The sequence below is a fragment of the Cucumis melo genome, chromosome 6, assembly GCF_025177605.1.
Source record: "Cucumis melo cultivar AY chromosome 6, USDA_Cmelo_AY_1.0, whole genome shotgun sequence".
NCBI classification, from domain to species: domain Eukaryota; kingdom Viridiplantae; phylum Streptophyta; class Magnoliopsida; order Cucurbitales; family Cucurbitaceae; genus Cucumis; species Cucumis melo.
This window is the reverse complement of record NC_066862.1, coordinates 6,180,809-6,251,012: the sequence shown is the minus strand read 5'-3', so window position 1 is coordinate 6,251,012 and position 70,204 is coordinate 6,180,809. Positions and strand designations below refer to the sequence as shown.

The 70,204-nt window shown below is 33.7% G+C and overlaps 6 protein-coding genes and 1 long non-coding RNA gene across 14 annotated transcripts; 4 read left to right on the top strand and 3 right to left on the bottom strand.

Moving 5' to 3' along the window:
• Window positions 1–5,174: 5,174 nt before the first annotated feature.
• LOC103483960 (transcription factor bHLH62-like) lies at window positions 5,175–8,254 on the bottom strand. The gene is made up of 8 exons (XM_008440838.2): window positions 7,045–8,254; window positions 6,713–6,931; window positions 6,548–6,613; window positions 6,390–6,458; window positions 6,235–6,306; window positions 5,924–6,142; window positions 5,758–5,836; window positions 5,175–5,644 (listed from the first exon to the last, which is right to left on the bottom strand). The coding sequence occupies exons 1-8, from the start codon at window positions 7,930–7,932 to the stop codon at window positions 5,622–5,624; spliced, it is 1,635 nt and encodes a 544-aa protein (XP_008439060.2). The 5' UTR covers window positions 7,933–8,254; the 3' UTR covers window positions 5,175–5,621.
• Window positions 8,255–18,082: 9,828 nt separating this feature from the next.
• Window positions 18,083–32,116, top strand: LOC103483959 (DNA topoisomerase 3-beta). 2 transcript variants are annotated; one of them, XM_008440837.3, is made up of 15 exons: window positions 18,083–18,221; window positions 18,329–18,385; window positions 19,898–20,001; window positions 21,405–21,498; window positions 22,371–22,470; window positions 24,413–24,656; window positions 25,748–25,910; window positions 25,992–26,111; window positions 26,419–26,498; window positions 27,007–27,285; window positions 28,636–28,804; window positions 29,765–29,893; window positions 29,983–30,195; window positions 30,491–30,670; window positions 31,156–32,116. In XM_008440837.3, exons 1-15 carry the CDS (start codon window positions 18,198–18,200, stop codon window positions 31,807–31,809), a joined length of 2,610 nt encoding a protein of 869 aa, XP_008439059.1. In that variant the 5' UTR covers window positions 18,083–18,197; the 3' UTR covers window positions 31,810–32,116. The 2 variants fall into 2 exon arrangements, with proteins under 2 accessions (XP_008439059.1, XP_050942617.1); XM_051086660.1 differs by lacking the exons at window positions 19,898–20,001; window positions 21,405–21,498.
• A 710-nt stretch (window positions 32,117–32,826) lies between these two features.
• Window positions 32,827–41,971, bottom strand: LOC103483958 (uncharacterized). Its single transcript, XM_008440836.3, has 9 exons — window positions 41,742–41,971; window positions 41,561–41,609; window positions 41,337–41,425; window positions 41,187–41,243; window positions 40,993–41,055; window positions 40,838–40,903; window positions 33,917–34,003; window positions 33,639–33,732; window positions 32,827–33,500 (listed from the first exon to the last, which is right to left on the bottom strand). The coding sequence occupies exons 1-9, from the start codon at window positions 41,844–41,846 to the stop codon at window positions 32,971–32,973; spliced, it is 1,140 nt and encodes a 379-aa protein (XP_008439058.1). The 5' UTR covers window positions 41,847–41,971; the 3' UTR covers window positions 32,827–32,970.
• Window positions 41,972–43,233: 1,262 nt separating this feature from the next.
• LOC103483956 (uncharacterized) lies at window positions 43,234–47,931 on the top strand. Its single transcript, XM_008440834.2, has 8 exons — window positions 43,234–43,525; window positions 43,862–44,325; window positions 44,992–45,102; window positions 45,204–45,302; window positions 45,414–45,524; window positions 45,604–45,907; window positions 46,766–46,905; window positions 46,989–47,931. The coding sequence occupies exons 2-8, from the start codon at window positions 44,188–44,190 to the stop codon at window positions 47,523–47,525; spliced, it is 1,440 nt and encodes a 479-aa protein (XP_008439056.2). The 5' UTR covers window positions 43,234–43,525; window positions 43,862–44,187; the 3' UTR covers window positions 47,526–47,931.
• Window positions 47,932–49,190: 1,259 nt separating this feature from the next.
• On the top strand, window positions 49,191–54,060 carry LOC103483955 (U11/U12 small nuclear ribonucleoprotein 35 kDa protein). Of its 5 annotated transcripts, none has more exons than XR_536635.3 (9): window positions 49,237–49,486; window positions 49,587–49,684; window positions 50,898–50,949; window positions 51,166–51,236; window positions 51,761–51,851; window positions 51,932–52,007; window positions 52,640–52,718; window positions 52,801–52,952; window positions 53,083–53,229. XR_536635.3 is itself a non-coding variant. In XM_051086658.1 (9 exons), the coding sequence occupies exons 1-8, from the start codon at window positions 49,348–49,350 to the stop codon at window positions 52,810–52,812; spliced, it is 618 nt and encodes a 205-aa protein (XP_050942615.1). In that variant the 5' UTR covers window positions 49,237–49,347; the 3' UTR covers window positions 52,813–52,850; window positions 53,083–53,230. The 5 variants fall into 5 exon arrangements, 4 of the variants coding, with proteins under 4 accessions (XP_008439055.2, XP_050942615.1, XP_050942614.1 ...); XM_051086658.1 differs by having other exon boundaries at window positions 52,801–52,850; window positions 53,083–53,230; XM_008440833.3 differs by lacking the exon at window positions 52,801–52,952 and having other exon boundaries at window positions 49,191–49,486; window positions 53,083–54,060.
• Window positions 54,061–55,550: 1,490 nt separating this feature from the next.
• LOC103483954 (probable transcription factor PosF21) lies at window positions 55,551–61,209 on the bottom strand. Of its 3 annotated transcripts, XM_051086656.1 has the most exons (6): window positions 60,999–61,183; window positions 60,233–60,301; window positions 57,549–58,339; window positions 56,759–56,891; window positions 56,516–56,600; window positions 55,551–56,200 (listed from the first exon to the last, which is right to left on the bottom strand). In XM_051086656.1, exons 3-6 carry the CDS (start codon window positions 58,250–58,252, stop codon window positions 55,872–55,874), a joined length of 1,251 nt encoding a protein of 416 aa, XP_050942613.1. In that variant the 5' UTR covers window positions 58,253–58,339; window positions 60,233–60,301; window positions 60,999–61,183; the 3' UTR covers window positions 55,551–55,871. The 3 variants fall into 3 exon arrangements, with proteins under 3 accessions (XP_050942613.1, XP_008439053.1, XP_008439054.1); XM_008440831.3 differs by lacking the exon at window positions 60,233–60,301 and having other exon boundaries at window positions 60,999–61,209; XM_008440832.3 differs by lacking the exon at window positions 60,233–60,301 and having other exon boundaries at window positions 57,549–58,347; window positions 60,999–61,192.
• Window positions 61,210–65,136: 3,927 nt separating this feature from the next.
• On the top strand, window positions 65,137–65,468 carry LOC127150016 (uncharacterized). The gene is made up of 2 exons (XR_007821926.1): window positions 65,137–65,247; window positions 65,333–65,468. It is a non-coding gene; the product is annotated as an uncharacterized LOC127150016 (long non-coding RNA).
• The last annotated feature ends 4,736 nt before the right edge of the window (window positions 65,469–70,204 follow it).

The following is a 70,204-nucleotide window of genomic DNA, read 5'->3' as shown; positions in this document are numbered from 1 at the left end:
CCATGGAGACCATAAAACAAGATGCTTGTGCCTTTGTCCCTTTTCTTCTCTCTCCATGAAGGACCATTTCCATTTCTTTTTCTCTTTATCTCTGACCAATTCTACTTCACCATTAAAACTCAAGAAATAGACTTTCAAGAATTGTTTGGGCCTCCGAGCTGGTAATTATAGTTGGTGATTATTATAATTTGTGGTTATAATAATATATGTTTTGGGTGCATACTATTTTATTCAGAAAAACCATTTCCATTTCTTTTTCTCTCTATCTCTGACCAATTCAATTTCACCATTAAAACTCAAGAAATAGACTTTCAAGAGTCGTTTGGGACTCCGAACTGGTAATTATAGTTAGTGATTATTATAATTTGTGGTTATAATAGTAAAAGTTCTGGATGCATACTATTTTATTCAGGGTTACTAGTTCGTGTTTGAAGTACAAATTATTTTAATTTAGATAGAAAATAGTGAACGTTGTAACAAAGTAGAAAAGAAACAAGGAGTAGAAAATACTACAAGAAATACTGCAAGAAAAATTTTGTAATTGGAGTGGGTTACACCAACTTGAAGTTGGGGGCCAAACAACCCTTCAGAGACATAAAAGAAACAAGTAGGCCTCTCATCCCTAGCCATCCATCCATCCTTTCATCTCCAAATTGGAACTTAAAATTTTCATATAATTTAATGCCTTTTTTCTCTCTCTCTCTATGAGAGTAGGAACAACTGACCCATCATAATTTAAAGATGGAAATGGATTTGAAAGCGACAATTGGGAGACAATACCAGCCATGTGATAGTGAGAGAGAGATGAAACTTTCAAGAGAGGGGGAGGGGGGGAGGTGGGCTTTGCTATTTGTTTGGTCCTAGTTAGTGACGGTAGTTTCGCCATTGAGTGAAGTGAAAAAATTATTTTAACGTGGCTGCCACACGACACAATCCGTTTCCATGTGATGCACGGTTGAACCATAATTTTCTTTCATCTTTCTCATGCATCCAACCATGTAAAATCGTTGTTCCAATCCATCAAACCACTTTTCCATAGCGAAACAATGGAAAAGATACACAAAACTTTAAGAAAAATATCATCCACATTGTTGCACCCACTACAGTATGTGTTTTTCTAGTCTTAACCAACAACTACTAAATGAAGGACCAAACCAAAACTTCTCGGGTATTTGGGGTAAAGAATTGAATAACAGATAAATATTGAGTTGTGAACTTGGAAAGCCTACGTTATAAGAAGTTGATAATGTATAAAATTGATTTCTTTTAGTAGTGAGATCCGCAAACTTTTTTGAACCAAACGAAGAGTAGAGTTCATAACTTTCTATTTTCGAACTTCTTAGACCAAACAAAGAGTAGAGTTCATAATTCTCTGTTCTCGAATTTCTTAGACCCAACAAAGAGTGGAGTTCACAATTCTCTATTTTCAAACTTCTTGGACTAAACAAAGAGTAGAGTTCATAATTCTCTATTTCTGAACTTCTTAACCTCTTGGACCCAATAAAGAGTGGGTTCACAACTCTTTATTTCCAAACCTTTTGGACCAAACAAAGAGTAAAGTTTTATAGTGTTAATTTATCTCATAAATCTAACTGTATAAAAACATCTAGCTATTACTTAACCTACTCGGTATCTAACCACAGTTTGTTTATCCAGCCATTCAAACCATTGAACATAGGATCTAACCAAAAAGCAAAACTTTTGGTTAGTTTGGCTCATACATCTAATGGTATAAAAAAGGGTAAAGTTTTCTGTCTCATGATGGGCTGCTTGGCAATCACAATTCTTGATTGTCCCACGAAGAAAGAAATAGGGGAAATGTTTACGCGTTTTGCCTTCCTATGTCCCATTGTCTGTTGTTTTGAATTGTGGATTACATCTCAAGGACAGTGCTTGGAGTTGAAGCAATAATAACCCCAAGAAACAAAAGATTGGGTAAAAATTTTGATTCCAAATCAAATTAAAATGAGTTCTTTCAATGAAAGGAATTGACATATAAATATATAAAGGTGAAAGAAAAAAGGTCTTTGTTCCAATCATGGTTAGGTGAGGCATTCATTCTACACAAATAATAACAATAATAATCCCATCAACCTTACTTGCTTTCTCTAGGCCCCTCTTTGCAATTATCAAACCCTTTTATCCCATCTTCTTTTAGTTCTCTAGAAAATTACCTCCACAAAATATAATATGCAGTTTCTTTTCAAAAATATTTATTCTTGCACGATATTTTATTTGTCGAAATACTCGAACATTCTACTTTAGACTATGAATTTTTGTACGAAACTATTTTCAGTCGTTGTCATTAATTTTTGGACAAATTGCTAAAACCACCCCTGAAATATAATGATGATCGCAATTATACTCTTAAAATCTGGACCCTCAAACTAAACCTTTGAAACAATAAAAATTGAACCATCAAACGTATACAATTTGTTACAATTTCTTTGATTATATTAGCTTGAGGTTCACTTTTTACGCTAAATATATTTTTAAGCACTCAATTTTTTTCCATTGAAAGAATGAAGTTATAATTAAAAGTATTAAGCAAAATGCTTTTTGCAATTTACCCTTTAAATTTTTAAATATGAATTATTTAACTAAACTTTGATATAATCATATATTTTGTTAGACAAAATATCTTAATGGACAAATATTTGAAGCCATAGACAAGTCATATATTTTTTTGTCAAATAATTGAAGTATTAGGGACTAAAATGAAATTATTACCAACCTTAAGGGGTTCTTTTTTTCAAACAGGTTTATTGAGCTTAATTAAAACATATAATAAAATTAAAATAATATGAAAATTATTATTAATATTATTATTATTATTATTATTTTGAAGTTCAATCTTATGGAGAATAAGAAAAGACAGATTACATCCAATCACTCGCCTTCATTATGTTTTGCCTACAAATAATGTGTAAGTTAGTAGAATAATCCATTACCCTTCTTTTCTTTTTAAATTTAATTTCATATGTCATTGTCTATATGATACTCAAAATCTATCATTAACCTAACAATATCTTGGCTGAAGTAATTAGAAGGGATCAAAATGATTTTTTTATTGACTTTACTCACTTTTTTTTATAAAAAAATTTAATTCAATTTAATTTAATTTAATTTGGTTTATATTGCTAAATCTTTTCTTGTTGACTTCTAATCCCAATTATGATTCTAATTGTAATCATCTTTGAGATTGTTTATGTTTTGTTTGTTGCCTTTAGCTGGAATAATTTTCCATTTTTTAACCCTTATAATAATTGCCTATTTTGGTTTTTAATCGAATGAAAAGAAAAGTAAAATTGAAAGGTTAGTGCTTGCTTGATCAATTTATTTATTTATTACTCGAGTTACCATACGAGTTCGTGTCTATTTGACTTTTAAACCTTAGAAAATGATAGTTAAATCTACTTCAAAGTTTCAAATTTGTGTGTACTTTGTTTTTTAAGACAAATTATTATAATTTGGTTGTACTCGAACATAAATTATTATAATTTTTAATTGATAATTGAATTTTCAATTTTGTGTATTATAGGTTATTAACTCATATTTTTTGAAATTTATTGGTATAAAGTTGAAAGTTAGGATTGTATTATACTTAGAAACTTAATTTTGTACCTAATGAATGAATAACTTTTTTTTTTAAATTAGTTCGTCGTAGATTTACTATGAAAAATTGAATCACACTTAACCTTTTCTTTTGGACAAAATTTGAAAGTTTAGAGATTAAACTTATAACTTAACTCATAATTTATATGTCATTTACATTTTTTTAGAACAAGTTTACATTATATTGTAATAAAATAACAATTAATTTCTTTATACATCTTTAAAATAATAATTAAAAACAAAAATTAAAAAAAAAATCTATACTCAAAAATCCACTAGACACAATTTTGTCGGGCCTAAATATTTTGTCAACTTTTGACAATATCCCTCTTTTTACAATATCGAGTTCAACAAGATTTGAAGTGGACAAATTCAAACTTCTATCATTTTAGTCAAAGATATAAATTTAAACGGTCAAACGAGCTATATTCAAGTTGACAATTTATTCAAATACTAATGAGATAGAATCGTGTGGATTTCCAAAAATAAAAAAGGGTACCTTTAAACTATTAGAAATAAGGAGACAAATCCTTTGGTGAAAAAAAAGGGTAAAATATCTACCAAAGAAAAAGAAATAGTATATGAAATGAACCCATCAACATCATAACCCTCCACTATACATACATACATATATATATATATATTATATCGATTTCTTCTTCAACTTATCCATTTAATTAATAAATATATAAATATTTTTGGTTTTAGTATGTGAAGTAGTTAAGAGGCTTTTAACTGCTGCCAACCTGGGCAATGAAAGCTCCATTGAAAGAAAGAAAAGGTGTATTTAGCTGTAATTTGGTAGATAACAATATTTTTCAAAGTGGCTTTGGATTCCAGTTAAGAGAACAACCTTTTCTTTTCTTTCTCAATATAAAATATAAGTATCGCTATTTCTTTATTTATTTATACATTTTTTAAAAAAACAAAAAAGATAAACAGTGTTGTGATTTTGATTATTTTGGAGTTAAGAGTTTGAAAAACGTCCCCACAAAACAGCTGGTTTCAAGTAAGAATCTATTTTTTCCCCACAAGTTACGCGATTTAACTTAACATAATATCAATCCCCTTAATGGGTCCCCTCCAACTTCAATCAAACCCCTCCCCTTTTCCAGCTAATACTTGATAGCAACTCTTTCTAAGAACTCACATATCATGCATTCATCTTTCATCTTATCTTGCATCTCCATTCCTCGAGTTCAAGTTTAATGTTGTTCGATCATATAACTCCGTTCGATGTTGATTTAGTAGTTTCTACGTTTTTCTCATAACTGGCCTTATTCGATGAAAAAGAGGTTTGTCTAGCTTTCTCGTAATAACCGTTGGATGTTGATTTGGAAATAGGTATATTTTTTCTTGATAGCCATTCTTTTCTTTTTCAGAAAAATATAAGTTACGTTATAATGATTAAAACAAGACTAGAAGAGATTTTTTTGGTTGTCTCGTAATAACCATTTGGATGAACCAATTTGTACGTCTCAGCATCAACAAAGAGAAGTTACCATATATACATTGTGACTGGTTGAAACGAGACTCTAATAGGAGAAATCAGAGAGAGATTTGTCTGAAAGGAACAATGATAACATTTATGATTTATGAGTAGTGGTAGTAATACACAAGGGTTGGATTGAATGTCAGAACTTTTCAATCTTTTCCAACATTACTATTACAATGGCTATTCGAAGCATAAATGTGGTCTAATAAAAATTGAGGCCACCACCAGTTTTTTTTTTTTTTTTTTTTTTTTGTGCTTTTTTCTTTTTGCTGCCAATTAGTTCTAGCATTATACATAATGGAATTCTTGAAAGAATTCTCCAAAAGAATGAGTGGCTGATACATAATTCTCATAAAGAAACAAAAAGAAGAAAAAAAAAAGAGAATATTTCTTCTATTTTCTCCAAAAAAAAAAAAGATTAAAAGGAACCGAATCCCTCTCTATGTACAAAAGCCTCACTCGCCTTGGGGGGGCCGCCATGGAATTCATCAGTTTTTTGTTCTTCATTCTTTTACAATTCACTTTTCATTTCATCTGCACCATAAAAGTTTTGGATTCAGTATAAACATTCAACCAAAACAGTTTCAAAATTCAGTTCAATGATCTAATCTGTTCCAAATAGCTATGAATTCTGTTGTTTATATTACCATTAGCATTCTGCAGTTGGTTTTGTCCATAACCCATTTGAACTACTGTGTGAAGTTCATCTTCCCAGAACTTTGAAACCTGTATATCAATTTAGAGATGATCTTTAGACTATGATGTAAAGCGATATTAGTTTCATCACTTTCAGGAAACAGATTAGCAATTTACTTGGATTCCATTGACAACTTCGTTGTACCCGTTTGGCATTTGCCCGCTTAGATTTCTTTGCATCACATCATTTGCAGAGGCGAATTGCTTCTCTGTCCCATTAGGAATGCCACTATGAAGAGGAGGCACGTGCATAGATTGATAATCATATGCAAATTGGGGTACAGATGAATCCATAGGGTAAACCGTATGCGATGAGGAACCGGGACCTTTGAAGATCTGAAATATGTAGCAAATTACACCGGATTAGTTATAGTCTCAAGAGTTTCACTAGATTATGAAGTAAAAAAGATGTTTTACTTTTCACTTACATCCTTTGGCACAAGAGTTTCCATGTTAAAATCCATCCTTGGATTAACAGTTGCCAATTTCATTGAAAGAAACTGCATCAAATCCAACACAACTCAGAAAACTATATACATATACATACAGAATGTGACAGATCATTTGAATATTCGGTGATTACCTCGACTTGGCGCTGCAAAGACTGAACATAGTTTATAATTTCATCAAGCATGACTGCCTTTCCAGTTACCTGTTGTAAAAAATCCAACTCTAACTTTAGAACTACATTTATGCTTAAAATTTTCAAGTTCAGACTGCAGAATTGTAAATTCCAAGCACCTTATTGCAACCGGGAACGAGATCCTGAAGGAACTTCATTCGTTTGCTGATTTTCTCACGTCGGACCTGCACAAACAACAACAAAAAGACAGAAATTGTAAGCATTTAAATCAGATTGGAGAGCGAAAGGTGGAATATATAGAGTATTTGTGCTTTAATTCGTACTCTTTCAGCCAAACTGTGGCTATCTGTAGCTTGACCTCTTCTAGCTCTAACATGGATATAATCCTTTGGAGGTTCAGGAGGCTTTGAACTATCATTGTTTTGTTTCTGATTTGCATCTCCTGAAGCTTTTGCCTCTGCCTTCCCTTTTGCGCCATCAATCTCTTTTTTAGTAACTTCATCTGGTTTGATTTTCTTTCCATTTTGGTTCTCTACTGCAGCCTAAAACAAGAATATGCATTGTCATTTTTAGTTTCCACTCAATTACATCAACAGATACAGAATTTTGAAAAGGAGATATCACCAATAGACTTAAAATTTGTAAATATATTTACCTTCGCATCTTTTGCTTGACCAGTTTGAACTGATTTCCTTTTCCTAGTGTTGGTTTCAGCTTTACATTTTAAACCCAATTCCCCAACTGGAATCTGCTCGGAAACCGAAGATCCCTCCCGCGAATCACCAGCATTTTCGGGAGTCGAAGACCTCGAAAACCTGTTCAGTACTTTCTTATTAGAGATTGGCATTGAATTCCCTTTTTGAACTGGGCTTTGATCGCCTTCTTGAACCCCCATTTGAGGGGATCCAATTCCACCAATGTTGAAGGATTTGTTACTTGAAACTCTGGATAACTTTCCAGATTCCACTCCAGCTCCGGCCACTGATCTGTTACTCAATTCTTGAGTTTCATTAGACCCCAATTGACCATTCAATCCCCCAAGATTCCTGTTCCCAAAACAAGAAAATCTCGTAGCCCTCTCAACAAAACCAGGGTCAGTCGAAAATGGGGCAAGATTTTGAGGATGGGGAATCAAATTCCCTCTGATCTGAGACTCCATGATCGAGGATAAATTAAGCTTGGGAGGAGAATTCAAAGGCGTATTGTAACAAGAAGTGTTCGTACTATTGTTATTCGTTCCACCAATGTAAGAATGAGGCGAAATCTCACCAGAATTGCAAATACTCCCCAGCCTTCCGATCAATTCTCGCATCATCAAGTTATCTCCACCGCCACCGCCACCGCCACCGCCACCGCCGATAATGTGAGAATTCGCCGGAGAAGACACAATCGAACTTAAAGTAGACTCAAAGAGATCGCTATGGTCCATCGAATTTTCCCAATTGGGATTCAACAACCCCCCACTTGAATTCAGCTCATTAGGTTGGATTTCCATCCCATAAAAACTGCATCCACCATCATTCATGAAGAATTCCTTCTCCATATCAACGAATTAAACAAAATTCAGACAAAATATCGAAACCCCAGATGAAGAATTGTGATGAAATCAAAGAATCAACCAAAACCACACCCTACCCCAGTACCCAAAAACTTTCACCGCAAGAAAAAGAGAAAAGGAGAAAGAAGAATGGGAGAGGAGAGACTTTTGGTAAGTGAAATTGAAGAAGCAACAATAATGGAAATGATTTCTTTGTTAGTTAGTGGGCTCAAGGTGAAGAAGAAGAAGAAGATTAAAAAGCAAAAAAGAGAAAAAAGCAAAGCAAGAACAGAGGAGAGAGAGAGAGAGAGAGAGAGTTGGAGTGTGAAATGTGGGGGAGTGGAGGGGAAGCAACATAGATAAAGGGGAAGGAAATGTCTGTTTGACTTTTTTTTGTTTTAAAATAAAAAGAAAATAAATCCTTTTTTTTTTCCTTCTCTCTTTGAAAGTACTTCAAACAAAAATAAAGAGAGATATTAAAATAATGTTAATCAATATAATAAATTCATAATTTAATGTTACTTAGTTGTGTTCCTATATGAAATTTTATTTGAAATTGACATTAGAATATGCATGCAAATAACCAAACATAACAACCCATATAATAAATAATATGATTATAAATCATTTCTAGTCCAATTTGACAATTTGATCTATATTTAGTGTATATAACTTTAATAGTATATTTGGATTACATTTTCAAACGTTTAATTTTAAAAACAATTTATTTTGAAAAAGATTAAAGTGTTTGGAAGGTACTTATAAAAAAATTAAGTGTATTTTAAATCCTTTCACAAAAATGAGTTTTTAAAAAAATATTTTTAATTCAATCTAAGGGATCATAGTCTCCTAACGTTGATATTAGAAATAAGATTCAATTAATTTTTTTTCTGGATAATTAAACTCGATAAATCAATTAGATACTTAATATTTTTATAAAATATAGAGCTTACTATCGTCCAATAATAAAAATTGACATCCAAATTTATTGAGTTTGTTTAGAGGCTAAATTATTCTAAAACCTACTAAAGTTCTAAATTGTTACGAAATTGAAAATACAAAGACCAATGTGTTGTTTTACAAAAGTTTTTCAAATAGAAAATGTTTCCTTAACTTACTCTATATCAATACAAGTACTAAGGCATCGATCTATTTTTTTTTTTCAAAAATTGAGATTCAAATAATATCCCTCGTACTTTTTATTTGTTCATAGTTGAGTAGATAATAATCAATTATTATTGAACAAATTAATAATTTGATCAATTACTTTCGCAATTATTGAATTACAAAAATATCTACTCTAACCTTTGTTTTAACTAGAAAAAGGTGACATATATTAAATTGGATCATTGTTGTATTATTTTTTTTTTTTTTTTTGAAAAGGTACATTGTTGTATTATTGGTATTGGGTTCATGACATGTTTATAATTTGAAGTAATTTCCATTAATTCCTCAAGATTTTAGCCGATAATATTGTTGAGATATTGTGTAGTAAATACCAACCTACACTTTGTATTATACACCAAACCGTATATACCTAAAAAAAATTAGAACATATCTTGATTTATGGAAAATACTTTGGTGCATCATTTGTTGTACCAATTAAAATTTAATACACATACAAATTATTTGTTTGTATTTATATTGAAAGAAAAAAGTATGCACTTGTGTGTGTGTGTTGTGTGTATATATATATACCTTCCAAAATACACAATATAGTGTATGTATATATTTCTTCCAACATTGGGCTTTGTCCAAACAATCTTTGAGCCCAAATAATGCCCAATTGGTCAGTTGTATAACTTTTGGAATTTTGTATTTTATGAGTAAATATTTAATTTCGAATATATACGTATACGTGCACATACGCACATACATATACGTAGGCCGAATGTTTGACATCTAATGATTCCAACATTTTTCTACCTCTCGTCACCTTGCAAAATCATCCTTGTAATTTCACGCTAGTCAAAATACACTCAATTTTCAAATTCTCTTATAACTAAGTTATTTAAAATAAGGTACACGTTTTTATCAATTATTATAAGTCTTTTCTTTAACTATATTTTCATATCATCATGATTTCTTTTATTCGAATGTGTGGTAGCCCTCGTTTATTCATATATCTTCCTTCTACTTGAATGCTACCCTTGTTACTTAATTTTTAAAATTTATGTTTTAATATTAATAACAGTACACCTGTTTGAAATAATTTTAGTCATTATTAATCTCCAATAAATTATTAGAGAGAAAAAACAATTTTTGGGTCATGTTTTTATTTTAAGAAACGTTGAAGATGTTGTTGATGAATAAAAATAAATAAAACTTGTAAAATTTAGGTCAAAATATATACTCCAACTTGGTTTTTATATTTAATTTGTCTAAAAATGATTTGGGTTTTATATTATCCACTCATTCATAATTGTTAGTAAATTAAATATTTTGATGTGATCTATTGTATTTGCATGGTTTAATTCAAATGTTCATAATAGGACTTTAGGGTAACTTACCTTTGTTTCTAATCAAATTTTTACTAATTCTAATGTTTAATTAGTCCCTAATTCTTCAAATACTTTATTTAAAATGCTTAAACATATCCTACTATTTTTCTATAATTTTTTGAACTTTTTTTTTTATTACGTACATACTTTTTAAATTTCAATGGTTATTTTTATATTATAAGTTATATATAATAGGGTCAATTGTTTGGTTTTCAAAAGGGTTCGATTTTGTTCCGTTAAATGATTAATGAAAGATTATACCTAACTAATGGGATCTTTTAATGCAAAGTATAGGGACTAGCTATTATTTAAGGTTTTGATTTTTTTAAAAATATTGGATTTGATTTCAAAATATTTTTTTTTAGAACAATACCAAACAATATTCAAATTTATTTATTTTGATTTCAAATCTACTAGAATCCCTGTGGAAGCAATTTGGAAGAGATGAAAATGGGGCCACTGCTAGGTGGGTAGATGGTGGTTTGGTGTTTTATAATTTAGTTTTTTTTCCTTTTTTTTTTTTTAAGTTTTAAAACCAATATTTTCTAATTGTTGAAGATTTTTTTATTGCATATTTTAAACTTTTAGTTCTCTTGAAAAAAAGTGGGAAATTTTGCTTTTAATTTTAAAATTATTTGGGTTAGCATAGGATGAATTAAGTGAGAAATAAAATAAAACATGTGAAAACAATAGAGTATTATTATTTGTATTTCAAATATTATTAAAAATAATTGTGTTAAAGAAAATAGGTTTTATTAGTTTTCCATAGCCAACTAATAACTAACAACATTGTACCATATTAAATAAATAAATAAATAAATAAATAAATAAATAAATAAATAAATATATATATATATATATATATACACACACACGCTTTTAATATAACTATACAAGTAGTGGAGATCGTTAAAAATAACAAAATCGATAAGAAAAAATATCACACTCTGTAGAACAATAAGTGTTATGATTTTTATTTTTATTTTTAGTGGTTTTTTCCTATAGAACATAAATATATTTGTTCATTTTTCTTTTTTTGAAAAATCGTCTAAAATTAACTTATTTTATAGTACGTTGAACTTTAAAAAGTATTTAATAGATCTTTAGAGTATTCTCGAAATCTGTTTATAAATTCTATATGTTCTATTTTAATAGGTGGTCTAGTATATATAACTATTGTAATTCACATTAGACACTTCATTAGTTAGTATAAAATTAAAAGTTTGAATAGTGTTTATAGATGTTTTTCAATCTTAATAAGTTTATATTTGATAAACATATATAATAGACACAAATTTAAAAAGTACATAGATTGAACTCGTAAATTTAGTCTTTCCTATGTTCTCACATCATTTAACATTTAACTCAACTGCTTGGTGTGGTGTTGAAAATTGTGTCAATATATGAAAAATGAAACTTAGAGATCAAAAATACCATTTTGATCCTCATTATTTGAAACTTGTTCAATTCTAGCACCTATTATGTCGGTTATCCAATTTTAGTTATCATACTTTTAATAAAATTTAAATTTTGACCATCGAATATTTTTTTACTAAAATTTATTAAATAAAAAAATTAATGTAATAAAAATTAAAAAAATGTCAAAAATATAATATGAACATTTACGCTTCATGTAATAGATTTTGTCTTTTAGTGATTTTGTTTTATATAATATTTTTTTTATTTATGAAAAAACCCGAACATAAAATATATGTATATTTTCAATTTTTACAATAAAAATGTTATGGATAACCTTTTTCTTTTTTGAAAAAAAATCAAAACTTTGAGAGAATTTAAGATGTATAAAAAGTGCATGGACTAACCCTAAATAAACTTTAAAATATAGGACCAACATGTTATTTCATCAAGATTTAAACAAAATATATGTTATTCAACTTAAATAATAGGGTAATTATAATAGGTTGCAATTTTTAGAATAATTATTAATTATGTAGCAATAATTTAAAAAAATTGCAAATATAACAAAGTTTATTAGTGATAGACTTCTATCGTTGATAGACTCTTATGACTTATCAGTTATAGACTAACATTTGCTACATGGTCTATCATTGATAGACTCTTATGACTTATCAGTGATAGACCAACATTTGCTACATGGTCTATTATTGATAGACTCCTATTATTGATAAATTTTGACAAATTTTGCTATATTTGCAATTTTTTTAAAATGTTGTTATATACTTAATTATTTTGAATATAATTGCTACATTTACAACTATTTCTAGATCACATTAGAGGTTGAAGGAATATTTAATGTAAAGATAAAATTTAAAAATAAAATCTCAAAATAAAACCAAATAACATGACTATTTCTTATCAAAATAAAATTTCACATTCAAATTATTTCTTAAAAAGGTATTGTTTATAATGTCAAACCGAAACTTTATAGTAAAATCAAAATCAAATGTAATAATTTTTGTTCCAATTTTTTTTTTGTCATAAAATATAAATATTTTTTTATTTTTATTACTCTTAGAAAAAACCTCGATCTTCAACTCAATTTTAATCATTCAAAATTAATATAATATTAGATAAACAAAAATTAAAAACCTAACTTTGCACGATGAAAATTGATTTTTAAAAGTTAACAAGTATATGACACGAGTAATGGTAATCACCTCAAAATTACTACAAATTTAAAAAAACGTCATGAATTTCGTCATCAAATGATTAAGAATATTAAATTTTCTTAACATACAAATATATATATATATATAGGAGTAAAGAATGAAGCGAAAAATTTGAATGTATTGGAAATGAATTTCCATGTGCATGGCACGCGCCTTGAAGGATATTGCATTTGGTGTCAAAATCCGACCAACTCCACCTCCACCCTCTTCGTTTTATTTTAATTTTTTGTTGTCTAAAGTTTTATTTATTTTTCATTATTTAACTAATCTCGAGATCCAAAACAGTGGTATGTCGGCAACCCATAATTATATTAATCATTTTATTTCATCAATTAAAATAACAATAAAGATAAGGTCTTTCCTATTTTTAAACAACTGTTTTCTTTTTTTCTTTTTGTATTTTATAAACATTTTAAAATCACTCTACTAATAGTCTATGCTCTCTCTCTCTCTCCCTCTTTTCTTTTTAAGTCGGTATAAATTTTTAAAATAACACATTTTGTGTGTTTTAAATAAAAAAAAACTATTAATTTTAAAGGATTTTTTAAAAATAAAAAGAATACAAATTATTTACATTTTAGTTTATTTTAAAAAAATTTATTTAGACAACAAAAACTTATTACATCTGGTTTTGTTATAAAGTATAAATAGGTTGTCCTATTTTTCAAAAATCTCATAATTTTTATCACAATAAAAAAGGTTACCTCTTTTAGAGATTTGGTAATGCTGATTTTTTTATATTTGAGTGTATAAAATAAAAATAAAAATATAGTCCAAAGACAATTGTACCTTTTTTTTTCTCAGAAGTAAATAACAAGTTTTTGATTTAAAATGGATAAAAGCTCCATTTTTTGAATGGTGGAGTTTTAAAGATTGTATTCACAATAATTGCAATAAAAAAAAAATTGTTTTCTTTTCAAAACTTTATCAGGGCCTTTAATTAAGTTAATAGGTTTATATGATCTCCTATCATAACTATTATTATTATTATTATTTTTTCAAAATTAGTATTAATAAAAAAATTTATTTTCTTTACGGAGAATTTTGAAACCCGATATGATGAACTAAAATATTTATAAAAGATAGTAAAAATATATTCTATGCTGACAACCATTGAATATTTACCTTGACTATCTATTTATATCGATAGAATATAGATTTTTTCTATAATTTATAATTGTGTTCAATAATTTTTCTTTTTATAATAATTCCTCATTTTTCGATGTATAATTATATTCGTTTAAATATGTCTTCTAAACTTCTAAATAAGTATAATTTGTTTATTTATTTATGGATTAAAAATCACACTCTTGGTTCTTAGACTCTTATAAAAATAATAATTTACTTTATAGACTTTGGCTTCTAACAATTTAGCTTCTGGATTTTTGTTATGTAAGCAATCGCTTATTCCCTAACACGTCGAATAAATTTTGGGAAAAAAATCACTATCAAACGTTGCTTGAACCATTCAAATTTATTAGTTTAACCACTATGTTTTCAAATGCAACGAGAATTAACTTAAGGTGTATTGTCAACTAGATTATGTTTACCTATAGGCATATATTTTTGCATTAATTAATATATATTTCATAAAATTGTATTTAGTAGGTCTTTAGACTTATAATCATATTTTTATTTTAAATAGAATATAAATATTCGATATTCAGGGATAGAAGTGATGTCAATATCATTTAATCAAACTCGTTTTAACTAAATATTAGTTTAATGAACTTGAAAGTATTTTGATTACAAATTTAGTTTTTATGATTAGAAAAAAATTTATAATTTTATATGTATGATCCTAGTGTTTTAATAGATTCTTCGTAAATAGTTCCAGTATTGAAACTAAATTATATAACTTTTTAAAAGATAATACATGACTTAAATTTATAATTTAACCATATTAAAGTTAGTCTTTCTAAGTTTACTAGAAAATTAAAAAGATTCTAAAATATACTTTTAGTCACTAATTACACGAAAGTAACAACTTAAACTATGTCCTTTGATTTTTTATTTTGAGTGTAAATACTTTAAATTTGTTATAACATAATTTAGTTTATAAACTTTATTATGCAATAATTTAGTTTTTGTCATTTCAATTTTGTAATAACTTAGTGTGCAAAAATTTATCAAAATTAGATTTCTAATTTTACAGTGTATTCTGTATATTCAATTTTTTTTGTTTTTTTGTTTCTAAGTTGTTTGCCAATTTATTTATGTAAAAAAATTGTAATTAAATATTAATGTTAATTTATATGATAAAAAGCTAAACAAAAGTTTATGAAGTAAATTGTTAATTGTATTCTTTTTTTACAGGCAAAAGAAACCACAAAAACTCACTTACCCTCTTAATTTTCCATCACAGACTAGAAAAATCAAACACGAAAAACATTTTTTCGAAATAAATAACAAATCTACGAAGACGGAAGTTATAAATCTCTCGAACAAAGAGAAAATTAGAGCTCTTACAAAAATCAAAATTCTCATATTTAAAATATTACTCTTATCGTTAACTCAATCAATATATCTCGTTTTTTATATCACATGACCAAAGAATAAAACAAAACTACCAATCACTATTATTAATTTAATTAAATTTGAGAGAATAAACGTAATTTTAACCTAGAGAAAACAATGATAATTATAGAGAGAAAGAAAAATAAACTTTCCCCCATCTTAACGTGAGGTTCAATCATTGATAAAACGCCCACTGATTACCGTTTTGACCTGGGCAAAGCCGACGAGCTTCTCTTATTACGTGGCGACTTTCTATTGGCCAGTTAGGCACGATTAACGAGGCGGATTAAAAATAAGTTAATAATTATTTGGGTTATTTGTCAGAGATCATTTTTATTAATTATTATACTCTGACAAAATATTTGTTTATTTGTTGGAAATTATTTGGAGAGTTATATTTATAATTAAAACTAATAATAAATAATTAGGTTGAAAAGTTGGAAAAAAGGGGAATCGTTGAGTAGCAGAGTGGCAGGCGGATTATAATCATTAGTTCATTCATTTGTTTTTATTTTATTTTATTTTGTTTTGTTTTGTTTTTATAGAGATGAAAATTAAAATTAAAATTAAAATAAATGAATGGTAAGATATTTGTTTGACAGTGTACCTATAAGTTAGAACATGTTTGCCAAAATCACCGTCTTCTTACTTTATTTTTCTTTTGTTTCAACAACTCTCCATGTTACAGGGTGGATTCTTTTAAACAATTTATTATTCTTTGTGTTGGATTGAAATTTGTTTATTTCAAATTTTAAAAAAACTAATGTATATGTTACGTACGAGTGGAAACATTTGAATAGGATAGTTATAATGTAGTTGTTCTCTTTCTGATTTGTAATTGTATAGATGAGTTATTGATCATGCGATCAAGAATTGTTGATTGGGTTAAATGATAGATTGATTATGAATTTTTGAGTTTGTGTAAAATGTATTTGATGGAAATTTATATTTTTCGTTTTTTTTTATATGTATAATGCATTATTAGATTTTTAATGTCGTGTCTAATTGATATACTTGGATTGGTTGAGATTTTTTTAAGATTTGTAAAATTGTTAGACAGAAAATTGAAATTTTTAAGCCTTGTCCAAATTTCAAATTTATATCAAATTGTTAAGCATTTGTCCATAAATATATTTGACATATGTGTTTATCTTTTGTTGGAAGAAGATACTTTGTTGGCTATTCTTCGAGCTTTCTTCTAGACTTTGTGAGTCGAGTGCAATAAGCGTATCTTCTCAAACTCTTTTATCTTCTTTTTCATTTGATTTGGTTTTGTCTACGGTTTTTTTTTTTTTTTTTTTATTGGGGTACAATTGGGTGCCATTTTAAGAATGTAATCTCTCTTTATTTAGTTTTCGGTTGGAAATCTTTTGTGTGGTCACTTTGGGTGGTTGAGGTCTTCCCATATTTCCCTTATTCAATTATTTCTATTTCCAACAAACTTATTTAAAATATGTTTTTAGTTTCATAGATCATATAGATGAAATTATCAATATAGGTTGATACGACACAATAATTTTAATATAGAAAACATCAATTATATTTTGTAGTGAAAATTACATATTTTTTCTAATAAAAAGATTCAATATTAGTTTGGCATTTTAAAAAAGAAAACGCTAGACATTTTTAGATTAAGACCAACTCATTTATTTGATTTCACGCGACATGACTCGTCCTAATGTAACACAAAGGATAAAATTTTATATGCAATCAAACATATTTTTGTGTCATATTTATATAGTCTAGCTTTATAAAATATCTGACAGAAAATATTAATTACGAGAATCTAGGGTATAAGCTACGGAAACATATGGTTAGATAATTTTTACTCTACAACAAATTTAGGTGGAAGGTATGGACATCTGACTTTTAGAGACGAAGGCTATGCCAATATCACTAAACCAATCTCGTTTTGATGTACACTAGGTAATCTTAAATCAAACTTTGACCATGTGCATTATAACATTCGAACATACTTCAAAGGTGTTAGTTGACCTCTTATAAGATAGAAGACATGAGTTCACTTTTTAACCTTATAAATTACTAGATAGACAAATGGATTCAAATAGAACACTAATTACAAATCTCAATTATCAATGGTTTGATTTCGATCCAATTGAGTCAAGTTAAATTCAAAATTTAAAAAAGAACTTTTAACGTATAGAAAAAATTGACAAACTATTTAAACTTCATATCACAAAATCACAAAACATAAAATTCACTCCACTTGACTTGATTTTTTTTCATAGGAAGGGTAAATATTTTTTCAAACTTTCTATTTTTTCGACCATTCTCCTTTTAAAAACATATATTAACCTAAAAATAAAATAATACATCAATTATTATCTAAAATGTCAAATGGGAAAAACTTCAACTACACACAAAATCCAAACTCCGTAAGGGCCCAAACTGCTCTTCCGAAGCCCATTTAGCTCAGTTACCTATAAAATGGCCCAAACCATACTTTTCTGTAGCCTCTCTTCTTCTCCATTGTTGCTCTGTTCATTTCCAGTTGAAGTAGAAGCTTTTGCTCAACGATTGTGAAGTTTCACTTAGAAAGTCGCTGAATTCAGCCGTTCAGGCTCCGGCGACATCCCTAATCATGGTTGCTTCAACGGTTCTTATGGTGTGTATAAGCCTGTTACTTTTTTTTTCTTTTGAGCTTCATCTAATTAATTTGTCCACTTTTTCTCCGTCTCGGTTTTTCTTAATCGATTCTCATTACTTTTTCAGGTTGCAGAGAAGCCTAGCATTGCGCTTTCAATTGCTTCTGCACTCTCCCATGGCCAAGTAAGTTGTAGAAACACTTCATGAAACTCGTAGTATCGTAAGATTATAGGTAGATGATCACTATGGGATTTTAAAGCCCATTTCCAAGTTTTTTTTTTTTTTTTTTGCCCTTTCACTTGCCCGAATGACTTAGATAGTAGGTTGGTTATACAGGGTTTAGATGATTAACAGTGGTTCTCAGTTTCATGGGAGAGCTTGAAAAACCTACCCTTCAAATGCATATTAGCATGCTCGTATCGTTTTGCTTATTCTAAGATATGTAATTTGAACATTTAGCTTGTAAGTAGAAAGTCTTGCATGATGGTCTCCTGTCTGCAAGTGTATACATTTTTCCCCAAGTTTATTTAACACATCCTTTTGGGCTATATCGTGTTTGTTATTTCCTTTTTTAATTTATCCTTAGAATTTTTTACTGGTTTAAAAGAGTTTTATTTTTTCCATCGAGGAATAGTTTTGTCTGGTGCTTGTAAAGAAGGCATAAACACGAGAAAGGTTTTATAAAAAGGCCTCAAGTTGAGAGACATCAAGCATTTCACAAATTAAGTTACAAGGGGAAATTCAAATGAGATTGCTTTCTAGAGATTTTTGAACGTATCTTGTGAACCCCCACCACTAGCCTTTTAAATCCGAGCCATTCTTAAATAACCTTACACTAGAGAGAACCAACTTCCAGGAAAAGACCACAATTATTTGTCTAACAAGTCCTTTTTAGACATCTCAAAGTATCAACACTTAAGCCTCCAGGTCCATTGGTCTATAAATGACTTCAAACTAGCAAAGTTAGAACCTCCAAAACTTCATCAACCACAGGAACTTGTGGTTTGATATAATTTTAAAAATTTTGGGTCTTTATGTCGAGGTCAGCTTCTTCTTCTTTGTCTACTTCTTTTTGGTTATTTTGGTCTGTAGAGAAAACATGTACTTTTTGGTTCTTTGGGCTGTTTTTCATGTAACCAAGTAGGAATGTTATTCTTCTTCGTTATATTGATGATAAGTATTGTGGGAATGTTTGTTTGCAAGACTTTTTTGGATCCTTTTCCTGCAAGAGTTTGAGGTTTCGTTGGCTTGGCAGAGGGAGGTTCATCTGGTGATCGGGGAATTCCTTCTTCGTCTGCCTTTAAGAGAGAAAGGGTGTTTCCTTTGGTGTGTTGGGGTGTGTGCAGTGATTTGGAATCTGTGGGGTGAGAGAAACAATAGAGTGTTTAGGGGTGTGGAAAGGGAACCTTGTGAGGTTTGGTCCTTGGTGAGGTTTCATGTTTTCTTTGGGCTTTGCTTTAGAAGGTTTTTGGTAATTACTCTATAGGCTGTATTTTACCTAGTTGAAAACCGTTTCTTTAGTGGGGTTTTTTTCTGGGACTTGGTTTTTTCAGGTGCCCTTGTATTCTTTCATTTTTCTCAATCAAAGTTATTGTTTTTGTGAAAAACAAATGTATAATGTGCTTTTCAAGGGACAAAAGAAGAACACTTGAGGAAGTAATACTGATTTATAAGTTCAATATACTAATGTTACAGATGTCTACAAGAAAGGGTAGCACAGAGGTACATGAATTTGATGGGAGATTTCTTGGGCATCATGCTTATTATAAAGTGACATCGGTTATTGGACATATTTTCAGGTGCCTTTTCATTTATTTTGATCTAGAGTGTATGTGTGTGATTGTGATTTTGTTGCTTTAAAAGTTATATGTATGCAAAGAACATGAAGGCTGAAAAAGCTTTTACTAATTTTGCAACAGTAAAAATGTCCATCTTTTAAAGGATTCGCATGCAATTGATGGAGGTTAACGACTAAGATCTAATAGTTGCAGTTGCAAGTTCTGTCCTTAGTTTAACCTGTGGTGAACACATATTTCTTTGCATTCTATCTTTACTGACCTTTTCAACTCAGATATGTTTTTTTCTTTTTTTGATAAGAACTAAGATATGTATATTTGTGTATAACATAATTGTTTCATTTGAATTTAACTTTTTTACTTTTTAGACTGTCTTTTACGATTGTGGTTTCTTTTCCTCGTATCACTTCGACGCATGCTTTAATATGATCCTTGCTCTTGGAATCTTCGATTTATTTATTCATTTATTTTCTTTTGAAAAGAGAAGCGAAACAAATTTCATTGATAAATGTAACAAAGGTGGTGTACCGAGAATCCAATTCTAAGGTAGCTAAGAGTGAGTTAAGTGTGAGTTAGTTAAAATTGGTAGTTAGTTTGTTATCCTACAAGCTTGTAACCATTTCACCTATAAATAATAGCATCTCCCCTCACTTAGAGGACGAGATTCATTTTCATTCAAATTAAATTTTTGGTATTACACAAAAGGAGTAAAACTCCAAAAGCCTAGAAGGTGCATTGCAAAAGTGCCTTCCAATTTAGATGTTACGTAATTTTTTATTAAGATATGGTTGGAATCTATACGCAGTAAATGGTTGTCTGTTCTTGAGCCCAAGCTGGACATGGTGTTTTTTTGTTAATAACAGTGAGATTTTACGAAAACAGTTGATAGCACAAGAATTCTTTGTTTACATAATTAACAATAACAAGCAAGAAATAAAGGCCAAAAGAAAGCAGTTGTAATATACATAGTGCCCTTCAGCCCAAGGCTGGGCATGATTTATCAGGCATTTGTTACCTTGAATTTTTTTCTCCCTTTTCATGTCTCTCTCTATGTATCTGTGACTCTGTCTATATAATTTTATATAACACATCCCCTATTTCTCTTTAATTAATGATAAAGGCTTTAGTATTATTTTTCATCAAATTATCCAATTGCAGAAGGAAAATTATCCAACTGTAGTTCCAAGGTTGTTGTATTTATATGGCTGTAGTATAAATTGGAAAACAGTGGTTTTGTGCCCATTAATTCTCAAGAATGCTCTTTGCTGAAATGATCAGTTTTTCTGATACTGTCTGACAAAGCTTGCTTGCGTGGTTATTTTTGGTTGCTTTATGATGATGGACTAGTCCTTTACCCTCTGGGAATTTTTATAGTGCATTTCTCCGTTGTCTTTTCGTGGGTTTAGTATAGATTTCCAAGCTGGATTTCAAGATTGGAAGACCACCAATCCTTTGGATCTTTTTCAAGCTTCAGTAATTAAGACAGAATCAAACCCAAAGGTATGAGTGGTTCTCACATTATTTTTTAACGTATTTTGTGCATTTGGCCCCTTTGGTTTGGTTCAATCAAATCAACTACGAAAAATGTAAGTAGTTGCGCTTTGGAAAATGAAAGATCTGATTTTAAGGATGATACCCGTATCAGTATTAGCAGTTTAGGCGAGGAATTTGGTTTCATGAATCAAGTTTTGGTAGCAGAAGGTTCTTTTTTCCCCTGTAGAATTGTATGAAGGAGATATTAAGCTCTTTCTGCAGTTGGTAACAATTCTCTTTACTAGAAGAATTTTCTAATGGATTTTCCCACCAGAGTATCTAAAAAATGATGATCTAATGAGTTGTTTTGAAGAGGAATAGTTTCAAATTAATCCTTAGCCTTAAGTTGGTATTCCTAGTTTGCATTCGTTGTCAAAAGATTGGAGTGTTTGTGTTTGAGCCATCATTTTGGTATGTTTTTTGGAACAAGTTTCCAACTTTTGTTATTAATTGGTGTTTTGCGGATGTGGAAGTTTTAGTCTGGTTTTGGCTCTTTAAACTAATCTCTGTAAGTTCCTTCATCAAACAGCCAATTAACTTTACCAGACTTTCTGATTGATATATTTTGTAAAAGGTCAATTTTCATTTCACTTCATTTTATTTTATTTTTGTGTAGTTCATTGGACAAGGGAGCATTAACACTCTCTCGGTACTAATGGAATTTGTATTCTCCATATATTATTGGTGGTCTGTCTTGTATAAACAGCCACTCAAGGATCAAAACTATGCTTGGAGACACTGTGTTTCTTGGTTTTAGAGGATTGATTTCCAGGGTATACTTTGCTTGTGTTCCAACTTTTATTGTTATGAAAATATCAACTATTTTTTCTTGGTTTTAGGCGCACATACGTCAACATTTAAGTCGAGAAGCGCGTGGTTGTGATTGTTTGGTTTTATGGTTGGATTGTGATCGTGAAGGAGAAAATATTTGTTTTGAAGGTACTTCCCCCACTGAAATCACGAGTCCATTTTTTTGGTCTTGTTGGTAAAGATGATCTTATGTATAAATTCCTGAAGTTTTTTTCCCTGTCGAAGATGATCTTATCTATAAATTTCATTTATCTTTGTCTTGGTTTTGCCTTCATCTCTTCTGGTTATAAATTTTGGCCTTTGTGAAATTGTTTATGAACAAAAGGCCGAGGCATACGGATTGGGCAAACTAGAGTAAAGAAGATTTTTGGCTTCTCGTTGGTTTGGTCATGTGGGTTTGGGTTGGGAAAAAATATACTCCACGTTTGGAGAGTATTGATGACAATGGCCAGGTAAAATGGGTTGGACCGAGAAAAAGACCCATGGTTGTCTTCTTCTTCCCCATCTGTAATGCTGCTTAGGATTCTGAGGAATTTCAAATTTACTACGCCTACATTTTGTTCTAGTGCATTTTCTTCTTAGCACGAATTGACCTTCACAGTGTTGCTTCTTGGATGGTTTTTAGCTATTATTCTGTCTTCTGCATTTTGTTAGGTACCTCCTAACAAGATCAAGAAATACAAAGAACACTAAAGATAGATTTATATATTGTAATATCAATGAGAAAGCTACAATATACCATAGCCTTTTGAGAGGGTTAGTCTCTTCCAAATTCCCCAAAGGAAACTCCACAAAGTTATTAATATTTTCCTCCTATTTTTAACTAAAGCCCTAACAAACTTACTAGCTATTTACTAATATGCTGCTTCTAATAACCATACTAATATTCTACCAATAATCCTACTATACCTCTAACTAGGGCTCTCACACATTCTTGGATGGAACTTACTCAATTTTTACCTTTGATTTTTCTTCTTACCCATTGCCTTCCACCCAATTGATTGCAGTGAAGTTTTTCCACGTTGAATTCCTCAAAAGATTCACATCCCCAAGTATCTCAATGATTTCTTGATCTTCTTTTAATTCAATAACCTCTTTGTTTTGTGTGAATTTTTGTATTTCTTGAATTCTATTCATATGGTACTCCTTTTGACAAACTAATTTTTTTAATGCACAATTGAGGTCTTTTAACTCCTCATTATTTCCCTCCGTTGAACTGTCGATCAACTACAAACATTGGTCCGTTGTTCTAAGCACAACTCAATTGACATAAACTTGTACTATCAATTTTGAAGTCAGAGATTTGATCTCCTCATCCCCATCCCATATATTGTAAAAACAACAATTATTTGTATTTAGATTTTTGTTTTCCTTCCTAGGTTTTTCTTAGTTTGTTTCCAATTTTCTATAAATAAGCAATAAAGAAGCTTGTTTCCTTTTCAAAAAAAAAAAAAAAAAAAAAAAAAAAAAAAAATATATATATATATATATATATATATATAAGGAATTCCCCTCATGTGTTCAATAATTTTTTTAATTGATAACAAAAATTTTGAATTGATTCTTGGAGAATTTTCTCATTTAATCCCTTAAGCTACATCAGTCTCTTTCTTGAAAAAGATTGAAGATCATCATGTAAATTAAAGTAAAACTTATTTAGTAAATATATGGTATAAACCACATCATACTCATCTTGTAAAATCACTTTGGAGTCTTGAGACTTTGTTTTGGAAGATTTTCCATCCCTTCCAACGAACCATGTCTCCATACCCGTCCACCTAGCTTGTTGACTATGGTTGGGTTTTCTTGTCTTTGGTTTTGTCTAGGCGTTTCTTGGATTTTCTTTGGTTTTCTCAGGCTCTCTTTAGTTTCTTTTGTGACCACTGTTTTTTTTTGCTTATTAGATTTCTATTTTTGGTTTCCTTTTGTTTGTTTGTTTGTTTCTTTGTCCCATGGAGTTTGTATCCTTGAACATCAGGTTTTTTTCCCTACGAAAAGTATTGTTTCTTGATAAAAGAAATACATTATAAGTTTCTTATCAGGAAAATATTGACATTGGTTCTGCTTGCAGTTATTGAGTGCACTGGATTTGGTGGCAATGGAACGAGGAAAAAAGTGTATCGTGCAAGGTTTTCTTCTGTTACTGAGAAAGATATTCTGAAGGCTTTGGATAACCTTGTTGAACCTAATAGAAATGAGGCACTTGCTGTTGATGCTCGACAAGAGATAGATTTGAAAGTTGGAGTAGCCTTTACGCGATTTCAGACTACCTTTTTTCAGGGAAAATATGGAAACCTCGATTCCAGACTCATTTCGTCAGTTCTCTTCTAGTTCTTGCTCACCTTCTTGAGGCATTTCTGGACACATATATACATCAATACATGCAATGTGTATGCATTTTCTTGATGCACTGAGGGAAACATATTTCTGCTATTAAATTCTCACCTCTTCCGTATATTGCTATAACGTTTTTTGGAATTTAGCAAAGGAAAAATTAGAGAATTGCCACTTCTAGCTTCTAATGTTTGAATCTATTAATTGTAAATTTTCTTATTTGTCTTATCAACGAAGATGCTGAAATTTTGAATAAAACAATTTTTTCATAACCATTTTGGGGGGTAGATTATCATGTTGTCTTTATGGCTATCTCATAATCAAAATTGCTCTTTATAACTCTTATGGTCTTTGTTCCTTTGTGTCAGTTGAGAAGAGTTCTTTTTGTGACTTTTTTGGCTTGGGGTTTGGCTTTCCCACCCTCCTTTTGTTATTTCATATCTTCTAGAAAGGTTTTCTTTCCCATCCAAACAAGAAGAAGAATGCACGGTTTTCAGATTTAATTAATAAGTTTTTTAGGTAAATGATACACACTCATATGCAAAAGAAAATAAAGGTGGTGAATATTGATGACTGTGTTATTGAGGTATGTACGTTTTCTCATTTTAAATGTTTCCCTATTAGAACATGGTTTGTATATCCTATAAAAGAACATTTTAATTTATTTAAAGAACCTTTCTCTTGTGACGTGCTGTGCATTTTTTTTCTTTTTGAATTCATTTTCTCATTATTCTGATTAATATTACAGTTTTGGGTGTCTGGTTGTAATAGTTGGCTTCCCTTTCTTGTTTAAACTATTTACTGTCTCAGTCGTTTCCTCTCATTCTTCCTTCATTTTCTTCACTTTAGTTTGCCAAGTATCTCTAGTCATTACTTTGATTCACAAATGTTGTCATCTTCACCAATGATCTGGATCTCTACCTTTTATCACTGCAATTATGCTGCGAAGGATAAAAGTAATGTGATTGTACTTGTGATACTTGACGTTTGAGGCTTGGTAGGAGTAAAATATATTGTTAAGTTGTTGTACAATCTGTACTGGCTAATCAATACGTTTATTCACTTGTTTCAGCTATGGACCATGCCAAACTCCCACGCTTGGGTTTTGTGTACAGCGTCATTTGCAAATAACCACCTTTAAACCAGAAAAATTTTGGTCTGTATGCCCTTATATTATGCAAAACGGCTATGAGCTTAATTTGGACTGGGAACGTGGCAAGTTATTCGACTGTGATGTGAGATTTTGTTTTGGCTTTGATAAACACTCTTAATCTATTCTTTGCTATGCTTACTGTTGATACCTTCCCATGTTTCAGGTTACTGCAATGTTTCAAAAGCGAGTAATAGAAGATGGAATTGCAGAAGTAACAGAAATATCAGAGAAGCAAGAAAACAAAGTTCGGCCTTCTGGACTAAATACAGTTAACCTTCTGAAGGTAGATAAATGACTACGAGAATTGTCCCCCCTTGTAAGAGTTTGTGGTCTTTGTTTTTAAGGAGTTTTTTAAAACTGATTTCCATCGTTTATTTTTAACATTGGTGCCCTTTTTAAGAACCCTAGTTATGGTTTTTTTCTTTTGTTTATCTTAATAAAACCTTCACTTTTCATTAATAAATAAATAAATTTTGAAAACAGAAATCGTATTCTTGTGAAATTATGGTTGTAAGTAAACTCAACAAACTTTAATAGAAAATGTTTTGTTATGATCTAATATTGCTTTAAGTCATCGTCATGAAATTCAGGTTGCTTCAAGTGCACTAGGATTTGGACCTCAAATGGCAATGCAACTAGCCGAAAGATTGTATACACAAGGATTCATCAGGTTTTCTTCTCCTGAAAATCTGTCCAGTTGAAAATCTTTATTATTTAGGGAATTATTGTAAACGGCAAAACGGTTGAAAATATTTACAAAATATAGCAAAACTCCAGACTCTATCAATGATATCAATATCACTGATAGACACTCATATATCTCTTCTCACTAACTTTGTATTTTGGATCATTACTCTCTTTTCATTATATTATTAAAAAATTTGACTCCGTGTAAGAAAAACACCCTTATACATATCTAGGTTTTGGAAGTGAATCCCAATGAAATTAGAAGAAAAGTTAACAAAATTTTAGACATAGACATTATGCCTGCTTGTTGAATTTTTGCCTATTCTCCTCTTTGTCTTGTTTGAATTATCTGAAGCATTTCTTATCTTTTCCTTCAACTCATTGAACGATACTTCCTTTATATTCGATGTTTTCTATATATAATATGAATCTCTCTCTATGTGTATTTTTATTATTATTTTTTCTTTTGTCATTTTGTCTTCTTATTGTAGCTATCCACGTACAGAAAGTACGGCTTATCCTTCTTCGTTTGACTTCAAAGGCACTCTACATACCCTAGTGAAAAATCCAGAATGGGGTGATTATGTACGGATGCTTCTGTCTGATGGATACAGTAAACCACGATCAGGAACTGACGTGGGTGATCATCCTCCCATTACTCCAATGTGTTCAGCAACAGAAGATATGTTAGGGAGAGATGCTTGGAGATTGTACCAATATGTGTGTCAACATTTCATTGGATCTCTGTCTTCTGACTGCAAGTATATTAGGTAGGGAATTTTGTTTTGTTTTGTTTGTTTTTTGTTTAGATTCATTGGACCTTAAATGTGCATCGTGGAAGACTTCGCTGGTACTAATTTATAGTTTGCGTTATATAGCCAGGAAAAGTAATTGTATTGATTATTCCTCTTTTCTTACATTACAAAAATACATAGGTCTCTTAAATAGAAGAAGACCTAGAACATGAAAGGAAAAAGTCCTGCCATAGTAATCAATCTCTAGTTCTGGCGTTAAGAAACAGTGTGACAATAAAAGGAAATAAAAGGAAAGATTCTAGAATTTTATGACAATGGTTTTGGAGCTGTTAGAACAGTTTTTACTAGGTTTTAAAGTTAAGGAAATTTGTGTGGCTGTTTGATAATATGTCTTGGTCGAATTGATAACATTTGCATTTTCTGCTTCTAATTTTTAAAACCGTACATTTTTACCCATGGAAATTCTTTTGATATCCTAATCAAATGGGAAACCTTCTAATAATTTCTAGATTACCTTTAAGAGGAAATCCAGAAAATGATGGATTTTTTAATATAATCCTTGAAAAGATACTGAAAAGGCACATTTTCAGTAACGCTCTCCGTCTTTTCCTTGAAAGACTATTTAAGCATGTCTACTGAGGATTGTTATCCACCATTCTTACTGAAAATACTCTCTGTACTGAAATTATTTCGTACCTTCATTCCTATTTTTGAACCAGATTCCTAATTTTAAACAAGAAACAGACTTTACTTTGATTAATGGAAAGAACATTCTGTCTCTTTCTCAAATGTCCCTGATATTTTAGACTTGAATTTACATGCGTTAATTTCAAAATTATCTGTAGTAATCTGAATCAGATTTTTGTTATACTTGTGGGGAAGTCATGAGAGTATCAGAAATTGAAGTCAAAGCTCAGAAGAGTGTTAAGGTTGGCATGTAATAGAGCTAGAGGGTGTTTGGTTTAACTTTTCAAAAGTTTGTTTTTGAAATTAAGTCATTTTGGAAAAAATTGAAGTTCTTGGCAACCACTCAAAACAATTTTTGATACAAAACGTATCTTGAACCGTTTTTATCAAAAAAGTTTAAGATGTTCAAACCCTTAAAATTCTTGTCACTATTAGTAAAAATAGAAATCCTAATTAAGGACTTCTAACATAACTCTGATTCCCTATAATCTAAACTAAATCTCCTTGAAATTTGAAAAAGAAGCTAAATTAGATTGCTGAAAATTCTGCAACTTTTCTTTCTTTCTTTCTTTTTCTTTTTTGTGTTTTTGTGTGTGTGTGTGTGTGTGTGTGTGTGTGTGTGTTTGTGTGTGTCTATGTCTTTTAATCAATTATTCACATTCGAAACTGCCTTTGAAGGACGAAGATACAGTTTTCAATCGCTGGAGAAATATTCAATTGTACTGGGTCACGTGTTACAGTAAAAGGATTCACCTCCATTATGCCATGGTTGGCAGTAAATGAAAAAAAACTACCTCAGTTTCTGAAGGGAGAGAAAATTGAAGTTGCAAGAGTGGATCTTTATCAGGTAGCTCTAGTAGCCTCTGAACACATTACCGAATTGCTAACTATTTGCGTGCATTTCATGTTGTTTCTATAGAAGATCTTGAAATTTTACTTTGGTGTTATTTGAATCTAATTTAAGAAATAAACAATTGCTACAAGAGTAGGACATGAGATATGCTCTTGATCTATAACAAGCGGAATACTGCATTTGGAGATGGATGGAAAACCACCAGCTAGCCACCATTCTTACGGAAATATTGAATGTTTAAGCTGAAAAATGATTCGTACTTTTCATTCCTATTTGTAAACAAGAAGCATAATTTCCATTGATTATTGTAAGGAACATTGTTGGGAGTGAAATTAACAAAACATAGGGAATAAAGAAATCTCTCAACTCATACTAATATCACTGGGAAGTAATTTGCAAGAAAAGAGGAAGAAAGTGCCGATGAAAAGGTTTAACCTTGACTATATCAAACTGTTTTTGCCAAGTTAGATGCTTATCTTAAAAAATCCTCTGATTTTGCTCAAGCCAAATTTAAAAATGATAGCCTTGACAGCATTAACCCAAACCAGTTGAGCTTTAGATTCAATAGAGGACCATATAGCAGTTGAGTGATGTTATATCTAGAGTTAACGTTAGAAACCAACTGAAAATTAAAGATTCTGAATAGGAGATGCAAACAATCCAATGAATAAGAGCAATGGAAGAACATATGATTTTGGTCCTCATCAGCCATCAATAAGTACTTTTTATTCTCGTTAACTATTAGTATTAGGCATCAGTTTTCAGTAATATGAATGATTTGTACTTCTCTGTTAAACATTAATTTCAGTTACCATTCTTTACTCTGGAAGTATGTAGAACTTAAGTATGCCTGAGGATATTGAGATGCGTGATATTTAGATGCTCCACATGCATTTTTGTCAATGGCATAGACCAATGCTACGTATTGCATTGTTTACTCTTAAAAATTCTCAGGGAAATACCACGCCTCCGGATTATTTAAGTGAAAGTGAGTTGATTTCTCTCATGGAGAAGCATGGAATAGGCACGGATGCATCAATACCCGTACACATTAACAACATAGGCGAGCGCAACTATGTTCAGGTTAGTTATGTCCTGCTGGCTGATATGATAGTCTTTGGCATGGAAAATTGCACGCTGTTTGGTTATTTAGTTACATTGTTATGTTGCAGGTTCAAGCTGGGAGGAGGTTGGTTCCAACTAACTTGGGCATCACCTTAATTAGAGGATATCAATGTATTGATCCAGATCTCTGTTTACCAGATATTCGAAGTTTCATCGAGCATCAGATCACTCTTGTTGCGAAAGGTCAAGCAGATCATTCTAGTGTTGTGGAGAGTGTATTGCAACAGTTCAAGCAAAAGTATAGCTACTTCGTTAAGAAGGTTATTTTCCCCTGTGGCTTACTTACTAGTGGACATATCGTTATCAATGAAGCATTAGAGACTTTTCGTTTTTTTCTTTTTCTTTTTTGTTAAATAAATTTATTATTAGTTAAATTCAAACTTTTTCTTATTTACTTGTAACTAGTCATGTTCTTTATTCACTTATTGGTTATTTTGGTGCAAAATCATTCCAGACATCCAATAAGGCTTTCCTCTTTTAGAATTTTAATGCATAGCATCTGGAACCAGGCTTTTTAATTTCTCGATTGGTAAAATTGCTTCTTATCTTGTTCAGATTGATCGTATGGATGCTCTATTTGAAGCACAATTTTCTCCCCTTGCCGATTCAGGACGTGCTTTGAGCAAATGTGGAAAGTGCCTACGGTATATGAAGTTTATTTCTTCCCAACCACAGCGTCTGTACTGTGGTATATGTGAGGAGGTTTATTATCTTCCTCAAAAGGGAACAATAAAGGTAAATATCCCACAAAATAGTTCCAATTCCTTCCATTGATTGCATTGACTCTTCAGCTTTCTTTGTTTCACGTTCTGTATATTGTCGGTGGGATATTTTCTTAATGTACGCTCACTTTTTGAAAGAATGTGGTAACTGCTTCCAGTCTGAGTTACCTTGTCGACTATTTAGTAATTCTTATGTATTGCTGCTTTTACGTGCAATATTTGGAATATAAGCATTTGCAGAAATTGTTGCATGCCCTCAGCTTCATTTTGTTCCATTTCTTCTTTCTGATTGCACGATTTATGAAGGATTCGCTTTCTTTTTAAGTAGTAGCCATGATTACTAATTTGTTTAAATGCTGCTTTTATGGTTGATGGCTGAAGTGCCCCTAAACAACTTGTTACACTGTGGTTGATGACTTATGAATGTTTCTAAGATTGCTTGGTTAAATATAAGAGCTCTCTGATTCTACAACGAAGTAACTCATCGTTCTTTTTCAGCTGTACAAGGAGCTTACATGCCCTCTGGACAACTTCGAGCTCTTGATTCTTTCCTTACCTGGCCCAGAAGGCAAGTCATTTCCTCTTTGCCCATATTGCTACAATAGTCCTCCATTTGAGGGTATCGACACATTATATGGTGCTTCTAAAACCAACCCAAGTTCCGGAACATCAAGCAAGGGAATGGGCATGCCATGCTTCCTGTGTCCTCACCCAACATGCCGACATTCTTTAATAACCCAAGGAGTCTGCGCTTGCCCAGAATGTAGCGGGACGCTTGTCCTAGATCCTGTAAGTGCACCCAACTGGAAACTCAACTGCAACAAATGCAATTGTCTTGTCTTCCTTCCTCAAGGTGCTCATAGGATTTCCACCACAAGTGACAAGTGTGCTGATTGTGACTCTACAATTATAGAAGTTGACTTCAACAAGAAAACGACACCATTGGAGGATGGAGCTACATTGTTTGTTGGATGCATTCTTTGCGATGAGTTTCTCCATTCACTTCTGGAGATGAAGCATGGAAATTCATTTATCAGAAACAGATTTTCGAGAGGAAGAGGAAGAGGAAGGGGAAGAGGACGGGGAAGGGGAGGAAGAGGACGTAATTCAGGGAAACCAATGGACCCAAAAATGAGTTTCCGAGACTTCTGAAGAAATGCAGACTAGCATTTAGAAATTTTAGAGGAAGTGCATGAAATTTTTTGGAAGGAAACGCGAAGAGATGAGCCACCTACACCTTTCCTTATACTTAATTTGGCCTTTAGCTTGGATGGTGTTAGCTCTTGTGTTCCTTAGGTTGGGAAGCTGCTGACCAACATCTTTGTTTTCTTCTTGTTTTTCCTTATGTAGTCAAAATTTTGAACACTAGCGTGTTTTTATTACCCTCTAATATAATGAAGAAATGTGGAATGATACCTGCCATTCAATCTTTTATGAAATATCCTGAATTTGTAGATTATATGAAGGAATTTGAGCGGATCCACATTCAGTTTTTTTTTATAACAATTCTTGAAAAATCACATCAGTAAAGATAGGATGAGTTGTCTACAGCATTGCTTAAAAGTAAAGATATGATTCCTACCATTATTAGTAATAAATTACTACTAGTACGTATACAATTCTTTTATTGGAGAGTTCGAATTTATGATATTTTAGTTGAGAGCATATTTCAACCACCAAGAGTATTGTTTGCCGATGTTCATCTTTCTCGTTTCTCATTTCTTTTTTACTTTTGATTTCAAAATTAATAAAACTGTTTCTCATTTTAGTTTATTAAAAAAGCTCCCATATTGATCTATTGGTTGAAGATTTTATAGCTCGACATTTGATGCTTGATCAATTAGATAGTTCTTTAAGTATTCCTAACGTGAAAATGGAACCACAACAATGTGCAAATGAACCAAATAAATTTTATTTAGCATGACAAATGGGTTCACGGGGTACACTGAGAAAAATCTTATAAAAACTTGTAATTATGGACTGAAATATATACTGAAATTTTAAAAAGACAACAAATCATGACAATTTGTTGAAGTTATCTTCTTTGTTTAATTCATTAAATTAAACTACTATTGTTATATAATGTCCTTTCTCTTAATCAAGTAATATTGTCAGCATTCTAATTTTAGAAACCTTCTCAGACAATTAAGATTGAGAACATTTTAGACGTAGCAAAAATGCCGAATTTCCTCCTGCTAATTTCTCGGATTGAAGTGTTAACAATTTGTATGACAATATGACAACCTACTGAATATTATCACAAAAAGGAAATAAACATGATCTCATTTTCATGGCTAGTAATATATTGATGTATCAGCCAGAAGAAGGTAGAGGTGGTGGAATATGATTTGGAGGTGGCGGCGGGGGCATTGATGACATTTGCATAGGTGGCCTTCCAGGCTGCTGCTGCTGCATTGGCGGTGGCGGTGGTCGCCAAAGCGGTGGCTGTGCTCCTCCCATTCCCATTGGTGGAGGGATAGACATGGAATGTGCTTGAGCCTGCGGTGGTGGCATTGGCATGTTTGGGGGAGGTGGCCGGAACTGCTGAACTGGTGGTGGAATCATGGAACCCGGCATCATATGACCTGGTTGCTGCGGCTGACCTTGCCAGGCTGGTGGTTGTCCGGCCATTGGCATAGGGGGGAAAGCCACCCCTTGTGGTGGCGAAGGACGTATTGCAGGAATAGGGTTGGGAGTGATTGCACCGTTAGCAAAGGGGCGCGGTGGCACCGGAGCTCCAATCGCACCATTAGGCTGTGCAACCTTTGGAAGTGTCGGAGGGCCACTTGCGAACAAAGTGTGAGGCCTACTCTTTTGGGGATTGCTAGCAGCCAATACTCTCTCTACACATAGAAAAAGATAACACCAGAGGTAAATTAATCAATGATGATAAACTTCTCATCTTAGTCGCCAAAAGTTTGAATCCTGTTCCTAACCTAAAAAAAATTCACAAATTTTCAAAGATCAGCAACAACTCTTACCTGCAGGTGTGCCGTGCCGCTCTCCCTTGGTATCTTTCTTATAGGCATACGAAACTGTTATTTGACGATTACAGAGATACTGACCATTCATTGCCTATTGCAAAAGTAGCAAAAAATTGTGTCAAGATAAGGTTACTTCATTCTTTTTCGAGGTTTGAGTTACCAAGTGGACAAATTATTTTAAATCTTGTTGGCATTTGAAACTTCATATATAATATATAAAGACAGCAAATGTTGCGGGATTGAAATGATTGCCGATAAACAAAGCAATAACACACCTCAATTGCTGCATCAGATGCCTCAAAGGAGTCATAGCTAATAAAACCAAACCCACGCGAATTTCCTGTATCTGGATCCCTCATAATCTGGTTAATAAAAAAAGAAAGACATTTCAAGTCGGAAAATAAATGTATTAAGACTCAGATCTATGCAAAACAGTTCTAATACATCCCAAAAAAGAGCTCAGTAGCAAGTACACACCAGATGAGAAAGAACCAAAGAGGATAAATAGGGCATACAACAAGATGGGGCCTTTTATTTTATTTTTTTGAAACAAAGACGAAACTCTTTATTAATAATTGTTAGAATTAGTATTTTTGGAAAGAATAAAATATAAGATTTTATTTCCTAAATATTTCCTAAATCTTTTCCTTTCTTATTCGTACTCTATTTATTCTCCCTTTGTACCTATTGTTTTTGTTCATAAGAAAAATAATAAAAACTAAAGTATCGTGGTTTTTCTCCCGGTTCTCGGGTTTCCACGTAAATCTCGGGTTGTTGTTAATTGCTTTCAATATGGTATCAGAGCAAAGCAATAACGAAACCCTAGAAAATAACCTAGGAGAAACCCAAATCGAAACTGAACCCGTCGCCACCGCCGCCGTGGACGCCCATGGAGAAATTGCTCCAGAACCTACAGAAACCGCCGATCTACCCAACGGGAGTGGTTCCGCAGCCGTACGCGCCGCCGTCTGACCAGAAGACGACTCACGCGCCGCTCGTGTCCGGCGCGTGGGCCCACGCGCCGCCGCCGTTTCACGTCACCGCCCATCCCGTTCCCTTCTACGCGCCGTCGGATGTCCAACCGTCAAACCCTTCCGGCCATCCGCATCCTCACGCGCCGTCTACGAGCTCCGGACAGCAACCCTCAACCGTAAATCTGTCAAATCAGTACAGTAAGCAGCAGCTGTACGTTCACTCTTTACAACAACCGCTGTTTTCTGGTAACGGAATTGATCAACCCCAAAACAGATCGGACATTGAAGCGAGCGAATCTTCAACGCATTCCAAACCAACCGAGTTGCCGATGTATTCCAAGAACCCGGTAACTTCGTTCCCTAATTCACAGTCAAATTATATAACTGGCTCTTTGGGTTCGTCTACAGGGAATTTTTCAGGCGAAAAATTAAATGGTCAAAATTATTTTTCTTGGTCCCAATCAATAAAGATGTTCCTCGAAGGTCGATACCAGTTCGGATTCTTAACTGGAGAGACTGTACGTCCTCCACCAGGAGACGCCTTGGAACGACTCTGGAAAGGAGAGGACTCGCTTATTCGGTCCATGCTGATTAATAGTATGGAACCACAGATCGGCAAGCCTCTACTATATGCAGCCACAGCAAAAGATTTGTGGGATACAACTCAGACCCTTTACTCGAAACGACAGAATGCCTCTCGGTTATATACACTGCGAAAACAGGTCCATAATTGCAAACAAGGGACCCTGGACGTAACTACCTATTTTAACAAGCTCTCTCTCCTCTGGCAAGAGATGGATTTGTGCAGAGAGACAGTTTGGGACACACCAAATGACAGTACACAATATGCTAAACTTGAAGAGGCTGACCGTGTTTATGACTTCCTTGCAGGACTTAATCCCAAATTTGATAATGTTTGTGGTCGTATACTCGGACAAAGACCTCTTCCCTCCCTAATGGAAGTTTGTTTTGAAGTCCGCCTGGAAGAGGATCGCACTAATGCCATGGGTGTATTGACTACCCCTACCATTGACTCCGCTGCCTTTAGCGCTCGGTCCTCAAATCATGACAGTGACAAGAATAATGGGAAGTCAATTCCTGTGTGTGAGCACTGCAAGAAACAATGGCACACCAAGGATCAGTGTTGGAAACTCCACGGTCGTCCCACAGGAGGTAAGAAACGGTCCTCCAACGAGAAACAGAACTCAGGACGTGCCTACATTAGTGAGACTACACCTGCTAGCACTTCTCAATCAACGGATCCTACTGCGAGCCAGACCAAGACTCCGACTCTGGGTGTCATTGCTCAGTCAGGTATGCCTCAGTCCCTTGGGCTTATTAGCGTTAATGGGAAGAATCCCTGGATCTTAGACTCGGGGGCTACAGATCACTTGACAGGTTCTTCGGAACACTTTATCTCATATGCCCCGTGTGCCGGTAATGAAAAAATCCGAATAGCCGATGGCTCTCTAGCTCCGATCGCTGGCAAAGGACAAATAGTTCCCTTTGACGGTTTTGCTCTCCAGAATGTTTTGCATGTCCCTAAACTGTCTTACAATTTGTTATCTATAAGCAAGATCACTCGTGAGTTGCATTGTAAAGCTATCTTCTTACCTGAATCGGTTTATTTTCAGGACATGAGCTCGGGGAGGACGATTGGCACTGCCCGGCATAGCAGGGGACTTTACATCCTTGATGATGATACCTCATGTAGTAGTTTGTCTAGGGTTAGTTTACTGTCATCCTACTTTAGCACTTCTGAACAAGACTGTATGTTATGGCATTTTCGACTGGGCCACCCAAACTTTACATATATGCAATATTTATTTCCCCACCTTTTTTCTAAACTTGATGTCTCTTCTCTATCTTGTGATGTGTGTATCCGGGCTAAACAACATCGAGTCTCTTTTCCCTCACAACCATATAAACCTACACAACCGTTTAACCTCATCCATAGTGACGTTTGGGGTCCTTCCAAGGTCACCACCTCCTCGGGAAAGCGGTGGTTTGTAACTTTCATTGATGACCATACCCGTCTTACCTGGGTCTACCTTATCACAGATAAATCCGAGGTTCCATCCATTTTCCAAAACTTCTATCATACTATCAAAACACAATTTCATACAAAAATTGCAATTCTTCGAAGTGATAATGGTCGGGAATTCCAAAACCATAACCTTAGTGAATTTCTAGCCTCCAAGGGGATTGTTCACCAAACCTCATGTGCCTACACTCCTCAACAAAATGGAGTGGCCGAACGAAAAAACCGACACCTTGTGGAAGTAGCCTGTTCACTTATGCTTTCCACTTCCCTTCCATCATACCTGTGGGGAGATGCTATTCTTACAGCAACTCACTTAATCAATAGAATGCCTTCTCGTATCCTCCACCTTCAGACTCCCTTAGATTGTCTTAAGGAGTCTTACCCCTCTACTCGTCTTGTTTCTGAGGTTCCTCTTCGTGTGTTTGGGTGCACCGCCTATGTCCATAATTTCGGCCCTAATCAAACCAAATTTACCCCTCGGGCTCAGGCCTGTGTGTTTGTTGGGTATCCCCTTCACCAACGCGGTTATAAATGTTTTCACCCGTCGTCTAGGAAATATTTTGTCACTATGGACGTTACTTTCTGTGAAAACCGACCCTACTTTCCTGTTAGCCATCTTCAGGGGGAGAATGTGAGTGAAGAATCTAACAACACCTTTGAATTTGTTGAACCTACTCCTATTACCGTGTCTGACATTGATCCTCATCCCATAATCTTACCCACAAACCAAGTTCCCTGGAAAACATATTACAGGAGGAATCTCAGAAAGGAAGTTGGGTCCCCCACTAGTCAACCGCCGGCTCCAGTCCAAAATTTCGAACCTCCTCGAGACCAAGGTATGGAAAACCCTACAAAACCTTGTACTAATAATACAATGAGTGAGAATGACAAGTCTGATGTTGCTATTCTTGAAAATATGGAAGAAAAGAACCGTGATGATGAGACTGAGGTCAGAATTGAAACCAGTAACGATGAAGCTGAACAGGGTCATACAAGAAAACTTGATGAGTATGATCCCTCTCTTGACATTCCAATTGCATTGAGAAAAGGTACCAGATCATGCACTAAACATCCCATTTGCAACTATGTTTCCTATGATAATCTCTCTCCACAGTTTAGAGCGTTTACAGCAAGCCTTGACTCTACCATAATACCGAAAAATATCTACACTGCTCTAGAGTGTCCTGAATGGAAGAATGCTGTTATGGAAGAGATGAAGGCTCTCGAAAAGAATAGAACTTGGGAGATCTGTGCTCTACCCAAGGGACATAAAACTGTAGGATGCAAATGGGTATTCTCTCTCAAATACAAAGCAGATGGTACGCTTGATAGACACAAGGCAAGGTTAGTTGCAAAGGGGTTCACTCAAACCTATGGTATTGACTATTCAGAAACTTTTTCTCCAGTTGCTAAATTGAATACTGTTAGAGTCCTGCTATCTGTTGCTGTAAACAAAGATTGGCCTCTATACCAGCTGGATGTTAAGAGTGCTTTTTTGAATGGAGACCTTGTGGAGGAAGTCTACATGAGCCCCCCACCAGGATTTGAAGCCCAATTTGGTCAGCAGGTGTGTAAACTCCAAAAAATCTCTATATGGTCTGAAACAGTCTCCGAGAGCATGGTTTGACAGATTCACTACCTTTGTCAAGTTCCAAGGGTACAGTCAAGGGCACTCTGACCATACTTTATTTACAAAGGCTTCCAAGACAGGAAAGATAGCTATTCTAATAGTTTATGTGGATGACATTGTTTTGACTGGAGATGATCAAACAGAAATCAGTCAACTAAAGCAAAGAATGGGTGATGAATTTGAAATCAAAGACTTGGGAAATCTGAAATATTTCCTTGGAATGGAGGTGGCTAGATCAAAAGAAGGTATTTCCGTGTCTCAGAGAAAATACACCCTTGATTTGCTAACCGAGACAGGTATGTTGGGATGTCGTCCTGCTGATACTCCTATTGAATTCAACTATAAACTAGGAAACTCTGATGATCAAGTTCCAGTTGATAAAGAACAATATCAGCGCCTTGTAGGTAAATTAATTTACTTATCCCATACTCGTCCTCATATTTCCTTTGCTGTGAGTGTTGTCAGCCAGTTTATGCAGGCTCCCTATGAGAAACATATGGAAGCTGTTAACAGAATCCTGAGGTACTTGAAAAATACACCTGGTAAAGGGTTGATGTTTAGAAAAACAAATAGAAAGACCATTGAGGCATATACTGACTCAGATTGGGCAGGATCTGTTATTGATAGAAAGTCTACCTCCGGTTATTGTACCTTTGTTTGGGGCAATCTTGTAACTTGGAGGAGTAAGAAGCAAAGTGTTGTGGCCAGAAGCAGTGCTGAGGCTGAATACAGAGCTATGAGTCTGGGAATATGTGAGGAAATTTGGCTCCAGAAAGTCTTGTCAGATCTTCATCAGGAATGTGAGACACCATTGAAGCTTTTTTGTGATAATAAAGCCGCTATTAATATTGCTAACAACCCCGTTCAACATGATAGAACTAAACATGTTGAGATTGATCGGCATTTCATCAAATAAAGACTTGACAGTGGAAGCATATGCATTCCGTATATTCCTTCAAGCCAACAGATTGCTGATGTTCTTACCAAGGGGCTTCTCCGACCACACTTCGACCTTTGCGTTAGCAAGTTGGGACTCATTGATATTTACCTCCCAACTTGAGGGGGAGTGTTAGAATTAGTATTTTTGGAAAGAATAAAATATAAGATTTTATTTCCTAAATATTTCCTAAATCTTTTCCTTTCTTATTCCTATTGTACTCTATTTATTCTCCCTTTGTACCTATTGTTTTTGTTCATAAGAAAAATAATAAAAACTAAAGTATCGTGGTTTTTCTCCCGGTTCTCGGGTTTCCACGTAAATCTCGAGTTGTTGTTAATTGCTTTCAATAATAATAAATGAGACTAATGCTTAAAGTACAAGAGTATTATACTAAGAGAAAAATAAGAAAAGGATAATATGCTCTAAACAAAGATGAACTCGGACAATACAAATGTGAAAACGACCTACAAACGATCACAAAGGAGAAACAACAAAAGAACCAAGCAAAAGAATATTGAAACATTGGTAAATAGCTTAATACAAAGAAAATATAAACACTTTTCAAGTGCCCACTTTAGACTGAAATTTTGTATTCCACATGCTAAATAGAAGGGATCTTTTATTTAAAAGGATGGTAAAGGGAATAATGTGGTGCCTTATGCACTCAAAAGTTCAAAACTTTGGTTCATATTGCTCTTGAAACATGGTAGGAAACAGATTTGATAGCAAAATTCAGTAGCCAAGAAGTCTAAGCATTCCAACGGCCATGATGTTATTAGCCCCTTAAAGTCCTAACAAATTCCTGATCCAACGTACCCAACTACACACTTCAGGAGAGTAACAGTAAATATAAAGTAAGGTCACATAACAAGTCCCATTTCCATAAAGAACATGATAGTATAGAGAGGTGGAGTAACCCACGTGGAAGAAAACCCAGCTAAAAAATCCTTGGAGTAAAAAGAAATTCTAAGTAATGGTAAGACAAGAAAACAATTAAGGAAGTGATAGAAATTATATATTATTAAAAAAGACAATGAATACAGACAAAAGAAATCATAAACTGGCTGTTCAACCACCATTATGATTGAAACATGAAATAGAAGAGACATGTCAATACACTACAACTAAAGGAGAGAGGGATAAAACAAAAAAAATAAGAAAAGGAATGTTATACTATTTCATAATCTAGATTGACTTTCTGGCCAAAGAGGCAATATCGTATAGGAATGAATTTTCTCATTGCAAACTAAAGAGAAATTCATTAATAAAAACCACAAATAACACAAACTTCCTAAAAGTTTACTTACAACTCCCATCAAGAAAATACAGAATAGAGACCAATGATGTTCAGCATATTCCAGAAAAAATAAACAACCGTAAACATTGTATACGGGTAAAACATACTAAAAAGCAATTGTGATTGTTTAATATTTCCATGAAAGGCCTTCACTACGTTAAATTGTCATTAAATCACTTCTTTAAAGAGTAAGTAGTTGACTTGAAAATGAACTATAATTTACTAGTGAGTAGTTTGCTCGAAAATGAACTCTAATCTCCTATGATAAATAAAACATATGAGAGTGATGGGTTTATGGAAAAAGTAATAACCTTAGGATTCGTCACGATGACCCCAAATGCACTGAAAGTATCGTAGAGAAGCTTCTCATCAACATCCTGAAAGAAACACCATGGTTTGGTTTCAATCTTTAAAACATCAGTCTTGCAAGTTTTCCAGATATAATCATAATAAAATAAAGACTTACCGGGTCTAGGTTTCCTATGAAGAGATTTGCCCCCACATCCAAACTCTTTTTGTCTTGAGACGCCTGGAATATGCAATGCACATAATAAGAGTTAAATATCCATTTTTATAAGAAGATAAAATACCATCCTCCTTTGCTGAACAGTACATCAGACCACATTATAGTGCAGTTGAACGAAAAAGTTTCCTACATACCTTGTTAACGCGAATTGGCTTCCCATAGAGCTTGATCATATTTAGCACCTTGATTGCCTGCAAAACCATTGAGAATGGAAAATCAAGATAACTTCCGAAAGCATATAACTATGAGGATAAAAAGGCAAAAGAGTCCACAACATAACATACATAATCTGCATCTTCCTCGCTGCGAAACTCAATGAATCCATATCCTTGATGCAAATTAGTGACTCTATCCTTAGGAACATACACATTAACTACAAAACAAGAAGTAGGTACAATTTGTTTAAGGAAATAATCCAACCAAGAATAAGAAGGGAACAAAAATAACTTCAACAGAATTTTCAGAAAACCCTAAGAGTTCATTAGGAAAAAGAAATGAACGAACTCACCAACTGGACCGGCTTGAACAAACAGCTCCCAAAGCAACTCCTCAGAAACCTGGCAGGGCGCACAAAAAACAGTAAAAGGGTATGATAAAAATGAAATTAGAAGAACGGGGAAACCCCAGACGAAGGGTTTTGAAGGGGAATTAGCTGATTCAGAAAGGAGAAATAAGGGGAAAAAAAAAACCTGGGGATCTAGATTTCCGACATAGGCAGTGGCGTCTTGATTCCTCTCGGGGGCGTGCTGGCCGAGCAGATTGGCTCCGACTCCCGGCGCTATCTTCGTCGTCATCTTCTCCTCCGGCTAGTCGGTGAAGCAGTTGCCTCCGTTTGAAGTTCACAAATTACAACAGACCAAAACCCCTTTGCACACTCGCGAGAACTAACAATTTTCTATGGGGTTTTGTCTTTGCTTTTAAAAAAACACACTTTTTCTTATATATTTAAATTCAATTTTTTTAAACAGTTTAGAAAATTTGTAATCATCATAAATTAAATTTAAAATGTGAATGATCGAATCTTAAATTTTTATTAAATTTCTTACGTTTTGTTTCATTGAGTATTAGAGTGATTCGAAACTTTTGTTATAACTCATAATGTTTACTACTGACATATGATTAAATTATCAATTTCTACATAAAATTAAAAAAAAAAAAAATATATATATATATATATATATATATATATATTTGTGAATATTTTCTTTTAAACAAAATTAGCATGCCTATTATTAGATATTATTTAATTTGAAAAGCTTTTGAAATTAAAGTTTATAAATGAAGGTTGTAAATTAAAGTTATAGTAAAAGAAAGAAAAACAAAAAGATAATATCACTTTTGTGTTTGAAGGAGCTCCATTATAAAGAGAGAGAGAAAAGAGGGGAAATTCTTTTGAAAGTCTTGACCCCTAAAATTTGGTTTGCTTAAATTAAAACCAAAAATTAATTTGTATTTTGTTAAAGTGTAAAAAGAGTAGTGAGAAAATGACGAAGTTAATTGATAAAATGTGAAAATCAAAATAAAAGATTTTGTTTTTCAATAAATTCTAAAAATAGAAAAAGAATGTGGTATGAAGTAATTGAATCAATGTTTACTATTGAAGTACATCTTTTTACACCAACTCATATCAAAAGGGTCATGAATATTTTTAATTTGACATAATTATAAGTTTCATTTAAAATGCAAACTTAAATGAATAGTATAAATTAATACACTAGTTTAGAAAAATGAATTGATAATAGGAAATAACTTGAAATGATAAAATCGTCGAATATATTTACAAACCTAACAAAATTTCATGATATATCAATGTTCCAATAAAGTATTTCAAATTTTGCAATGAATAATCTAGCACGATATGCAATAAATCAAGAATTTTTACGATAAAACATGAGACATTTGAAACTGTTACCTCTTGTCTTCACATACACATCAAACTGACTTACTTTGTTATAATACGTATAAATATAACACAATATTACAATGTAAAACTACAATAAACCAAAATAGACAATTATTAGATGGATAATAATATTTTACTGTATTTTGATTGATTAAGTTTTATGGGAAAATAACCTTATATTTTTGTGTACCAATTAATGGGAGCCATAGAAATGAGAGTCGTCTTCTCTTTGGTCAACAACACATAGAATCCATGGAAAATAGAAAGAGTATAAAGGCAAAAATCCGGCGCCAAGGAACATGGGCATGCAACTGGCCACCATTATCGCCACTTGGGTTATTCGAACCGACAAATCCCTTTTCTTCTCTCTTTCCTCGCAGCATTCATCATTTCCCCGCCATCCACGCCCCTTTTGCGCCATATTTCTTCTTCATTTCTTCTCCTTTTCTCTCTCGTTTTGCCTCTTTCCAGATCTAATCTCTTCCCTCTTTCCACAATTCACATTCCACCAGATCTCTGTTCCATCAGGCCCCATTGCTTTCCCTTCGAATTAAGAATCCTCACTAATTGGTTAGTCTGTTTTCCGTTCACCATTTTAGTTTGCAGATATTTAATGGGTTAGTCTTAACTTTTTGTGTTTTTGTGAATTGGGTTGCTTATTGACAATGAAATAAGGAACCCTTTTATCTTACATTATCGTATTGATGGATGATATACTTTTCAAATACGTCGTGTGTACTTGATATATCCAAAACAAACGGAAGTTGTTATTGGTGGTTCATATTTTCTTATTCTGTAAAGTATTCTGTAATTTGATGGGGGTAGATTTTTCATTCAAGTATCAGGATAATCTTATGCCCTGACTATTTTATTTCTTTTGAATTCTTGCATGTCTCTTGTAAGCAGGGTGAGGGTTTCAAAAGCTTGACTAAGAACAGGGGGATGACCTTGGGTGGAGCAAGAACTTGCTGATGCAAAGAGGGTGTGGTGGGTTGGGGGCTTTCCTATTTAGAATAGCCCATTGATGCAAGATTTCCTTTTTCGGGACAAGAACATAAATATTCTGATCTCATTTGTTGGGAAGAAAGTTCCGTTGCCATTTCATTTTTTTGGTGGAAAGAAGATACTAAATAATCTTTCCTCTTCTTTGAGATCTACTTTTCTTCCTCTACCATTTTCCTCTATCTTATTCTTTGAAGGCGTGGTTAGCTAACCATAACCAATTTGAAGAGATGCAGAAGCCTCAAGATCAACGGTTAAGGTCTACCAAACCCACTACTATTCATGGCTATGCTCAATCTGGGGATGTTCTTAGCCTTCAGAAACTGCTTCGAGAAAACCCGGGTCTTCTTAATGAAAGAAATCCTTTTGTACGGTCTTCTTATTGTTGAACTTTTTTGTATTCTGCCAAGTTTTGCTGTTATTTTCATTTTTAAGTTCGTATATTTGTTCATTGGAAGGCACTTCATATCATGTTACGTGAATATGAATTGCTTTGGTTATGTGCATGAGATAAGAACTTCTTTGTGGTTTCTGACTCTATATGCTTTTCGTTAGCTCTGTATGAAAATCTTGTTGCTGGGCTTAATTTTAATTCAAGGCTTGAATTTCTGGGGTATATTATTTTAGCACTTAATATAACTTTTATGTGGTCACTATTTTCAATATTTTTCATTCGGGATCTCTTCAGTAGTGTTTGGAGCTTATGATACTTTATTTTTACGTTTCACATTTGTAGATATTACTTTTCAGTTGATCCCATGTTACCCATCCAGTCATTTCCTTCCTTTAATATGAATTCTAATAATGCTTGCTGGTGTAAGTCTGGAATATCAATTTTCAGTTTGAGTACCTTGTTTCTGTTTCATACTTCTCTCATTAATACAATGAAGAAAATTGTGCCATATCTTTTTCTAACTAATTCCAGTGCAGTTTCATGCTCATAATTTTGTACGATTCAGGATATAGAACCAAATTTTCCTGTTATTTTTATTACCTTTTGGTGTGAAACTTATGGATTTCAATGCCTACTTCAGATGGGACAGACACCACTTCATGTTTCTGCTGGCTATAATAGGGCTGAGATTGTTACATTTCTTCTTGCCTGGAAAGGCCCAGAAAACGTTGAGTTGGAAGCCAAAAACATGGTAGTTAGATATCATTATTTGTTGGTAGTTGCATTTTACATGAAATTGGACCATAGTGCTCAACTATTGGTTAGAGTGAGCTAATTCTCAACTCTCTGCAGTATGGAGAGACCCCATTGCATATGGCGGCAAAGAATGGGTGCAATGATGCAGCACGGGTGCTACTAGCTCATGGCGCTTTTGTTGAAGCCAAAGCAAATGTGCGCCTTTTAGTTATCTGTATTTCATTTTCATTGGTTTTGTAAATGAATTACATGGGTCTTGGTGGTCTGTTTGTTGAAATCTTTGCTTTTGTGCATTCCATTATGCAGAATGGTATGACGCCATTGCACCTTGCTGTCTGGTATTCACTTCAATCTGAAGACTGTGAGACTGTCAAAACTTTACTTGAATATAATGCCGATTGTAGTGCGACGGATGAGGTAATATCCTTTCAAAGTTTTCTTGCAGTATTTTGTGTTCTCCAATATACTACTTTGTTGATATGCTTCTTAAATGCAGGAGGGTATGACTCCACTAAACCATCTGTCACAAAGCTCATGTAGTAAAAAGTTGAGGGAATTGTTGAACCAGCATTTAGAAGAGCAGAGAAAGCGAAAAGCAATTGAAGCATGCAGTGAAACTAAAGCAAAGATGAAAGAACTTGAAAACGAGCTATCACATATTGTGGGTTTGCACGAGCTCAAGATACAGCTTCAGAAGTGGGCTAAGGGAATGCTTTTAGATGAGAGACGCAGGGCCCTTGGCCTCAAAGTTGGCACCAGGAGGTCCCCTCATATGGCATTTCTTGGAAATCCTGGAACAGGTAATTACTTATGGGAGGCAAGAGTTTGGCATGGCTATTCTTTTCTTATCCTCTAAAAGAGATCTTGCACGTTGCATCCCCATAGGACTTCATATTAAAACGTTCAAATAAAGTACATCAATATTTACTTATTATTAGTTTCAATATCCATTTAAGTTCAAATACCAACAACTTTTGTACCTATGATATCTTTGCTTACACATGGAGTTTCGCTAGTAATTATACATGATACTCTCATGTGTAATTCGTGTTATTTTGTCGGTAAAGGTAATTTATACTGACAAAAAGTATTTTCCCCATCTCATTCTTGAATTTAAATGGGATATAGATTTTTTTTTTATTATTATTATGATATTATTCTCATTCATAATGGCTTTAAATTTTTAATAAATTGCACCACTTTTTTTTTCGCATACTCTTCTTTTTTCCTATAAGCATTCAGTGTGTTACATGTGACAATTTTAAGGTATATTGCTTATTTGAATCACAGGTTATATATGGACCAACTTTTCTGTCATTGGCCTCTCCTAACAATTCTCTTTTTGACACCTGGATGGTGTACAATTTAAAAAGACCTCTTTAATATGTAGCCCCAAATAGGGCCTGGCTAATTATATATGTGATGGGTCCCTGAACACTGGCCAAGCAATTCTCTTTTTGACACCCGGGTGGTGAACAATTTAATAAATCTTTTTAATATGTAGACCAAAATAGGGTTAGGGGAGCTACATATATAACATGGTCTCCAAACACGAGAATTGTGTTGTGTGACCAATACCATGACAGAAAAATGTGATTAGCTAACAAAACTTCTGTTGACCATTATGTTTCACTTATTGCTGTTATTATTTTTGAAAGGTAAGACTATGGTAGCTCGAATACTCGGAAAATTGCTTCACATGGTCGGTATCCTCCCCACGGATAAGGTAACAGAAGTACAGAGAACAGATTTGGTTGGCGAATTTGTTGGTCATACTGGCCCAAAAACCAGGAGGAAGGTACGTCACAGATGCCTTGCAGTTCTCTTTTAACTGATTTGGATATTTCCTTTATGTATGGATACCATCTCTTTGACTTGCAGATCAAAGAAGCAGAGGGTGGAATTCTTTTTGTCGATGAAGCCTATCGACTAATACCAATGCAGAAAGCTGACGATAAGGATTATGGTTTGGAAGCACTGGAAGAGATCATGTCTGTCATGGACAGTGGGAAAATTGTAGTAATATTTGCTGGGTACTGCGAACCAATGAAGCGCGTAATAGATTCAAATGAAGGATTTCATCGACGGGTAACCAAATTTTTTTACTTCAACGACTTCAGTTCAAAAGAATTAGCAAACATTCTCCATATCAAGATGGATAATCAAACAGAGGATAGCTTGCTATATGGCTTTAAGTTGCATCGTACTTGCACCATAGAAGCCATTTCAGATCTGATTGAGAGAGAAACAGAAGAAAAGCGGCGGAAGGAGATGAACGGTGGTCTAGTCGATCCAATGCTAGTAAATGCGAGAGAGAATTTGGATGGTAGGCTGAGTTTTGACTGTATAGACACAGAAGAACTACGTACTATTACAATGGAAGATTTAGAAGCAGGCCTCCGTTTGCTAACACAGTAAAATGAAAAATATTCAAATTCAAATGCTTCTAATGCATTTCTTTGTGTGGTGATGAGGCTGATTTGGAGCTGTAGGCAGCATATCTGTTATTGTTACTGCAGCAAACTGAGATGATATGCTTGGAGATTTTAGGTGATTCTTTTTTTTGTATTCTCTTTTTAATTCGATGGTTTTGTGATGTTTTGTATGTACTGTTTCATTTGTGTCCCATTCTTCCGATTTTTTAACGTTGGAAATGTAGCTGTTAAAGAATAAAATTTTGGATACGAGAGATTATTGTTGCCATTGTTCTTGATGGTGTTTCTGTGTAGTGCAAACACCCTCCTTCAGTGCCATATTTTGCTCTGAGGAGTCTAAAGGTGGTGTTTTGAATAAATATAAATGAAAAGCTTTTGTATGAGAAGAATGTGTACTTTCTTTTAGACAAGTGGAGTGAAAATTTGGACTTTCGACAAATGGATTCTTGAGTTATTGTTAAACTATGTTCACCTTTGCATAGTTGAAAACGTACTTTTGTAATTAGTGTTTGCATGGCATGACCTTCTCTTGATCATGCTTGTCCAATGTCTGTTGTCCATGCATGTCATGCTTCTCTAGAGCCTGTTGTTCATGGCTAGATGCATGCTCCCACCTCCTTTTATCATTCTTTCATCCTATTTATTTCATTTTGTTACTTAGCTTGCAGTTTTCATGTTGTATGACCACTCGTCAATTTGCATGTGTAAAGATGACAGATTGCCTTTTTTTTTTGTAATGCGATAAGATTTATCATCATACGCTAAACTACTGTTGTTCTTTGTTGCCTATAGCGTTTATAACTTTCTTTTTTCAAACATGTTTTCGAACGTTTGCAAAAACCTTTTCCAATAAAACATGTTTTTAAAATATTTTCTCAAGAAAGAGATAGGAGGTTGCGAGAACCACCAATTGTGCTACCGACTATCTGAATTTGGTTTGGTTGTCTTGTTCTCGACGGAAACAAGTGCCACACTATGACACACCATTGCGTCAAAACGCCTACGAAAGTGCTTTTTATGGACTTGTAAAAGTATGTGTTTGGTTTTTGAGAGTAGTTTTTTATTCCTTGAGTTTATCAAAATAAGAGTTAATTCATAATTTTTGAAAATATAACTTTTAAAGTTACAAAAGTAATACCCGTTGGTTGTTTCCAAATCGAAACACAGTCAAGAGCTTAACCTCTCATTGTTGGTTTCTATTAGTCAATTAGTAGTTCAAAAACCTTTTAGAATTATTTGAATATCTATTTAAAATTTCAAACAAACTTAAAGCGGTTGACTATTTTTAAAATTATAATCTACCGTTAATTGCAATATGACTATTTTTGTCACCATGTTTATTATTTTAGATTCACTCTCTTTTTTTCTTTTTGTTATATTATTTACTATTTCTTACTCAAATAAAATAATTTGTATTTCGAATATAGACTATTATAACTCACAAATAAAAGAATTTTTTTCTGTGAGGATAAATTTATAGTATAAATAAAAAGAGTATAATATTTGTATAGTATTAAAAAAAATCCTAATTTTTAATGATAGATTCATTTAAAAGGGTTCTCAAAATCTCCAACTAAAATTATCGATTTAAAACATTAAAATCACACAACCAATTTATAAGCAAAACAAACCAAAATATGTGTATATAAGATTTAATATTTGTCTACGTTTTGTAAATATTTTAAGAGTTTGGTCGATCTTCAAGATTATTTTCCCTTCGTTCAATAAATTTGCTCGTTCTTTTACATTTCGGTGATGGGAAACTTTCATTTCTGAGGGGAGACGAGAAGTAGGCTTTGTGCGGCATGAGTGGGAGCAACGTAAACAAGGTCTTTTACGCCGATAACTACCATCCCATTCAGGCCGGCAGCATCGACGGCACCGACATTCTTCCCCACGACAACGCCGTCTACCGAGCTTTGCTCTGTTCTTCTGCTGGCCTCTGTAATTCTCTCCCCTCTAATTTTTCAACTCCCACTTTGTATTTGATGACGTTCTTCGCCGTCTTTTATTCTAATCTACTGGTGTGGTCTGTTTCTGGTAGATGACCCCCATGGCGATCCCAAGGTCTTTGGTGACCCTTACTGCACCCTCTTCGTTGGTCGCCTTTCACATCTCACTACCGAAGACACTCTTCGCAGGGTATTTTCTATTCATTTATCAGTTTTTCTTGTGGTTTATTGATTTCTGATAAGAATTGAGATGAATTAATACTCCTTCGGAACTTGGGTGTTGGTTTGTTTGGCTGGATGTGAGAATTTAGTGGTTGGTGATAATGGCTATTATGTGTTGATTGCTATTACTGCTATACTGTTTTACTTTGTCTCAGATGGTCTGTATATTAGGCCCTAGGAAGATGGACACTGAGAGAGAGTGGATTGTCAGTTATATAGGTCAACTGGCACCACGATTTGTTGGAGGTGCAGCTAAAACTATAATTAAAACTAGACGAGAGAGTTGTAGTTTTTTGTTTTTTGGATGCAATCAAAGTTAAAGGAACTCTTCGACGGGATTTTCATAGGGTCGTGATTGCTGCAATGTAGAACGATTGCTAATAATATTTTACCCGAAGAGAAGGGTTGTTGACTTATGCCTGTAATCATTGAGACCTTCGGCGGGCCAGGAACAGAATGGCTTGGAGAAGTGGGTCTTCTGGCTAGATCCAAGGGGACATCTCCTCGTTTCTAATCAGCTCTTGCATGCATTCTTGTGTGCTAGACTTATGCCCGTGAACCGTGTCTCGAATGTCACAAAGGATAGGACTCAACCACAGGTAGTCTTGGAATGTCTTTAATTACCAAACTCAGCGGTAAAGTCGGGGTGGAGATAGGTCATGAAGAGGAAATGGCACTTCCAAAATCTGCTTTGAATAGGTTTTTTTAGTTTTCTAGTTTAGGTTTTTAGGTTAGTTCTTTAATTAGCTTCATTAAGGTTAGCTTAGGTTTTCTTTGGATCTACTATCTAGTACAAATTGTTGGTGTAAACCAAGTGGGGCATTTATTAAATGATTAAAACATCTTTCACATCCTAAATCTAAAGCTAGCTACTTAAATTAAGAGCACAACTGAAAGCCAGAACTGACTTATCAAATAAACAGAAAATTGTTTGTAGCTTCATAAACTAAGCTCTAACAGCTATTTCCTAAAACTGTAAATAATAGACTACATCAAGACGACTGAGGAGAAAATCAGCCCGTCTACACCTTGCTTTCTCAAGCTCTGGATTCTCAAAACCTTGCTTGTCTTTTTTAATTACTTGCAATGTTGCATTTGATATTTCATTTAAAGTTTACATCTTTTCTTTCTATTTCCATTTCTACATTGCCATCAGCTGAAAAAGGAATTTCATCTCTCAGGCAATGAGCAAGTATGGACAGGTTAAAGATCTACGCTTAGTCAGACACATTGGTGATTTCCTTATCTAGTTCTCATTTTTTCTCTTATTTGGCTTAAGGTGTTTTCTGTTTAGTGATTAGGTGCCCAAAATTCTAGTCATATATCCAATATTTATGATATTCATACCATAAACATGTTTTACATTTATCAGATTACTCTGTTCATAGAAGTTCAACGAATGGAAGAAACCACAATGTTTCTAACCAAAAACTGCATGCTGTTTTGCAGTAACAGGTTCTTCACGTGGTTATGCTTTTGTTGAATATGAAACTGAAAAAGAGATGCGTCGTGCATATAAGGTGGTATAACTTTTTGAATCTTTTAGGTTTCATCTGAGCTTATACTTTTGTCTTGTTTTTGGTTTACATATTCATTTATTTACTTTGCTGTAAGTAATATTAAATAAATTTGTGTGGGATGGGATGTTATATTGCATTCTCTTCCAAGGTTACTAGGTTTTCTTATTCACTATTGGTTCTTTGGAAGCTCTTAGTTGAGTGATTCTTGTTGCTTGTCCTACCTTTACTACATTCATGAAATTCTTCGTTCTTATAATTCTTTAGTAATTATAGCTTTCTTATGATTTTTAACAATTAGAGGGCTCTTCTTGTTTAGTTTTGTGGGAGGGGGTTTCCTCTACCCCTGCCATTAGTGTTCTTTTGGCTTTCTTGATGAATTCATTCCTTTGTTTCTCATAAAAAAATATATAACTAATTAGTTAAAAAGAGCATCCAATCATTTCACTTTTCAGTGATAAATACATTAGTAAGTTTGTTTTGATGGTGAATGATATTGATTGATATTAAGTCCCTTTATTCATCAGGATGCTCATCATTCTATGATAGATGATTGTGAAATTATAGTTGATTACAATCGACAACGGCTAATGTCTGGATGGATTCCTCGGAGATTAGGTAAGTGGAGGTCATATAGTTTCGCATAATAGTACCCCTTACTCAAGTCTGTTTGATTTTTTCTGTGCTATTTGTAATAGGAGGGGGTCTTGGAGGTAAGAAGGAATCTGGACAACTTCGATTTGGAGGAAGAGAAAGACCATTCCGCGCTCCGCTGTATGCTCTACTTTCCTCATTATGTAATGCTGGTTGGATATTAAACTCACACTTTACTTTCAGATGAATTTTGTTAGAAATAGTGGGCTTGGGTAGTTGAGATTCACTTTGCCCTAATTTTTAATTATTCTAATGAGTCTCATGTTGCCTATAAATATTTTTTTTTGTACCTTTATTATTATCAGAAAATAATAAGAAACATCTATACCAGGGTTTTTCTCTTTGTAGTAGGGTTTCCATGTAGACCTTGTGTTCTTTCTTCGTCTCTATTTTTCGATAGATTTTAGTTCTGCTTCTTGGGTTCTCATGTTATGCCAAAGAGTGTTTTGTTGGCATATAACTCTGGCTTGGAGCTATTTGATTACCGCTACCCACGGTTGCATCTAAAGTAGCTAGGTTAGAAAGTAAATGTAATCCCTGTTCACTTGACATTGAACTACCATTCCTCGCTATAATTTCCCAACCCAATTAATCTGCTAATTCCTGTAATTCTCCAAGCTTATAGCAAGTACTTCAATGATTAAGGTGGCTTCTTTCATTGTTTATGCTTTTGTTTGCTAATTCAGTTTTCCGTTTGCATGCATTTATGTCATTCATTGAATCAACACCTCTAATCTATACCCTTTGAGCAGACGTCCGATCCCTTATGACGATTTGAAAAGGCTTGGGATTACTCCTCCTCCTGAAGGAAGATACATGTCTCGGTTTCAGGTATTCTTTCACAAATATTATTGATCCAACTCTTAAAACAAGGAACGTATAAGCCTCATAATCTGTCTCAATTTAATTGCAGGAACGTCTTTGATGTTCATGCATACTGTAGAACCTTTACATGTTTCCACAGTACCATTCTTCTGCTCTTCCACTTGACATTTTGTAATGCAATTTGTAGTGGGAACGTCTATGATGTTCATACATCTTGTAGAACCTTAACGTTTTCTCCCAGTTCGCTCCTCTTCTCTTCCACTTGATATTTTGTAATGCAATGGGCGATCACTTGACTTGAACTGAGGTTTGTACACTATTACACTAGAAGTAATATGTTTTTTTTTTGTTGGTTTCTTGTTGGTTTTAGATTCCTTCTCCTCCCAGAAGAGAAACAGATTCTGAACGTAGAGAAGAAGGCTCCAATAAGAATGAACCTACGGAGAAGGATGGACACAATCATAGAAATAGTTCGATAGATGAAGATGATTGGTCTCATACGAGGGGCTCAAATGACTACAGAGGGGGGCACTCACACAAGGGAAACAATGAGAAGATGAAACATGAATCTAGGAGGACCTCAAAAGACAGGGATGATTATTCCCCCCACAAGAGATTTTCTGAGAAGGAAGACTATTATCAAAGGAGATCTGCTGAGAAGGAAGATCTTTATCGGAGGAGCTCTTCAGATAAGGACCGATCTCGCAGAAGAGATTCTGAAGATCGGGATGACCACTCGAGGAAGCATCACAAATCTCATAGATAGAGACTCCATTATCCATCTCAATATGAATGAAGCCGATCTTGTTCACGTGTTGAGCTTCATTTATGACGAACAAAAGTTAAACCCATGTTAAATTAAATGAAGTTAAGTGACGTTAACGTTGAAGTTATGGAAGGCCTTTAGTTGCATTAAGTGAACTCAAGTGGTGAAGTGTATCTCAAGCTTCAAGTTGTAGAAGTCGAGCATCCATTCATGAAACTGCCGTTCAAATTGAGATTCATTTATACATGGGAGGTTGCAAAGACTTTCAACAAAAGGCTTCAATCTCAGATCTATGGTTCATCATTTACTGTAATGTCATATAAGACCATGTTTTTCAGATTTTTTGTTTTTCTGGGTTAGGAAGTTACAACCCTTAAGTTGGTATTTGGTTACTTAGCTAATTCCTATGTAAAATCACTCGAAGGATATAGTAGAGTAAAAAGAGCTTTGAACTTCTTTCTAGGCTAGAGGTTTTTTCTTTAAAAAAATGACTTTAACATAGTTTAAGTTGCATGTATAGAATCATTCAAGTTTTACTGTTGAGTGTTTTAGATCTCAAACAATGAGTGATCTTCCTTGTGAGATATTAGAGTTTTTTTTTTTTTTAGTCGCTAACTTCTGAAAACATATGAATTTTTTACGAAAATCATTGTTCTTTGAACATTCAAAACCCTTTGAACTAACTACCTTCAAAAGTCAAATCAAGTGCCTTTGAGTTGTATGGCCATTTCGAATTTGAAATCTAATATTTTGGTGGATTGACCTAAAAGTTACGGAATTGACTCGGTTTCTTAATTTAAGCTAATTTTGTGGTGCATTGGGCTAGCAAACATTTGTCACTTTTATTTTTCACTATTGTGATCTCATTTCTTATTGTTCTTTCACCGTTTCCTCTTGCTTTCATTTCTTATTTTCTTCCCTCTCATTCTTGTTCATTTTTCAACCGCTTTTGAACAAGTTTTCATTGTGTAATGAGTTTAGCAAATCTTAACAAGAGTGAGATTGGTTACTAGAAGTGGAAACTGAATATACAAATAAGTATTCTCGATCAAGGAAAGAAAAGAAAACAATGGAAGAACAAGAAATCTAATGGCACGATGGTTGATACTGTGTCCACAAAATTATGTTTAAATAAAATTATTTGACATCTGGTATTATGTTTGGGAATAATATCATAAATCAACTATGTTAGTGTTCTAAAAAATAGTTTATTGATTTGATATAACAATTGAAATGAACACATTTGAACGATTAAGAGATTGATAAAAAGATTCATTTTACACTTCCACATTATAATATGCTACATTCTTTTTTTTTTTTAGAGAAAAGTTAAGGGCCAACAAGTTCGGTTATCATATAACAAACATTCTACCCCTTCCGAGGAGTTAGTACGTTCAAAATCTCCACATATACATATGTTAAATGAAGTTATGAACAAAGTAATATATCAATACCAATACCTATACTAAAAAGAGTTGAATAAAATATAAATTATTATAAATGTTAAAACTGTTAAAAATATTTACAAAATGTAGGAAAATTTTAAATTTTATCAATGATAAACACTTGTTTATAAATCTAAAATTTTACTATATTTAATAAATATTTTAATTCATTTTGAAAATGTCCCTCGATGAAAAGAGAAATATTTGACCAAGGAGATCCCCATGAACTAAAGCAAAGTTATGACACAAATTATTCCTGCAATGAAGTTGAGGTCGAAAACATCATAACTATTGTTGTAGCATAAATTGCATTAAAATAATTTGGTTTGTTATATAGACAATGAAGCTTCTGATCACATTAATGGGGTATTCAACAATCGATCATATAGTCAAAAGAAAATAAAAATAAAAATGGAACATTAAGGCCTATTTGGATCGACTTTATGCATCATCTGCATTTTGCGTTTTGCATTTACTCTGTTATCTTACAGTAAACTTGTAAAGCTGAAGTAGAGAAGCAATAACCGAATGAGGTGTGAGTTGACGAATGAGTACCTCCATACACATTTTAAGAACAATGGCCAAGGTGCAAGGGCATAATAAACCATGAAAAAAACGTATGAATCGTATAAGAAACTGTGATATCCACAAAAATCTAATAAATCAACTACAAACAGTTTCTGTCTACAACAATTGAACATTATACATAATTTAACAGATGCAGGAAAGCAAACAATATGCTTGTGGAGAGGGGAAGGGCCTTGAATAATGAAACAAATAGAAGATTTTGTAGGGGAGAGGGAAATGTGGTATTTGGATAACAAATGCAGCAACTAATTTTCCGGCAGCTAGGCACAAAAAGTTTTAGACAGTGGGTCATCTCTTCTTTTATATATATTAAATAAACTATTGACGACAACAAACAGTGGGTTCACTAGGCTATCTCTTTCAACAAGTGGTAGAGGACGTATCTGATGTGTTGTCTTTTGGATTTGGAGAGGATGCCGATCCTTTCGATTTGTTGTCTCCAGTTGACTGTTGATGAAGCTGATGAAGCTGATGGTATTGGAAATGTTGTTGTTGCTGCTGTGAGTGGATTTGAAGTTGTTGAAACTGCTGTGCAGTTAACAAAGTGTGCATTGCTTGATTGCTTGGGTAAAAGGGTTGGGCAGCAGCTCCAAAGGAAGCAAAGTTTGTAACTGATCCACCATTTGGGATTGCTTGGCCAGTCAGTACTTTCAAATGCTGAATTTCCTCTTTGAGTGCTTCGTTTAGAGCTGTCAAAATAGAGATACTAATAAAGATGGACCCCAATAGAATATTACTGAATCTCATCTGATATAACTTAACAAAGTTATCAGAAGAGTTGCAAAAAAACCTAAAAATTGGCCCCAAAATACTAGAAAGCAACTTTTAATGTGACGATGTCTATGAATGCCAAAAATGCAAATAAAATCATCTTCCAACAAGTAACTATATTTTCTTATACAAATAAAAACAGAGTGATTAGATACAAACTAAGAGAAGGCAGCTATAGAAAAACAACCGTTTGTGAAATCACTTAAAAATGAAACTAAGGAGGAGGTCCTTACCATCTTGCAGGTGAACCTGCTGCTCCATTGTCTGTAACCGCAGCTTTAGTTCATTGTTCTCAGCAGAAAGACCGTTTGTATCTCTCTGATAATAGTGAGGCAATAAGTAAAATATAATATCTTTATATACTGAAATATTGAGAAAATAGGATGCTGAAATTCAAATGGTATGAAAATATAGAATGGGCATCCAAAAATATGATAAGTACATACGATAAACCATACGATAAATTGATAATCCACCTGTAAGAGGGTTAACTGAGCAGATAAAGAAGTTGCCTCTGTTTGCAGAGTCTGAACTTTCCGTTCAAGCTCAGCGATGTAACGCATCTTTCTTTCCTTTGACCTAGCAGCTGACTGTCGATTTGCCCATATCCTATAAAATGCACAACAAAGGCCATTACAAACAAATTTTCTGTTCTTTTATTATTATTGTTAGTATTTTTTTGTTGTTATTAATTATTATTATTTTTCACAGGAAACAGAAAGCATAATAATTGAAAATTGAAGGACACCGATGCAAATAATCTTGGACATGAAAAAGTTTTAGCAAAACACGCTTATGATGGAGAGGGGGAGGGCAAATACAGGGTAAAAGAAGGCCTCCAGGCTCTTCAAGATTAGAGAGAAAGGCAATCCATGAAACTAATAACAATAAAGCTTAACCTAAACTGCTTGATAACTCAACAATCTTCTCATTTCATGTTCCAAAAAATTTATAATAGAAGCTTAACCTAAACTACTTGACAGCTATAGGTAAAAACACTTCATTACTATCTCATTTCTTGAAATTTTAGGCAAAGCATCCAACAAAATTCAAATATTGAGTATCATAAATTGTACGCAACGGTATTTCTGACTTGCATATGGATATAAATAGTAAAAATAAAATGAGCAAAATAAAGCAACGCACAAAATCTGTTTAGGATATGGATACATCATGAAATAACATATTATCAGTTTCTTTCTCCCGTTTAAAGGGGAGAGATAGAGAGAGAGAGAGAGAGAAAGAGAGAAGAGTAATGAAGTATACCTCTTAGCACGTTTGGGGTCAATTAACGCAAGCTCAGCGAGTTTTGTAGCTGACATGGCTTTCTTGGAATCGGCTGCAGAGGCTTCTTCAGATCCAGAGACGAGCATCTCAGGCTTTATGGTTGACAAGCCATCCATGGACTGGCTATGCTGGTGTCTAACTCTCGGCCTCTCCTTCAAACCAACGGCAGCATCATCTTTGGAGGTAGCTGCTCCAATTGTTGAAGTAGAAGTTGATCTTGCTTCTCCAACAGCCGAAGATGACTCGCCAACTTGTATCGTGGAGGTGGCAGTCGAGGAATTGAATTTGTCCATGTCAAGGTACATGGACAACAGATCTTCCTCAGTATCATCAGAAAAAGAAGGGCCATCAGCACTACCAATCACACCGAGGTCATTGTCAAAACAAATATCATCAGGAAGGGTCAGTATTTCTGAATGGGCACGTCTGTGACCAATATTTCTTGGTGGGTTATCAGGCATTCTACTAATATCATGGCTGAATCGATTAGAATCAGTGGGCATTCCATGACCAAATTGACCTGAATCTGAAAGACCACCGGAAGGCATTGGAGGAAGCAACATTGAAGATGAAGTTGCCTCAGATTTTCCATTGAAAATGCTTCCAGTTGGTGAAAGACCTGAGTAACGACTTGATGGTGGCGGAAATCCACCAGAAAAGCTTTGGGGTTTGTCCTTCTCCATCAACTACAAACACACTTGTAAAGCAACTAAACAACACAGAAACCCCAAGTCACAAATTCTTCATCAAACATACAAAACTCCAAGTACCTGCAAAGCTTGGAAATGGGTGCAAGAAATCAGATCAAAATCCCTCAAACCAAACACACATTTAAGAATCAAATGGTAGAAATCAAAGGACCAACACAACAACCAAGGCACAGAAAGAAACCAAACTACAACCAGAAATCCAAATTGCTAATGCATTCAAAATGGGTAAAAAAAAAAAACCAACACTTGGAGGGCAGTGAATTATGTGGAAGAAGATTGAGAGGCAGGCGGAAGAAATGGGGAAAGGGAGGAAAAAAATGGGAGAGATGACTTTTGCAGGCTACAATGAATGAGGACAACTTTGGTGTGGGAAGTCTGAATTTGTGCAACTGACCAAAAATAAATCGAAGGTTTCTATTTGCTAACAAAAGAGTGGATTCACATTAGAAAGATGATAATGTCCTCTTGCTTTCCCATTTTTATTTTATTAAATTGTTTTACAAGAAACAGAAATGTGTATTAATTGCAAAAGAGAAGACAGCTTACATGTCGGGGAAGGGAAAATCCCCTCCCAAGTTTCTAAAAAGGAATAGAACTTCGAATATTGATAGTAATGAGGCTACATAAGTTTTTCTTTTTCTTTTCTTTTTTTTTTTTTTTTTTTTTTTTTTTTGTGATTTGAGCATCAAAGTGATGTATATTGTACATCACCAAAAAATAGTCAGAAGAGAGGACTCCAAAAGGTGCCAAAGGAGAGCCCTCACCACAGGGGCTGGAACCTAAGAAGTAACAAGGGGCCAAGCTTTCTTCTCAGACCTCTCGACTCTATTGTTCGTGTTCCTCACCCTAAAGGCCCCATAACAAAGCACAAACACAAACAAGCCAGAAAAAAAATGACCCTTGTTACAAAAGGGTAAATGAGCACAAACACCTCAAGCTAGAAAAAGAATCTACAATCTCTAATTGGGGCCATGTTGAGATCATTGGAGTAAAAGTAACAATTCTAAATGCCTAGGCGTCAAAAGATGATCAAGGTCCTCAGCTGTTCCTCTACACAGGATAAGACATTGTGGCTTAACAAGCAAGACATCCTTCTAGTAATCTGATTTAGGATGTAATTTTCTCATGAAGAACCTGTCAAACAAAAAAACTTACCTACTTGGGAATTTTAACATTCCACATAAAATAACAGACAAGAATACTAGAGGACGAGCCACGGGGGATTATCCAAACAATAAAAAAAAGGAATTTCACAAGAACCCCACAAATGGACTAGGGTCCCAGATACGAATATCCCTCCTCCCTTGATTAACAAAGAAATCACCAAGTAAAGATAAAAGTGCCACAATATCCATTGCTTCTCAATAAATGACAGACCCCACAGCCATGGGAATGAGAAAAACCCCAGAAGTGAGAAGGAAGCCATTAGTTAGAGTAGAGTGGTATAATTTATCAATGAGGAAACAAAGAGCAAATCCATATATCCGGCCCCAACCACTAATCTGCTTAAAAGTATATGTGTCCACCCCATTACCCACCACTCTCTAAAGTCAAAACAAAGTGCAAAAAGAAAAGGAACCCCTCCAACATAGCTTTCCTCAAATTTAAGACAAAGATGACCACTTTCTAAAAGTACATAGGCTAAAACGAACTTTTAAAATTATAGGAACTAAAATAAATACAAGTTAAAAGTACATGCACCAAAATTATAGGGCCTAAAATAAAGACAAGTGGAAAGTCCCGGGAACGTAATAAACGAAGTTTGTAAGCATAGAGACCAAAATGAAAAGAAGATGAAAAATCAAGGCCAAAAATAGTATTCAAAATTTTATTTTCAAATCAAAGTCAATGATTTTCATCAATGATTTTTATAGACAATAATATCAATGAAATTTGTTTGATAGTATATAGTTCCATCTCAAAACCAGGCAATGAGAGGAGTAGCCCATCTACCTTATAAGGGTGTGAGCCACCTTGCTTTTTCCAACGTGGGACTCACAACATCTCAACAAAATTTTCTTCCTATAAAATTAATTGAATTAGTTCAAAAGCCAAAATTTACATTTTTAATTAAATACTTTAACTTTAGAAAATTCAAACCGAAGCATTTTCTGGAATGGAATTCAAGGATTTTAATTAACAACTCGTTAGAAAAGTAAACACCTATCACTCACTCGGTCATTGGATTTTAAACTGGAACCTTTGTAACTGATTATTTACTATAAAGAATCATTTGTACTATCTCGAGCTTTGGCTCTTTCCGTTACTACAATTAATTTTTTTCGTGTCTTCTTTTACAAAAAGAAAAAAAAAACAGTTATTTTCATTGCCTGTATGTCATTTCTCAGTTCAATTTCGTTTACAATCATTCTACAAAGTTGAGAAATGAGGAAGCTGGCAAAAGAAAAAGGACAGTTTATGTGCCCCAACGTGGATACAGAGTATCAACTCACTTCAATTCCCTGGATCTACTTTCATTGACTTTCGGTTCTTGCCCTTAATATGATTCAAACAAGTGGAATTCAAAGAATCAACCCTCAAACGGGAGGCAAAAAAAATTTGCATTAACACTGAAAAAGAAAATGAGTTTTTGATTTCTACACAAATCAGTGGCGAATTGTGTGATGGTAAAAGATCGAGCTTCAACCGAAACAACAGAGTTTGGGGTTGCAGACATTGATGTATGAGCATAAGACGAATATGGGTACAGGGAAAATACCTTGAAACCAAAGGGGAGAAGAAGATCTGTGAAGAAGACGAAGAGAATGGACGACCACCGGAGCAGCTTGCAGGGGAAGGAGAGGGATTAAGCCGCTAGCTAGGGCTGTATCAATTTCTTTCTTTCTTCCCCTTCTTCCTTTTTAGTTAACTTTACATAATTTTTAGCAAATAACCTTTTTCTTTTGGGAAATTGCATCTATGACAAACCCATATCTATATATATATATATTACCAATAGGGCGAATATGACAAATTATCAATGATATCGTAGGACTCTTTTATCTGCTTTCTTTTAAATTTTACTTTTGAAAATATAGTGATATGAGCTTCATTATTATAAATCTTTTTTTTTTTTCTGTTTTTTCAAACATCCCTTTTCTTTTCTCTTAAAACATATTAATGGAATTTTTTTCACCATAACAATTGCACGGATGATAAGAATCGAACCTTAACTCACCTCTATGATGGATTATATTTTTAAAAAGATGGTTACAAATGTAGGAATTAGATTCGAAATAATTACATATATAGCAACATTTTAAAAAATTTGCAAATATAGAAATCTATCTACAAATATTGACCTATCAACCATAAAAGTCTGTCAGCGATATAAATACTTATAAACTTTGCTATATTTGGAATTTTTCAAAAATATTACTACATACGTAATTATTATTCATAGAATTGACATCAATTACAATGGTCCATTTTTTAATTTTCAATTTTATTTATTTTCTAATAATATTGTAAATAGTAAAATTGGTAAGACATTTACAAATATTTTTAAAATTAGTAAAAATATTAAAATTATCTATAAAATGTAACAAAATTCGTCCTTTCTACCGTAAGTTTAATAATTTGATATTAGCAAATTATGAAGTGGACTTGGATTAACATTTCATATATGTTTAACAAATTTTAAACCTTTGGTTTTGTTTTAGTAAAATAGGAGTTGGAAGATTTGAATGATATGCTTCTTCGTTCTTGTTAACATAACTATATATTAATTGAGATATGTTTTGGTTTAAAAATATGAAATTGGTATAGTGCAAATAATAAAATCGATATTAAAAGAGCTGTACATTTAATTACTTGAATGTCCAACTCTCAACTAAGTGTACATTGCAAACAAGTATATTTAATTGGACTATATTCAAATGTAGAAAAATGGACCGAAATGTTTACTATCTTATAGCATGGACTACTATTTGTGCACTTATAAACATGAATCATAGTATATTACGAACTATCGTTAATGGACTGTGACAATTTGTTTTGTTTGTAAATATTTTCAATAGTTTTGTCTTTTAAAACAATTTAACTAAATTATTTACTTTAAACTTTCAAAGACTTAATTCGATATTTTATATATACTAATCACAAGCTCACACGTGCATTGCACATAATTTTTTTTTTTATTTTATATTGGAACATATATATATATATAAATATATACAATATATCATTAAACTTTATTATATATTTGAATCCACTGAAGTAAGATGAGTTTTCCCAAGTTCCTCCTCATTTTGCTAAGTAATTCTCAATTCACTTGCTATAAAACTACATATATATTATCTTGCATACTTTTTAATATTTCTTATAGGTACTTTTAAATAGATTTATTGGAAATACATATTATTGTTATTCTAAAAGTTTGTGCAATTAAGGTAGAACTCGTTTAACTTGATTTTTCTAAAAAAAAAAATCTTATATTTCATATGTGAACCAACACAGTCCATCATCATCTGTTTCCTATGTTACTTAAAGAAATAACGAAAAAAAAGTAATAAAGTTGTCTTCTTCTTGCGTATGCATAGCTAGTTGAGCTATGGATGTACAAGAAAACGAGCTACATTACCTTATCTGTACTCGATCTTCTTTAAATGAGTTTCCATTTCACATGCTAAATATTGAAATTTTGGAAAAATTTTGAAGGAAAAAAAACAACAAACTAATTGAAGAAATACAAAAGAAATAATAAATAAAGCCCTTTATAAGTAGTGAAGGTTGAATAATGTACAAAAACGTCTGAAGTTTAAAGTATTTAGAGTTGTACTATTAATTAGATTGTACTATTAATTAGAATTAATGTAAGACCATTAATGTTTGATTAATTTCTAAAAAGTAAATGAAAAGTCATTTAAGACCTTCCAATTTGCATATTTTAATTTTTTTTTAAAAAAAAATCCATAAAATAAATTGAAACACAAAACTAAATCTAAAGGCTTGGGGTTAGGGTTTGTGGGCTTAGGTTAGTCCAACCCTAACCCCTATTTGGGCCAATTATTAAGGAAACCTTAGTTTTAGGGTTTCTTTAACCCGGTTTTAGCCTCCCCTCAATTTGGTGATACACCTCTTCCATTTCTATCTTCAACCCGAGTTCAACCCGTGTTAACTCTTCCCCTCAATTCGTCTTCATGCAAAATCGATTTCTTCTTCTTTCATAATGTGTTCTCCCTCATCAAATCCATTTGCATTCTCCTTCTTTCGTTCTGTATTCTCTGTAATCAAATTGACTTCTACTTCTTTCGTTCTGTGTTCTCCCTCAATCCGTCTTTATGCAAAATCGATTTCTCCTAAACCGCATTTTGTTGATATTTTGTTCCTTCATTCGTCCGTTGCGTTTCGCAGATGAACCCCCATTTTGTGACGCCGAATCTCTATCTGCATCTCTCTCATCTGTCTCTCTCAGTCCTCAAAGGTTTTGCATGTTTGTTGAAGCCGACCCTTCGACGGCGTTGGCTTCAAACACGATTTCCTTTTGGAATCTAGGGTTTTGCCTCCAAAGTCATTTTTGTTGAAGGCGACCCTGTAATTTTCTCGTTGCCACTCGCGGTTCCATTGTTGCAGCTGGGTGTTTCGCTTGCCATTTGCTCATTTCCTTCACTGATAAGACAGAAACTTCACACCGTTGTCTATCATTGGTTACCGATCGAGCTTGGTAGGGAGGTATTGGACTCTTTTGAATCCAATTTTTTTTAGTCGATGATGAGTTCCCATTTTGAATACAAACTGATTTTGTTTTGGAATATATTTATTTGTTTACATTTTGTTCTCTGTTATGATAATTTAGTTTCGATATTGTCTGATTTTTGTTTTCCATATATGTATGTAAAGGCATTTGTCCATGGTCGCTATGTATGTAAAGGCATTTGCCCATGCTCTTGCGACCTTCCATTCTGTCTTCTTGCTTTACATTGTTTTGTTAATTTGCTATCAATTGTGTTGCCTAATTACACACTTTTCTTCCATAGTATTGTCTCTTCCATCTTTTGGGTTAAAAATGACCTGGTTGCATAGTATTGTCTCTTCCATATGTTTACAGTGTATACTTTCCTCTTTATTTTTTGGTTTGCCTCCATTAAAGCCCTCCCAACTTGCTCCATCTTCCTCTATATATACATCACGTTTCCTCTCAATTTCTCTCTATTTGTATCTTCTCTTGTATCTTCTCTCTGTTTGTATCTTCTCCTTCGTAAGTTACCTTTTTTTTTTTTTTTTGCTGATTCTTCATTTAATCTACCTTCTTTTTTCATTCATTCATTTCTCTATCGTTACATGTTCTTGCAATTAACTTCTGTCCTTCTTTCTCACTGTTTTGTATGTACTTATATATTCATCTATTTTATTGATGTTTACCTTATATATTTTTTGTATATGTTTCTGTCTTCGTTTCTCACTTACGAACTCTTTACTATGTACTTATATTCATCTATTGTATTCATGTTTACCTTATATGCTTATGTCCTCCTTTTGGTATATGTTTTTGTCCTTCTTTCTCTGTTATAGTTTATGTTTACTTTGTTATTTTTCATTCACTTTTAATTTGTCCACTACGATAAAATTCCATTCATTCTTTTGAATGGTTTCAAAACTCTGAGGCTACCAATCATTCTAAGTAATAGAAATAAAAACATTAACTTCATCAACTTTCAAAAGATGTGTTTAATTAATTGAAATATGATCATAAATTTGGATATCATCAACTTTTTTCCAATACTGTTTTTTAAATATGATCATAAATTCGGATAGTAATTAAATTAAATTAATTGAATACACATTTCATCAACTTTGAAAAGATGTGTTTAATTAATTGAAATTTGTATGCACTATGACACATATGTATGTCAAATTTGGTTTTTTTAATCACCAAGCATTAGCTTCACAAGTGGAAGCTATGAAAAAGATGATTGAAGACCTAACTCGTGCACAACAGGGACCACCACATGATCCCTAGCCTTGCGGTACGTCGTATATGTCTCTATTATTCTTAAGTTTTTGCAATATATGATTATGTATTAAACTTAGTTATTTTTATACCATTTTTAGGACCGAAGGTGTAGAATGACGCGCATACGCACCTCGTTGGGAGATTGGGTCTTATGTTTATGTTTTTTGTATATTGAAAACTATATTTTCTTGTAGTCAACTTATTCGTATTATTAATTTTAATTCTATTTTTTAATTTGTGTTTGTATATTTATTGATTTAATCCAAAACGTCGCCAAATTTTTTTGAGCAATCCGAACATCATTGTGAATGTTTGAGCAAAATATTATAAGGAAAAAAGTAAAAATAAAATATTTAAAAAAATATATAAAAAATATTTCCCGACGTTCATTACGTCGGGAAAAAAAACGTCGGAAAATAGGCTTTCCCGACGCCGTGAGATGCGTCGGCATAAACGGCGTCGGGAATAAGGTTTTCCCGACGCCGTCTATGCCGACGCATACCACAGCGTCGGGAAAGGCTTTCCCGACGCCGAATTGGTACGGCGTCGGGAAAGCCTCTCGCGACGCATTTCCCCCGACGTTCTTCCCGACGTCGTTTTGTACGTCGGGATATCCTTTCCCGACGTTCTTTGCATTTTCGCCGACGTATTTGTGCGTCGGGAGTACCCACGTCTCTTGTAGTGATATATTATCTTCACGAGTACGTACGTATCTCACATACTATTTCTATAATAGCGGCACCACATTAGATTGTACTTACAATTTCATAAGGCCTTTTTACTGCAATCCGTTTTTTAAAATAATGTTTAAAACAAGTTATTTGTTCTATGTTACACAAACTAAGTAAGATAGAAAAATGTGAATATATTCCAACAATTTACTAAGTTTAGGGTTTTAGTAAGTGCATGATAAGCTTCCATTAAGGATCTTTTCGCACTGTATATCGATATTGTACTAATTCACTTAGTACATATTTTTTAGGAAACTTTATATACTTTGTAATGGATCAACAAACACTTCTTGGAGTCCTAACTGTGTTCACGTTAGCCCAACGCCAGATGTTACTAACGTTGGAGTTACTAATGAACAACAATAAGCGTCTCCCACATACACCGTCCAATACACGTCATAGAATTAGGCAGCTTATGTACTTTCGCATGATACACGAGTCAGATCTTGTGTGTCGACAGAGCACGCGGATGGACAAGCGAACATTCGCAATTCTATGCCATTTACTAAGAAATTTACCTGGTCTTTCATCGACTAAGATTGTCGATGTTGAGGAAATGGTAGCAATGTTCTTGCACGTCCTTGCTCATGACTTGAAGAACCGTGTAATTCAACGAAAATTTGTACGATTCAGTGAGACAGTATCTCAACATTTTAACCTTGTATTGTTGGCTATGGTTCGACTGTACGAGGAGTTGATAAAGAGACTTGTTCCAGTAACAAACAACTGCAATGATCAACATTGGAAGTGTTTCGAGGTGGGCATGGTAAAAGTTCACTGTATTTGACCTTTACATACGTCACACTTATTTCAGCATGTTTATTTAAACCTACAGAATTACCTTGACGCGTTAGACGGGACGTACATAAACGTCAACGTCCCTGTAGGAGATCGACCTACATTCAGAACACGTAAGGAAAAGATTGTCACAAATGTACTGGGCGTGTGCGACACGAAAGGAGATTTCGTATATGTCATTGCCGGTTGAGAATGATCCGCGGCAGACTCGCAGATTCTACAGGATGCCCTAGCATGAGAAAATGGACTACAAGTGCCAAAGGGTATTTCTTATTTATAATAAAAATACGTCGATTTCTATTTACATATTCAAAGCACATAAACAAATGGTTTAAATAACATGATATTATTATCTGTGCGATGCGGGTTATCCTAGCGCCAAGGGATTTCTCGCTCCTTACAGAGGCCAGCAATACCACTTGCAAGAGTGGTATGGTGCTGGAAATGCGCCAACAAATGCAAATGAGTACTTCAACATGAAGCACTCTTCGACAAGGAATGTCATTGAGCGCACATTCGGTGTTCTTAAGGGTCGTTGGGCCATTCGTTGTAGGAAGTCGTACTATCCCCTGCAAGTCCAGTGTCGAACCATACTAGCATATTGCTTGCTCCACAATTTGATAAACAGAAAAATGACATATTACGACGACGTTCACGATATGGACAAGGGGGACTCCGCGTATGCGACAACCATTGCTTCAGAAGACATTCACTACATTGAGACGACAAACGAGTGGTCTCAGTGGTGTGACGAACTAGCTGAATCAATGTTCATAGATTGGCAGTTGCGTAACGCTTAGATAAGAAAATTTTACATTAGAAGTTATCGTTTATATGCGTATTTTATTGACTTGTAAAATATACTGTTGCATATGAAATGAATGCGTACCATTTGTTTGTGACTATTAAATGTGAAATTCTGATATTACTTACGTACTCCATGTATTTCTTGTAATTTATCATTCTCAGTATGTCAGCCTCAACCCGTGCCACGAGGCATGTCTGGACGAAGGAGGAGGAGGGCACTATTGTGGAGTGTTTAATGAGCTGGTGTCAATGGTGGGATGAAAATCCGATAATGATACGTTTCGGCCAGGTTACCTGGCCCAGTTGGTATGCATGATGGTGAAGAAACTACCTGGATGTCGTGTTCGTGCAACGACTGTAATTGACTATAGAATAAAGACACTGAAGCGGACATTCCAGGCCATCGCCGAAATGCGGGGGCCAGCATGCAGTGGCTTTGGGTGGAACGATGAAGAGAAATGCATAGGGTTAGGGTAAGGAAAATAATATAAACGTCACACGGCGTTTGCAATGTACATTTACTTCAAAAAATTTCTATCAGTACTCATAAGTAGTCCTTTTTTTCCCCACAGTCGCATCTTGCAGCGAAGGGACTCCTGAACAAACCGTTTCCGTATTACGATGAACTTACATATGTGTTCGGTCACGATAGGGCGACGGGTTGATTCACTAAGACATTCGTCGACGTGGGGTCTAGCGAGCCTGGCGGGTATGAGGGATTTGACATAGCGAATGGAGACGAGGAGTTCCCGCCTGTGTACAGGTAGGGGATTAACATGTCGCAAGACGATGTACGCGCATCACGACCTTCTCGTGCTTCCGAGGGTAGGATCGGATCGAGTGGATCCAAGAGGAAGAGGGGAAGTTAGCGAGAGGTGGATGTTGAAAGCATACATCTGGCGCTCGACCAAACAAACGAGCAACTCAGGATGATTGCAAAGTCGCCTGCACGCACCCTTGTCAATGACAACCATGTGCACATGGAATTCTTTCGCATATTACGTGAGATGTCGGAACTAACGAGTTTGGATATGGCGTTATTGCAAAAGCATCTTCTATCTCGTATGGATGACCTTCGGGGTTTCACTCATGCTTGAGGATGAGAGGGAGGGATTTTGTAAAGGCCTCCTACGAGACATGACGAGATAGTTTATGTTTATACTGACCTGGGTTGTTTCTTATTTGCTTACTTTTTCTGTATGATATTGATTGTTTATGCTTTTGTTATTGTAGACAACTATTTTTTGTCGTTCATAATATTTATTTAAAATTAAGGAAAATAGTAACAATTTCACCCAGGTGTTATACCAGGTAATTATATATGTTCAAAATAGAGGGACATTGCTATCGCTAATTATAAATAGAAAATAATTAATTTATCTTTCTAAAAAATAAATTTTAATAAATTTTTTACAATATGTTCAGAAATTAATTCTAAATTGGACAACTGTCTTTACTAATTTAATAACATTACACGTCCAATAAATTATTTGCAATAAAACGGGTTCGACGCTTTCGTAAAAAAGTATGCAATAAGAATTTTTTTTATCATATTTACAGTCTCATTTAAAAAATATTATATTTCATAAAAAAAATTATTAACCCAACCCATATAACACTTTTCCCAAATAAATTTTATAATTAATTTTAGGTAAACCTACCCACCTAACCCTTCTCCCAAACACATCTTATCATAAATTTCCCATAAAACTACTCACCTAACCCTTCCCCCAAACACATATTATTATAAAATCTCCATAACCTTTCCTACATAACCTCTCCTCCAAACACATCTTATTCATAACACTATCATAACCCTTCCCACATAACCCTTCCCCCAAATACCTCTTATCATAAATCTACATTTCTAAACTCTTCCCCCAAACAAGGGTTATGATAAAACTAGACTTATCATAACACTAGTTTTATCAAAACACTAACAATTCCATGAATCAACTCTTCCCCCAAACGCACTCTAAGGGTATGTTTGGGGTGAGGTTTTAGGAGGAAAAGGATTAGGAAATTGGGCCAAACCGTGTTTGGCCCAAGGGTTATGATAAAGGGGGATTAGGATATCCTAATCCCTAAATAACCCTATCTTATCCTATTTTTACTTTTTTACAACCCTACATTACCCTACCCAAACAATCCAATCAAAAATTTATTATTGTTTTTTAAATTACTACAATCATAACTCTTCTCCCAAACACATATTACCATAACACTACTATCATAATCCCTCCTCCAAACACATACCATCATAACACTACCTTTCATATTTTCTCTCCCAAACACATATTACCATAACACTACCAATAATAATCTATTCCCCAAACACATATTATCATAACACTAGGATTATCATAATCCTAGGATTATTATAATCCTTTTCCTCCATAACTCTTTCCTTCCCCCAAACACACCCTAAGGGTATAATAAAAAGAGGAAGTGTCTCCACATTAAGACTTTTATATATATTATAGATAAATATTTTGGTTTTTGAAATTCGTAATGTCTATCTTTGTTCTTCAATTTACTAGAAGCAACATTTTTTGGTAGAAAAAAATAAAAGCAAAGCAAATCAATACTTCATTTTAAATAAAATAAAAGTAAATCAATACTTCATATATTAGA

Coding starts and splice junctions, on each gene's coding strand:
- LOC103483955 (XM_008440833.3), top strand. CDS start 49,348: ATGAGTGGGAGCAACGTAAACAAGGTCTTTTACGCCGATAACTACCAT. Junction 49,487..49,586: donor CTGTTCTTCTGCTGGCCTCT/GTAATTCTCTCC, acceptor TGTTTCTGGTAG/ATGACCCCCATGGCGATCCC. Junction 51,852..51,931: donor ATGGATTCCTCGGAGATTAG/GTAAGTGGAGGT, acceptor TATTTGTAATAG/GAGGGGGTCTTGGAGGTAAG.
- LOC103483956 (XM_008440834.2), top strand. CDS start 44,188: ATGCAGAAGCCTCAAGATCAACGGTTAAGGTCTACCAAACCCACTACT. Junction 45,103..45,203: donor AGTTGGAAGCCAAAAACATG/GTAGTTAGATAT, acceptor AACTCTCTGCAG/TATGGAGAGACCCCATTGCA. Junction 46,906..46,988: donor GCCCAAAAACCAGGAGGAAG/GTACGTCACAGA, acceptor TTTGACTTGCAG/ATCAAAGAAGCAGAGGGTGG.
- LOC103483959 (XM_008440837.3), top strand. CDS start 18,198: ATGGTTGCTTCAACGGTTCTTATG. Junction 26,499..27,006: donor TATACACAAGGATTCATCAG/GTTTTCTTCTCC, acceptor TTCTTATTGTAG/CTATCCACGTACAGAAAGTA. Junction 28,805..29,764: donor CAAGAGTGGATCTTTATCAG/GTAGCTCTAGTA, acceptor AAAAATTCTCAG/GGAAATACCACGCCTCCGGA.
- LOC103483960 (XM_008440838.2), bottom strand. CDS start 7,932: ATGGAGAAGGAATTCTTCATGAATGATGGTGGATGCAGTTTTTATGGG. Junction 6,614..6,712: donor GCCACAGTTTGGCTGAAAGA/GTACGAATTAAA, acceptor TTGTTTGTGCAG/GTCCGACGTGAGAAAATCAG. Junction 6,143..6,234: donor AAACTCTTGTGCCAAAGGAT/GTAAGTGAAAAG, acceptor TACATATTTCAG/ATCTTCAAAGGTCCCGGTTC.
- LOC103483958 (XM_008440836.3), bottom strand. CDS start 41,846: ATGACGACGAAGATAGCGCCGGGAGTCGGAGCCAATCTGCTCGGCCAG. Junction 41,426..41,560: donor TGTTCAAGCCGGTCCAGTTG/GTGAGTTCGTTC, acceptor CTTGTTTTGTAG/TTAATGTGTATGTTCCTAAG. Junction 33,733..33,916: donor CATCTGATGCAGCAATTGAG/GTGTGTTATTGC, acceptor CTTTTGCAATAG/GCAATGAATGGTCAGTATCT.
- LOC103483954 (XM_008440831.3), bottom strand. CDS start 58,252: ATGGAGAAGGACAAACCCCAAAGCTTTTCTGGTGGATTTCCGCCACCA. Junction 56,601..56,758: donor CTCAGTTAACCCTCTTACAG/GTGGATTATCAA, acceptor CACTATTATCAG/AGAGATACAAACGGTCTTTC. Junction 56,201..56,515: donor GCAGGTTCACCTGCAAGATG/GTAAGGACCTCC, acceptor CTATTTTGACAG/CTCTAAACGAAGCACTCAAA.